We start from the raw sequence: 71,843 nt of genomic DNA on the forward strand, positions 1-71,843 counted from the left end.
ACACAGTTGCATTGTAACTCATCTTTTTAGTACCTTCACTACACCATTGTAATTCATTCCTTTAGTATCCTCAATGCCCCAACATAACTTGTCCTTTTTAATAGTTCTACAGTCTCATCATAACTGGATCCTTTACTACTTTCAACGTCCCATCGTAATATTCTTTCCTACCATCACTGTCCCATTGTAACTCATCCAATTAGTACCGTCACTGTCCCATAGTAACCTGGCCCTTTAGTTCCCTCAATGCCCTCTTGTAGCTTTTTAGTACCCTGGTTCTCTGGAAGCCCATCACTGTAGTACAGTAACTCATCCACAAAGCCCATCCCTAAAGTACTCCATCTGATTCTCTCATTGAAGCATCTCTGGTTTGTCCCTTCATTGTCATAGAGTAGCTTTCAACTGTTTCCTGATTGACCTGAGGAAGGCTTTTCTCACCCATTCCCTATCAATGACCCTGCCTATTATTCCAGATATTTTCTCCCTTTGTTTAAGATAATTCCTTCTGATATCTGGTCAATTTCTTTTTGTCTAGTTTATATGCCTGGCTCTAGTTCATCCATCCGATATTATTTTAATAATTTATATTTTTCAACCAGGTTCCCCCTCAACCTTTTTCTCTCCAGGTGTGAAAATTGGTCATTCTTACCCTAAATAGCTAGTCCACCTTAAATCTGGAATCACTCTGTGCATCCTTTCCTGCACAGACACAAAACTCTTGTTCTCTGGTGCTTAGGACCATACTCAGTACCATGTGGAATCAGCTCACACACTGTTCAACACAGTGGAACTACTTTAGACAGACAGTGCATTATGCTGGCCATATACTCCAGCATTGTATAAGCTCCTCGTTTCACTAATGAAATTCAACAATAAAAACAACTTGTATTTATATAGCACCTTTAACGTAATAAAACATCCCAAGGTGAAATATCTTGTTTAAAACATGGTTAAAGCTGACACATGAAGAAAAGCCACTCTGGCAGAATTGAAATACAACCAACACTTGTGGAGCTGTACACTAACAAGGGTCTGTTTCTCTAGAGAATGCCAACAGGTTGGGAAGTGAATAAAAGATCACTAGAAACTCCAGAAGGCCACTCAGTCCCACGTGGGTGCGGCCAGGTTGGATGGAATTAGGTCCAATCAGGTCAGATGGGATCTGGTGAAGGTGGGTCAGATGGAATATGATCAGGTCGGTCAGATTGGGTCAGCTAAGCTTGGGTCAGACAGGCTCCACTAAGTCTCTTAGTTTATTCTGTAGGGCAACCCTACAATAAAATGTCACAAAGGGAAGAACTTCAGCAACTTCAAATAATTAACACAAGCTTTTCTGATTCTTATGACAAGAAAATCAAAGGCTAACATTGTGCTGTCAGTATGAAGTATCAAAGAATTCTCATTTGATCAATTTGAATACGAAACTTATTTGGATTAGAAAATAGATTGCTCATCCATCAACTGCACCTTATTGATCAAAAACATAGTTTAAATGTAATTCTCTGTCAAATGAAGAAAACCCTGTTTAATGGACTGTTATACAGATTACAGGACTGGGGTATCACTGGGTTATGTGCAATTCAAACAAAGGGGTTGAATGATTTATATGTTTATCCAGGAGCACATTATAGGCTGGAATCTAATTGAAAGGTTTGGGTGATTTTGATATAGAAGAATGGATATGTGGAAGTGAGTTACAGGCTGGAATCTAACTGGGGAGTTTGGGAGGTTTCAATATAGAATAATGGATATTTGAGTGTGAGTTATAGGCTGGAATTAAACCGTTTGGAATCTAATCAAGGGGTTTGGGTGACACACTCTGAACCCTAAGATTAGAATTCTTCTTTAACATCAGTCCCATTGATCTACAACACTATTTCAGTATTTTCGTAGGGAGCATAGTTTATTCATTAGATGCCCCAACAGCTGTTTTCAGTGCCAACACCAATTTTCAGTGACCCTTCACCTCATTGATGAGGTGGTCACTGTCACAGCTGAGGGTTATTTCATCAGAGATATTTCCTAAGCAAAGATCTGCGGCCAGTGACCTCCACGTTCGTGTGATCTTACTTTTTATAAAGCATATTTCTTTGGCCCTCAGTAACCACACAGGTCAAAGGTCTCTGGGTTAGTTTGCCCGGGTTCATTACTCAAGGTAGTCTGGCAAGGAAGCAATCATCCACCATTTCAAGGGCAAGTGGTTTAGTGTGGGTAGGATTGCCAAGGATGGCAGAATAGTAGCAAACGATAACATCCCACAAGTGAGACCCCCAATGACACCAATTTAATTTTAATCAGCTGCACGTTGCAAAGTCTAGTGAAAACTCTCCTGACCGTTAACACCCACTGCTGTTGACAGGCACTGTTTCAAAGCAAACCCTGTCTTAAAGGGGCCGGGAAGCAGTGCATGTGCTGACAGGAAGATCAGCTGTTGCAGTAACAATCCACAAGGTTCCGTCACCTTTAGGCTGCCATTGTAAAACATGGAACTGATTAAAATTAAAAAGGCAAGCGAGGGGAGAAACTGAGTGGAGAGATCGTGTTGTAAGGAGTCAGGACAGGTTGCTTGCCCAGAACACTTCACATCTCTTTGTACTAAGGTGATGCTCCACATTCTTTTCTAAGAATTATTATTTGACAGATTCACAAAATAGAAGTATAAAGGGTTACTTTAATCTTCTTGTTGTGATACTTGCACCACAGAGAATCTATGTTTGTTATATACTGTAATAAATTTCTAAGTAAAGTTTATCATCTTTTATCAGACTTCTGTTTGTTTGAATTGTTTGAATTTGAAAAAAATATTTTGCTACCAAGTGATTCAGGAGGTGGGGGACCAGGTTCTATTTCCATTGTGATTTTCACCCCAAAGTAAAAATATTTTATCCAGCAACTGCTAATGATTCAATGAGTGAAGGACTGCTCAGAGTTCCATTCTGGCTCTCTGAGGTTAACTGTCCTCGGGCAGAATGGCACGAGGGACTACAATTGACCTTGGCATCATTTGGTTAAAGTGGGCTCCTGCTCTGAACACTGTTTGGTGACTCCAGCTTTTGTATGCGTGTGTGAACATTAGGCAAGGACTGGACCAGGCTTGGCAGTGATGGTCCCACATTACCCTGCCAACATTCACTGGGTTCACCTTGGCCAAGTACCAGTGGGGAGGCTATGGAGCTGTACAAAGATAACAATCAGCACCTTTGGGGCGATTGGAGAGAGGAACAAAATGAAAAGGTGCTGGATCAGATGCTACTAGTTAAAGTTTGGATTATGCTCAGTATATTGGGGGTGAAATAGATGTTGGATGATAGCAAATCAGCCACCAGTCTTACACCCACCCATGTCAATGGGATAGAAAATCAGGTGAGGTATATTGGGCCAGTCATTATTGGTTGGGTGCAAAAAGGGTGGGTGTAAATTGAGCAGGGTTTAAATAAGGCTGGGTGTAATTTGGGTAGGTGCAAATCACAAAGCAGGACAATCCAACTGGGCAGTTACCACCCCATTAGTCTACTCTCGATCATCAGCAAAGTGATGGAAGGGTTCATCGACAGTGCTATCAAGCGGAACTAACTCATCAATAACCTGCTCACTGATGCTCAGTTTGGGTTCCACAAGGGCCACTCAGCTCCTGGCCTCATTACAGCCTTGGTTCAATCATGAACAAAAGAGCTGAACTCAAGAGGTGAAGTGAAAATAATTGCACTTGACATCCAGTCAGTATTTCACCAAGTGTGGCATCAAGAAGCCCTAGCAAAACTGGAATCAATGGGAATCGGGGGGAAACTCTCCATTGGTTGGAGTCATAGTTGATTGTTGAAGGTCAATCATCTCAGCCCCAGGATATCACTGCAGGAGTACCTTGGCATAATGTTCTAGGCCCAACCATCTTCAGCTAATTCATCAATGGCCTCCATCATAAGGTCAGAAGTGGGGATGTTCACAGACTATTGCGCAATGTTCAGCACCATTTGCGGCTCCTCAGACACTGAAGAAGTCCGTGCCCATATGCAGCAAGACTTGGACAACATCAGACTTGGGCTGATAAGTGGCAAGTAACATTCACGCCACATAAGTGCCAGGCAATGACCATCACCAACAAGAGAGAATCCAAACATCTCCCCTTGACATTCATTGGTATTACCATCACTGAATCCTCCACTATCAACATCCTGGGGGATTACCATTGGAGAAACTGAACTGGACCAGCCATATAAATACTGTAGCTACAAGGGCAGGTCAGAGGCTGGAAATCCTGAGGACAGCAACTCACCTCCTGACTCCCCAAAGATTGTCCACCATGCACAAGTCAGGAGTGCAATGGAATACTCTCTACTTGCCTGGATGAGTGCAGCTCCCACAACACTCAAGAAGCTCGACACCAACCAGCACAAAGCAAATAACTTGACTGGCACCCCATCCACCACCTTCAACATCCACATGCTCCTACACCGATGATGCATTGTGACAGTAGTGTTTACCATCTACAAGGGGTGCTGCAGCAGTTCACCAAGGCTCCTTCAACAGCACCTTCCAAACCTGCGACCTCTACCACCTAGAAGGACAAGGGCAGCAGATGCATGGGAACACCAACAACTGCAAGTTCCCCTCCAAGCCATAAGCCATTCTGATTTGGAATTATATTGCTGTTCCTTAACTGTCACTTGGTTGAAATCCTGGAATTTCATTCCTAACAGCATTGTTGGTGTACCCTGCATCACGTGGACCACAGCAACTCAAGAAGGCGGCATACCACCACCTTCTCAAGGGCAATTAGGGATGGGCAATAAAAATGCTGGCGTAGCCAGAGACACCTGCATCCCATGAAGGAATAAAAACAGATGTATATCAAGCGTACATAAATTGAGCAGGGTATAAATTGCACGGGTGTAAATCAGGTGGCTGTAAATGAGTGGGTGTAAATCGAGTGGGTGTAAATCAGATGGGTGTCAACTGGGCGGATGTAAGTCAAGCAGGTATAAATTGAGTGGGTGTAAATCAAGTGCGTGTAAATCGAGTAGGTGCAAATTGAGTGGGTATAAATCGAGTGGACGTAAATCGGACGGGTGTAAAATCGAGTAGGTGTAAATCAAGTGGGTGTAAATCGAGTGGGGGCAAATCGAGTGGGTGTAAATCAGGTGACTGTAAATCAGGCTTGTATAAATCAGACAGGCCTATGAATTAGGTAGATGTAACTTGGATAGGGGTTGTAAATTGAGTGCAGTTAAGTCAGGCATGGTGTATATTGGACAGGGGAGCTATAATTCTAAGCATTAACCAGTGCCCCAAATTGACCAGAAAATAAAGCACCTAGGAATTTTTCCAATGTGCTTCAAGGAGTGGAGGGAAGAACAATTGATAGAAAAGAGGACAGAGCAGCACTCTCCATTCCGGAAGGACTTGGGAAAGGACGCTGTAGCATCTAGTGAACAAGTAGAGATCTGCATTTTCAATTTTTACCAAAAATAATGCAGTTTTTACTTTCTTTTTTCTTAATTTACACAGATTTAAAATACAAATCTTGGTTCTAGCATCACCAAAAGCCTCTGCATTCTCACCCTGCACCCTGCAGATGCTCCACTGTCCCAGGTTTTCTCTCCTTCTGATCAACCCTCCTCCTAACTCTATTTCAAGTTCAATCCAGTCCCATTTTTTCTCACCCTGCCTCAGATCTCTGCATTCCCATTTCCTGCCCTGAGATCCTTTTTCCTGTCCCTGATACCTCTTTCTTGTCACACATTGCCTTTTTAAATTTGTTCATGGGAGGTATTCAACCATATATCTCATCGCCCCAGCATATCCCTCACTTTACAATTACCATCAAGTCAAGGGATAAATCCTGGTTCAATCTGGAGTGCAGAAGACCATGTCAGGAGCAGTATCAAGAACACCTAAAACTAGGTGCCAATCTAGTGAAGCTATAACACAGGACTAAGTGCATGTTAAATAGTGGAAGCAGCATGCGATAGACAGAGCAAAACAATCCCACAACACATGGATTAGATGAAAGCTCTGGGGACCTTCCACATCCAGTCATGAATGAATCATGGAAACATATAAGGGTTATAACACAGAAGGCCATTCTGCCAGTCACGTCTCTGTCAGTTCTCTACAAGAGCAACTCACATAGTCCCATTTGCCTGCCTGTAGCCATGCTAATATTATCTCTTCAGATAATTATCCAATTCTCTATTGAAGACTCATTGAATCTGCCTTCAACACACTGCCAGGCAGTGCATTCCAAATCCTAACGACTCAACATAAAAATGTTTTTCCTCATGCTACCATTGCTTCTTTTGCCAATCTTCTTAAATCAGCGTTCTTTGGTTCCAACCCTTCCACCAACAGGAACAGCTTTTCCCTCTCCTGTCCAGATCCCTCATTAAGGCATAGGACAATTAAACAACTAGGAGGAAGATGAGGCCCCATAGACACTCCCATCCTTAATGATCGGGCAGCCCAGCATGTGAATACAAAATACAAGCCTGAAGCATTTGCAACCATCATCAGCCAGAAGTACTGAGTGGATGACCCATCTCGGCCACCTCCTGAAGTCCCCAGCATCACAGATGCTCGTCTTTTAGTCATTCAATTCACTCCATGTGAAATCAAGAAATGGTTGAAGGCGGTGCATAGCAAAAGCAATGGGTCCTAACAACATCCCAGTTGCATTACTGAAGACTTGTGCTCCAGAACTAGCCACAACCCTAATCATGCATTTCCACTACAGCTACAACAATGGCATCTACCCAACAATTGTCAAGGTACATTCTGTCCACAAAAACAGGACAAGCGCAATTCGGCCAATTACTGTCTCATCAGTCTACTCGCAATCATCAGTAAAGTAATGGAAATATTGTTGACAGTATTATCAGGCAGCACTTACTCACCAATAACCTACTCATCAATACTCAGTTTGGATTCTGCCAGGGCCACATAGTTCCAAACCTCATAATAGCCTTGGACCGAATATGAATAAAAGAGCTGAATTCAAGGGGTGAGCTGGCAAGGTGGCTTTTGACCAAGTATTACATCAGGGAGCCCAAATAAAATTGAAATCAATGGGAATCAGGAGAACTCTCCACCAATTGGAATCATACACAGCAAAAAGGAAGATGGTCATGGTTATTGTAGACCAGTCATCTCAGTCTCAGGACATAGCTGTAGGAGTTCCTCAAATGCTGCATCAATGAACTTCCTTCTATCATAAGGTCAGGAACAGAGATGTTTCCTGATGACTGCAGTGTTCAATCCCATTCAGAACTGGGCAGCTGCGCACACAGTTCTCAATGCTTGCAGCTCAGGACTGCTCCAGTGAAGACATGGCCCTGAAAGCCAAGAATTCAGCGACCTGTCTCTGGACTGCCTTTGGTAGACCTGCCGTGATGTCCTCCACCCTGCTCTGGCTGCAGGAAGTCCAGCAATCTCACCACTCCGGCTTGGGAGCCAGTGGCAATGGTGGTCAGTGTCAAGACTGCACAGAAGAGGTTGGCCATCCAGTGCGGAAAGAGGATGAATGATCTCATCCGTGCCGCAGGGGTAAGGCAACAATATCATTACTTTAAACTCACACAGTCACAAAGTCATCACTGGCATCACTCACTGCCAGCTCAAGGGACATCACCACTCACTCTCTCACACACCCTCACAACTCCATCTGGCCTCATCTCCCCTGGAGACTGCCACCTCAGCCCTCACCATCTTGAGGTCACTTGTACAGGTCAACACAAGCCCCCACACACATATCCTGGAATAACCACCTTCCCCAGCACTGGCCCTAGCCCTGCAGCCATCGAAAAGCACCCCTGTCTTATGGCTGGTCTGGTAGGTAGAGACCTGCCCGTGAGCCTCCAAGAAGTGATGTGGTGCTGCCTGAGAAGCCTGGGGCTGATGACTGTGAGTACTGCCCAAAGCAAGGTAAACAAACAAACCTTGAAGTCCCGAGCGAAATGCAGCTCGCCAGGAACACGTTGTGAAACACGGTGACGTGCCGATATGCCCAGATGATCCAGCGTGGGGGGATGAGTTCGGCAGGCGGGGCTTATAATGAGTTGCTAAAGTATTAAAATTAGGTTCCCGACGTGTGGCAGAGTGAAACATGACCCACCATTGATGGGCGGAGCGGACGATCGCAAACTGGTTGCACAACAGTGTAAAACTGATTTTTCACCTTCTCACCATATTGTCCGCTCATGCTGCCAATAAAAGCGTCAAATTCCCCCCGCTGAATCAGCCCATGCCCACATGCAACAAGACCTGGATAATATTCAGGCTTGGGCTGATAACTGGCAAGTAACATTCGCACCAAACAAGTGCCAGGAAATGATTATTTCCAACCAAGAGAAAATCCAACTATCTCACCGCCACCATCTCAATGACAATAAGGGCTGGCCAACGATTGCTGGTCTTACCAGTGACGCTCACATTCCATGAACTAATAAAAAAATGTGGGTGCTGTTTGGAAGGGAATTCCAGGATTTTCAACCAATGACAGTGAAGGAACAGCAATACAATTCCAAGTCTGGATGGGGTGTAAAAGCTGGAAGGAAACTCGCAGGTGCTAGTGTTCCCATGTACCTGCTGCCCTTGTCCTTCTAGGTGGTGGAGGTCATGGGTTTGGAAGGTGCTGTGGAAGGAGGCTTGGTGAGTTGCTGCAGTGCATCTTGCAGATGGCACACACACTGCTGCTACGGTACACGCCTGGTAGAGAGAGTGAACGTTTAAGATGGTGGATGGGGTACTAATCAAAAGGTTGCTTTGTCCTGGACAGTGTTGAGTTTTTTGGGTGTTGGTGGAGCTGCACTCATCCAGACAAGTGGAGTGTAATCCATGGTGGGCAGACTCTGGGGAGTCAGGAGGGAAGTCACTCACTGCAGAACACACAACTTTTGACCCGCTCTTGTAGCCACAGTTAAGCTTCTGGTCAATGATAACCTCCAGGATGTTGATGGTAGGGGGTTCAGCGATGGTAATGCTTTTTGTTGAAGTGTAAGAAATTAGACTCTGGGCGGAATTTTCCTGTCCCGCCAGTGGCGGGTTTTGTGGCAAGTGGGAGAGGAAAATTCAGAGTGAGGCCAAAAGTTGGATTCTAGCCAGCGGAAAAACCACAGAATTTTCCCTTCGCTACTTTTATGACAGGATGATGGCAGGTTGACTTTCCCGTTGATCCATGTCGGGAATTCCATTTGTATGCATTAGCATGTCACAAATACTGATTAAAAACGCAACTTGCCGGAATCATGCTCACTCTCCAATGACATGCCGCACCAGCGGGGAATCACGACCGGATATAAGTGGCGTATGGCTGCCCACCCTCACTTCACTTGTGACTATGAGATGAGTGCAACATTCAAAGCCTACCTGCACCAATGTTGCTCCGCACTGTTCCTCAGCAATGCCGGTGTCAGCCCACACTGCTGGGGTGTATGATGGGGGCTGCTCATGTTGACTGCCTCGGGCGTTGAGCTGGTCTGTTTGCTATGGTTACTGTGCTACTCTGGCAGGACAGCATTGTGTGCTGTCAGTCTCAGGCAGGGCTGCACTCCAAAACAGAGGCCAGCATGGAGACTGGGGCAGTGGGGTGGTGGAGATGACAGAGACATGAGGGTGAAGGGGGCTTGGTAGGGTTGGAGTAGTGGGGGTACAATGGCAGGCAGAGAGATGATTGGGGGTGGGGAAGCTGGAGCCCAGCATGGAACAGTAGAATGCAGACACAGAAGGGGATGCATGAGATACGATTTGCATTAAGGGGAGGGGATGCACATGGACTCTTGAGTAGGAAAGTTGGGGGGAGTGTTAATGTGGCATAAGAGGAAAAGGTTGCACAGAAACTCATGAGTCAGGTGGTGGGGCAAGACTTTCACAAGAGGGATGGGTTTTACAGGGACTCATGGAGTGGGGGACGGGGGAAGGAAAACAGTCTTGTGGTCATTCACTGAGCAGGCGGAGAGCTGAGTAAAAGTTGGTCATAGCTCCTGGACTGATGCCAAGAAGTCAGGGTGAGAGATGAAAGGTAGACCTGGGGCTATGTGGCTTGGTAGTCAGGGTGAGAGATTTAAAGGCAGTCCTGGGGCTCTGTGGGCCATGCTACAAGACTATACATGGCACACACATTGTGTGCCCACTCCAGGGAGGGGCAAGGCCTGTGTGGTCAATGGGGATTGGGCACAGCTTTGTGTGCAGGGCGTGGTCATAGTCTCACAATCAGTGGTGTTGGGAATGTCTGCCTCAGTACTGGGCTGCAGATGGGGTGGCCATGGTCAGGGAAGGCATCTGCAGCCTGTAAATGGGGAAAACGTAATAAAAGGTGGGGTACTCGAAACTCTCCTGGGGTAGTGGGGAGTCACCTCTGTATGCGGCTGATGAGGTGGTGGGTTGGGTTGGAGGGGCAGATCTCTGAAAGGGGGAGGGCTGAAGCTGGTCTCAAAGTAAAAATGCAGCACCACCATCTTGAGACCATGAAGTTATGACACAATTTAAAATCAAAACTGAAAAGAATCTGCAAGGGAAGGGAGGCAGAGGCAGTGTGGGAGGAGCCCACAGCTGGATTCAGGGGCCCTAACAGGGAGCACCCTCACACTGCTTAGAGTTATAACAAGGAAACGGAGTCTGAACTGACAGAACTCAGCAAGAGTTTGTTGAGAAGGTGCAACTGGAGCCACTGACATCTAGAGCGCTTTAACGTGAGACTGCAGGAGTCATTGGGTTCACAATGAAGTTGATCAATTTGAAAATTAACAGAGAGAAGTGTGAGAATGGAAAATGCAGCCAATCATGAAGGGAGCTGGATATCTGCAGGATGATCACTGGAAGCCTCTAAGGTGCTTTCTGCATGACTAACGGGCCAAAGGGCGTCCAGTCATTCTAAAAGTGCAGGTTAGGCATAATCAGCTTACCAGATCAGATAAAGCAGGAGTACCTTTGATAAAGTTCAACAAATCCTGGATGTGCTGAAGCCTCTTCCAACCTCCCTGGGATTAAAATGTCAAGTATCTGGTGTGGCATCTTGGTCACCTAGATCTGTGAGGTAGTTCCTCAGCCGGAACACTGGATCAGGGAAAGGTGAGTAGCAGGGACACAGCTCTGGGGCATAACAGTGGCTTTCCGGTCGTGAATGGGAGATCTACTATGATTAATCTGTTGGATCTATCTGTGGGAGAAGGAGGATTGAATAATGGAGCCTATGCTTAATGCTACCTTCTTGATGGCACTGATCTAATTGAGGAAGAGAAGAAGGGCACGGCGCTGCCTAGCGCAGCTTCGAGAAGAGGCTCAGCCTGAGGACCATAGTCCTGGGGAGCCCCAGCAAGACCTGGAGGATGAGGAGGTTAGACCCATCCCACGACTCGCATGACCAAGGGTCTACCGAAGACACCGTGCCTATCTGGAGATGAGCGAGAGACAATGACATGCATGTCTATACTTGTCATGTGATGTACTGGCTCATATCTGCCACATTCTGCAGGAGGAGGTAACTCCACATGGACCAGGAGGACATCCCTGCCAATGCCCCAAAGGTCACTGCCACACTCAATTCTCTTGCCTGTGGATCATTCCAGAGATCCACAGGGGACCTATGCGGCATCTCACAGTCCTCAGCACATAAATGTAACAAGGAGGTGACAAATGTCCGCTACAGTAAGGCTTATCATTATGTGAAGTTCACACTGGATGAATCTAGCCAGGCTGCTAGATTCCTGGGTTTTGGGGCAATCTCTGTCTTCCCTAGAGTATAGGGTGTGATCAATTGCGTACATGTCACTTTGAGAGCTCTATGACAGTAGCCCCTGATGTTCATTAACGTTCAGCTGGTGGGTGACCATCAGAAGCATATCATGCACGTTTGTGTCAGGTACCCTGGGAATTCCAATGACTCAACCTGAGTCATTCCCAGGTGTCTCAGATATTCAAAGGGCAGCGGTGTTTACAGGACTGGCTGCTTGGGGATAAGGGGTACCTGCTGAAATGATGGCTCATAACACCCCTGCGTCATCCTCAAAGTGCTGCAGAGGAGAGATACAACGTGGCACATAGATCGACACGATCCATCATCGAACAAGCCATTGGCATCCTGAAGATGCGCTTCCGATGGTTGGCCCGCTCAGGTGGGGCTCTGCAGTACTCTCCACGGAGGGTGTCCCACATCATTGTGGTCTGTTGCGTCCTGCACAACCTGGTGCTTCAAAGAGGAGATCCCTTGCCAGAGGGAGACATGGAGAAGGCTGAGAAATCAGATGATGAAGAACTGGAAGGGCAGGAACCTGAAAAGGGCAATGATGGGGAACTTAAGGGTGTGATTGAAGCCACAAGACACCAAAGATGTTCCCATGACACACTCATAGCCACAAGGTTCCAGGAGGGGGCAAACAAGGGTACCCAAGCACATTTCACCTGTCCATTAGTGGCATGCCAGTGATCTGAAAGGCCTTCACAACCACTAACATCAAGAGCAATGACAGCATTAGGACTTGGAGCTCCAACCCTCAGGTTTCACCCGGCCCTAATCTTTGGAAAGCTCAGCAGCCAAAGCTGTACGTGGCCGCTCTGGGTAGAGAAAGGCAGCTTACCAGCATGAAGCATGCAACAAGTGGGCTTCCTAGGTGAGACACTTCTTGCTGCCACAAAGATGTGCACATGGCTGGAGAGACCATCATAGCTGCAGGTCTTGTGCTTTGGCACGAACAATGAAGACAGCTATTTGATGATGAGGCAACGTGAGTAGCCCAATGCAACTGAGCACACGTAACTCCATGGTGTATTTTAATGAATATCACTTCCCAATACAATTTGCAATCACTTTCAATAAAGAGGTTGACACATCTCCCTGACATTAGACAAGAGGCAAGTAACTAACATGAGTCAGCTAGGCATCACATGAATGTGAGGCTCACAAAGAGAGGCAACCACTCAGTGGGAGTTTAGGTCGCCCTTGCAATAAGAGGCCAGGTAGAGGAATATGCATGACACATTCAAATATCAAGACCATTATCATGAACAGCAAATGCATTTATGAAGGTGCATCAGATAAACAGTGAGTGAACATTCATCGCCCAAAAGTAATATCAAGGTTTCTTAATCTTTCTAACCCTACCACTTTGTCTTGGTGGACCCCCAATATCTGCAGCAGAGGTGGGGCAGCCACTCACTGCTATGCCCTGCTGTTTTTGATTACTTTGGCAGGTATCCTCTGGAGGGCTGGAGGACCCCGGCCTGCTTTGGGTCCCATGCTGCGAGGCAGGTGCACCCTCCTCGGCCTGTACAGCTGGAGGTGATGGGGTCACAGGCAGTGGGGATTGGGATCGCTATACACTTGCGGAGTCACCTGAGTGGATGGCCCTGGGGTATCCAGCTCCCTGTGGGTGCCCGAGAGCCATTGCCTGACTCCCTGAGGAGAAGGGGCACCTGGAGGGAGGTCTAGGTGACCCACCACTCCACCTCCACCTAGCCATCGATGGATGCCACCAATGCCTAGAGAGATGGGATACAGGGCCGAGTACAAATCCAGCAGGATCTGCTGAACAAAAGTCTCCAAGGCAGCTGCCACCTTTCCCAAGGAGACCTCAAGGTGCACGCATGATGAGCCACATCAGACAGGACTCCATCCTTCACACTAATCTGTTGGCTGCCTCTTGCAACTCTGCCCGATGTTCTGCCGCCTGTTTTTACATCTCCAGCAGGTCTGCGATGGCCGCTTCCAGAGGCTCATCAGCTGACTTGGGACTTAGCGGGTGGTTGTTCTCCAGCAGTCCTCCAAGTGCCAGAGCCCTGGGCTGTCACCGCCTCTGCATGCTGCAGGGTCATGTCTGTGAGGTGTTCTCCAGACTGTGACACCACTAAAGCTGTGACCCATCGGGGTGTGTGTCTCTGCGCTGGTGGAGGGTGCAGGTGAGCACAGTGATGGATCCTCACCATCCTCCTCTTGGGGCTGGGTCTCATGTTGCCTGTGCAGGTTTGTCTGGACATACGACTGCCTGTACGAGAGAGAAGACAGGTTAAGGTCATGCACAGGCTGAATACAAATTGCAGGTCACTCACTGAGGGTGTCAGGATGTGATCAACTCAGGAAGGGCTGATCCACACTGGTTGCTGGGAGAGGCCAATCTCACCTTCACTGCAGGAGCGATCTCTGTCCTCCCCTGCCAACTCGGCAGCACCCTCCTCGAAGTTGGAGAGCTCCTGGATGTTGGCCGTCCCTTCTCGGGTCTGGGATCTCTCCCACTCGTTGTGGGCAAGCTTGGCCTGCATGAAGACAAGACGATGGGATGTGATGTGATGAGAAGGGATGGAGCAGAGATTTGGAAGCATGCATGCCTGCTGTGTGTGCTGAACCCTCCCCAGTAAGGGCTGAAGGTGCTGTTCGTGCCGGATGAAAGGTGAGATGCTGGTGAATAGGCTTTCAATGCTGATACCTCCCCCGCGAATATTGTCTGAGATCCCTGAACTGCATGACACTTTGACAGCATAATGCCATGGTGACGGTGTGAGTTTGGAGAGAGCTGAAGGTTGACTTACCCTGGCGGAGTGCATGATATCAGTCATCGTCTTCCTGCACTAGATGGCATATCCCTGGCGGTTGCCCATGGAGCTGACCCCCTTCACGACCACCACTCAGGACAGCGAGGTGAGGCTGGTGGACCTCCTGGATCCATCCCTGGGAAAAAGAACCCCCCAGTACTGGCAGACACCTCTAATTAAAGCCTTCAGAGAGCCGTTGGCTCACTCTTCTGGTTCCTTGAGGCCATCTCCAGAACTTCCAACCACGCAACAGGCCTGCAGAGAGTATTGTATGCGTTTGGGTGGCGTTTAAATGTGGCGCCAGGAACTTCGAGCCCATGAGGTGACAGTGGGCAGATGAATCAGTGACTGCCCTGTCACGTAATTCAACAAACAGTTCACCTATGCATAATTAATGAGATTTCAAGCAGAAGGTTGGGCGCGAGTTTCCGACCCCCCCCAATCAGCGGGAAACTGCCCGCCACCGGAGTGGAAAATTCTACCCTCTCTCTCTTATTGTCTTGCCCTAGATTTCCTTTCTCTTTGCTGAGATCTCTTTCCCTGTTCCAAATTCCCTTTTCCTTTCCCAGGTTTCCCATTTCCTGTCCCATGCCCATTTTTCTCTCGTTCCACCTCTGTGAAGCATCTTGGAACTTTTCTTCCTACATGAGAAGAGATTGTATAAAGTAAGCTGATCTTGCAGTTTGACCTGGGTTTCAATGCCATGACCAGAAAAAAAATGTTTTCAATTGTGCAAGTTTATTTCTCCCAAGTTTTGACCTTCCCTTTCCCAAAGATTTTAAAAAGATGTGAAATGATTGCTGAAATTGTCCTGGAATTTTTTTTTTAAATATCATTTGAAAACTCAAGCATTCTTGGAATAAAAGCATATACTATGCAACTCGTTTATTTGCTTTGAAGAAGTAACATGTTGTAGATAAAGGGGAACAGGTGGATGTACTGTACCTAGATTTCCAGAAGGCATTTAATAAGGTGCCACATCAAAGGTTATTGCAGAAAATAAAAGCTCATGATGGAGGAAGCAATGTATTGGCATGGATAGAAGATTGGCTAGCTAACAGGAAACAGAGAGTAGGCATAAATGGGTTGTTTTTTTTTAATTCATTTACAGGATGTGGGCATCACTGGCTAGGCCAGCATTTATTGTCCATCTCTAATTGCCCCTGAGAAGGTGTTAGTGAGCTGCCTTCTTGAACCACTGCAGTCCCTGTTGTAGGTACACCCACAGTGCTGTTAGGGAAGGAGTTCCAGGATTTTGACTCGGCGACAGTGAAGGAATGGCGATATATTTCCAAGCCAGGATGGTGAGTGTCTTGGAGGGGAATTTCCATGCTATGGTGTTCCCATGTGTCTGCTGCCCTTGCCCTTCTCGATGGTAGCAGTTGTAGGTTTGGAAGGAGTTGCCTAAGGAGCCTTAGTGAGTTGGCAAGATGTAACAAAAGATGTGCCACAGGGATCAGTGCTGGGGCCTCAATTTTTTACAATTGACTTGGATGAAGGCACCAAAGGTATTTTGGCTAAATTTGCTGATCACACAAAGATAGGTAGGAAAGTAAGTTGTAAAGAGGACATAAAGGAGGCTACAAAGGAATATAGATAGGTATATAGATACAGATTGCACTATGTAATCAGTGATATATGACAACAGCATCACAGTGAAGAATGGCATGTGCACTTTACTTGCAGGAGATTTTTGGGAAATGTACTGGGAAAGATCTGAGATTTTGCAAGGAAAAAAAACCCCTTCCCCAAGTCCAGCAAAAAGAATAAAACTGGACAGATCTCCCAACTTCAACCTCAGCATTGGAAATGACAATGGCAAACTCAGACCTGTCGACCCTGCAAAGCCCTCCCTACTAACATCTTGGAGCTAATGCCAAAATTGAGAGGGCTGTCCCACAGACTAGTCAAGTAACAGCCTAACATAAAAACAAAAAACTGCAGATGCTGGAAATCCAAAACAAAAACAGATTAACCTGGAAAAACTCAGCAGGTCTGGCAGCATCGGCGGAGAAGAAACGAGTTGACGTTTCGAGTCCTCATGACCCTTCAACAGAACTGATTTTTCTTTACAAGGAGAGGGGTGAAATATAAGCTGGTTTAAGGTTGGGGTGGGGGGGTTGGGGGGGGAGGGGGCAGAGAGGAGAGAAGTGGAGGGGGGTGTGGTTGTAGGGTCAAGCAAGCAGTGATAGGAGCAGATCATCAAAAGATGTCACAGACAAAAGAACAAAAGAACACAGAGGTGTTGAAGTTGGTGATATTATCTAAACGAATGTGCTAATTAAGAATGGATGGTAGGGCACTCAAGGTTTGGCTCTAGTGGGGGTGGAGGGGCATAAAAGATTTAAAAATAATGGAAATAGGTGGGAAAAGAAAAATCTATATAAATTATTGGAAAAAAACAAAAGGAAGGGGGAAGAAATAGCCTAACATAGTCAGACTTACGGAATCACACCTTACAGATAATGTCTCAGGCTCCACCATCACCATCCCTGGGTATGTCCTGTCCCAACAGCAGGACAGGCCCAACAGAGGTGGAGGCACAATGGTGTACAGTCGGGAGGGATTTGCCCTGGGAATCCTCAACATTGACTCCAGACCCCATGAAGTCTCATGGCATCAGGTCAAACATGGGCAAGGAAACCTCCTGCTGATTACCATGTACTGCCCTCCCTTAGCTGATGAATCAGTGCTTCTCCATGTTGAACACCACTTGGAGGAAGCACAGAGGGTGGCAAGGGCACAGGATGTACTCTGGGTGAGGGACTTCAACATCCATCACCAAGAGTGGCTGGATAGCACCACTACAGACCGAGCTGGCCGAGTCCTAAAGGGGATAGCTGCTAGACTGGGTCTCTGACAGCAGGTGAGGGAACCAACAAGAGGGATAAACCTACTTGACTTTGTCCTCACCAATCTTCCTGTCGCCGATGCAAATGTCCATGATAGTATTGGTAGGAATGACCACCGTACAGTCATTGTGGAAACAAAATCCTGTCTTCACATTAAGGATACCCTCCATCGTGTTGTGTGACACTACCACCATGCTAAATGGGATAGATTTCGAACTGACCTAGCTATCAAGACTGGTCATCCATGAGGCACTGTGGGCCATCAGCAGCAGCAGAATTTTATACAACCACAATCCATAACCTCATGACCTGGCAAATCCCTCCCTCTACCATTACCATCAAGCCAGGGGATTAACCCTGGTTCAACAAAGAGTGCAGGGGGCACGCCAGGAGCAACAACCAGGCATACCTGAAAATGAGGTGTGAATGTGGTGAAGATACAACACATGCCTACTTGCATACCAAATAGCGGAAGCAGCATGCTGTAGCAGAGCTAAGCTATCCCACAACCAATGGCTCAGATCTAAACTCTGAAGTCCTGCCATGAATCCAGCCATGAATGGTGGTGGACAACTCACTGGAGGAGGAGGCTCCACAAATATCCCATACTCAGTGATGGGGTTTTTTTTATTCATTCATCGGATGTGGGCTTTGCTGGCTGGGCCAGCATTTATTACCCGTCCCTAGTTGCCCTGGAGAAAGTGATGGTGAGCTGCATTCTGGATATGCTGCAGTCCATGTGGTGTAGGTACACCCATAGTACACCCACTCAATGATGGGAGTGCCCAGCACATCAGTGCAAAAGACAAGACTGAAGCATTCGCAACAATCATCAGCCAGAAGTGCCGAGCGGATGATACATCTTGGCCTTCTCTGGAGGTTCGCACCATCACAAATGCCACTTTAGCCAATTTGATTCACTTCATGTGATATCAAGAAATGGCTGAAGGCACTGGGTACTGCAAAGGCTATGGGCCCTGACAATATTCCAGCAATTGTACTGAAGACTTGTGCTCCAGAACCAGCTGTGCACTTAGCCAAGCTGTTCTAGTACAGCTACAACACAGGCATCTACCTGCCAATGCGGAAAATTGACTAGATCTGTCCTCTCCACATAAAGAAGGGCAAATCCAACTCAGTCAAATCACTGCCCCAAAAGCCTACTCTCGATCATCAGCAAAGTTATGGAAAGTGTCATCGACAGTGCTTTCATGCTGCACTTACTCAGCAATAATTTGCTCACTGATGCTCAGTTCGGGTTCCTCCAGGGCTGCTGAGCTCCTGACCTCATTACAGCCTTAGTCCAAACATGGACAAAAGAGCTGAAGTCAAAAGGTGAGAGTGACTGCCCTTGACATCAAGACAGCATTTGACTGAGTGTGGCACCAAGGAGCCCGAGCAAAACTGGAGTCAATGGGAATCGGGGGAAAACTCTCTGCTGGTTGGAGTCATACCTAGCACAAAGCAAGATGGTTATGGTTGTTGGAAGTCAATTTTCTCAGTCCTAGGGCATCACTGCAGGAGTTCCTCAGGGTAGTGTCTTAGGCCCAACCATCTTCAGCTGCTTCATCAATGACCTTCCCTCCATCATAAGGTCAGAAGATGTTCGCTGTTGATTGCACAATGTTCAGCACCATTTGCGACTCCCCGGGTGCTGAAGCAGGTTGTGCCAGTATGCAGCAAAAGCCAGACAGCATTCAGGGTTGGGTTGATAAGTGGCAAAGTACCAAGGCAATGACCATCACCAACAAGAGAGAATCCAACCATTTCCCCTTGACATTCAATGACATTACCATCACTGAATCCCTCACCATCTATGTCCTGGGCGTTACCATTGACCAGAAACTGAACTGGACTAGCCATATAAATACTGTGGCTACAAAAGCAGGTCAGAGGCTGGGAATTCTGCACAAAGTAACTCACCTCCTCACTCCCTAAAGCCTGTCCACCACCTACAATATATAAGTCAGGAGTATGATGGAATACTCTCCACTTACCTGGACGAGTACAGCTCCAACAACACTCAGGAAGCTTGACACCATCCAGGACAAAGCAGCCCACTTGATTGGCACCATATCCACCACCTTAAACATCCATTCCCTCCACCACCAATGCAGAGTAGCAGCAGTGTTTACCATCTACAAGATGCACTGCAGCAACTCAGCAAAGCTTCTTTGACAGCGCCTTCCAAACCCGTGACCTCTACCACCTAGAAGGACAAGAGAGCAGCAAACACATGGGAACACCATCACCTGGAATTTCCCCTCCAAACCACACATCATCCTGGCTGGAAAATATATTGCCATTCCTTCACTGTCGCTGGGCCAAAATCCTGGAACTTACTCCATAACAGCACTGTGGGTGTACCTACACCACATAGACCACAGTGATTCAAGAAGGTGACTCACCATCACCTTCTCAAGGGCAAATAGGGATAGGCAATAAATGCTGGCCTAGCCCATGATGCCCACATCTCATGAAAGATTGATAAAAAAGAATGAGCAGTTTTGGGCCAGTTTTTAACCAATACGAGCCAAATTCTAGAAGTGGTTTACACTTCAAGTTGGAAGCTAACTTAGAGAAATAAAGCACATAAACGGGCAATGAATATGCCATAAAATAAATCAACAAAAATGGGGATAGCCAGAAAGGGAATGAACATATGAAAATATGAATCAGGAGGAGTAGGCCGCTTGGTCCCTCGAGCCTTCTTTACCTTTCAATAAGGTCATGGCTGATTTGATTTTAACCTCAACTCCACATTCTTGCCTACCACAATAACCTTTCATCCCCTTGCTTATCGAGAATCTATCTACCTCTGCCTTAAAAATATTCAAAGACTCTGCTTCCACTGCCTTTTGGGAAAGATAATTCCAAAGACTCATGACCCACTGAGAGAAAATGGCTGCCCACAACTCACTGATGACAACAAGATAGAGGGTGGAATGGTTGGGGTTATTGCTTGTAACAAATCAGCAAGATGCCTCGATAGGCACTTTGGAGAATGTCTGGAAAGAGTGTCCTCTGCAGTCACCGTCACCGTGAAGCAGTCTGGGAAGAATGTCCTCTGCAGTCACCGTCACTGTGAAGCAGTCTGGGAAGAGTGTCCTCTGCAGTCCCTGTTGCCGAGTGAAAAAAAATAAAGAGTGGCCTCACAGGAAAACCATAAGTTCATTAGTTGGTAAGTAACTGCTAGTTTGAACTATCTATTTTAAGTTGATTTCAGATTAAGGGTGACTACTGGGGCCCAGGATTGGAGGCCTGACACTTCAGCTTCAACTCAGCAGAGAGCGCGAGTTCCAGTTGATTTTAAAAAGTGTATTTTGAATCTCTATTCTAACTTGCTTTCAGATTAAATGTAAATAGGAGAAATTTTTTACAGATTGATAAACTAAAAACCAGTAGGAATTTTTTTTTAAATTGCAAAACTAATTAAATAAAATAGAGATGCAGGGCGAGGCGATGTGTTGTAGCTGCATGATGTGGGAGCTGGTGGACCCCATTGTGGTCCCTTGTGACCACATCTATAGCAAATGTTGGTTGCTCGAGGAACTCCGGCTCAGAGTTGATGAGCTGGAGTCTGAGCTTCAGACACTGCGACACATCAGGGAGGGGGAGAGTTACCTGGACGCTGTGTTTCAGGAGGCAGTCACACCCCTTAGATTAACTACCTTAAATTCAGCCAGTGGTCAGGGACAGGAGGGTGTGACTATGATTGAGGCAGGTAGAGGGATCCAGGAAGTAGCACTGTAGGAGCCTCAGCCCTTAGTCCTTATGAGGAGAGGGTGGGAAATTAGAGTTGAAGCCAAAATGAGATCAGCCATGATCGTATTGAATGGCAGGGCAGGCTCAAGGGGTTGAATCGCCTATTCCTGCCCCTAGTTCTTATGTTCTTACGTTCAAAAGAAGCACAGAAAGGTAACTGTGGGATTGAAGCCTGGTGGGAGAAGGATTGAAAGGGAAAGGAATATTGATGAATCAAGATAAGAATTGGGGTGGGGGAAATACCGAAGGGCGAAAAACAGTGACAGGAAGAGGAGGCGATTCAAGAGCCAGGACAAAGGAAACACAAGAAAGGAAGATTGAAGGGGTTTTGGGGTTAAGGAGCAACACCAAAACTGGATAGAGGGAATTCAAGTCACATAGACATGGCAAAAATTAGAAGCAGTGTATTCCAATCGTAAACAGAGGCCAGGGAGCTGATGATCATTCCATTGTTAAAGTCTGGTGACTTGCGCTTAGAGAGGGGTCAGCTTTATGAGTACATGGCAAGCATTGCATAGATTTTTTTAATGAATCAACCAGTTGTTTGTCATACAACCAAGAAATTAATGCTGTAATTAATTCCCTAGCCCTATTTAATGAAACATATGTCTACCAGTGTTGGAACATTGACTGCATTGTGGCTGTTTTGTTTTGCAGGCATTGATTGGCGTTGACAGGCTAAGTTTGATTTGGTTGGTTCACTTCAGGGAGTGGCTGAAATTTTACTTCATCTTTGAGCTAAACTTAAAAACAATATTTACAGTGGCTGCCTTCAGTCTTGTCAACACAAATGTAAGAAACCACATTTGCCCAGATTTTGTGTTGAGAATACTGAGTCAAACAGCATGAATTACTCTGATCACCTACTCTTGAAAACCTCATGACTCCCGGTATTACTTTCTCTCCATTACTCCACCTCTATTTCTCCCGCCCTCTTTACGCCAGTTTTATCACTCTGGTTCATTTTCCATTACAACTTCTGTATTTCTCTATGTTCTTACCACTGCGCCACAAGACCTGTATTGTTCTCTATTTATTCTGCCCGTCTCTCTCCCTCAGTCAGTGTTACTCTTTTTATTTATCACTGTGCTATTCCTCTCTTCATTACTACCCCACTCTATCTTTCCCTGTTATTCCTCCTGTATTATTCCCCTCTCGCTGTCTCTGGCTTGTTTCCTGGGACCGGCTCGATGCCGCCGCCGCCGCTCTCTCCGCTGCTGCTGACTCTGAGCGTCGGTCTTGCAGCCGCCTCCAGCCCCGGGCTGGTGCTGCTCCTGGCCGATGACCTCGGCTACGGGGACCCGGGCTGCTTCGGGCACCCGAGCTCCCGCACCCCCAACCTGGACCGGCTGGCGGCGGAGGGCAGGAGATTCAGCGACTTCTACAGCGCGGCAAGTGTCTGCAGCCCGTCCCGGTGAGAGGGAGAGGCCGGGGATAAGGAGAGGGAAAGGGCCAGGGCCAGGGCCAATAGATCAGTACTGGTTAATCTTTAACGATTAATGTACGGTTATTTAATTAATATACAATAATTATTATTGCAGTAACTTGCAACAATCTGCATTAATTAGTATGAAATCATCTGCAATAATTAAATACAATAATCTGCATTTATTAAAATGCAGTAACCCACCAAGATTAATATGCAGTAATATCCAATTAAGCAATAATTTGCACTGATTAACATGAAAGAAAGCATGACTAAAGCACTTTCCAGGACTTCAGAACATGTGTAATCTTGCAATATCAGTAACACTTTAACCAATTTGTGCACAGCAAGCTCCCACAACCCTAAGTGTGATAATGACCTGTAAAAATGACAAATAATCTGTATATGGCCTCGGTTGAGGGATAAATATTTGCCAGGTCACCAGGGAGAACTCTCTTCCTCTTCTTTGAATAGTGCTGAGGGATATTTTACACCAAATTGAGAGGACATATGAGGCCTTGATTTAACACTTCATCCGAAAGACAGCACCTCAAACAGTGCAGCACTCCCTGAGTGGAGTGTAATGCACTAGAATGTAATGATCTGAAATGAATAATATCCAGTAATTGCAGTGTATAATGTGCAATGATCTGCAGTGTATATAATGTGCAATAAGTAATGTCAGCATCTTCAGAGATTGCAGAGGGAAAAAAAGCGGTAAATAAGAGTCACAGACTTTTTGAGGGAGAAGTAGAAAGATTGGACAAAGGAGAGGCAAAGTTGAAGGGGTGGGGCAATGGAGAGACTGGGCATAGAGATGAAAGGAGGCTGTCTTCATTTGTTAGTCAGTGAAGTGGTGGAAGGATTTGCAGGCTGATGCCATTTGACAGGCTGTTACGTCAGCACTCCTTTTGTGGCCATCTTTATAGCAGTCAATAGGGTAGTTAGTCCTGTAAACAGGAAGATTCTGTGAGCTCTCACAACCCCTATGGAGCAGATTCTGTTCACACCCACACTGGACATGACTATCCAGCTGGATGTCCACCCGGAATTCAGAGCAGGAGCTCCAGGCTCCAGTCACCAGGACTATCTGAAATAAGGTTCAAACTGCACTTTCGAAATTCGAGGTGAGTGTTCTCCCACAGAGCTTAAGACTCACTTCAGCACTTGAGAGCTGTTGGGGCAAGACCAGACTCTCCACCTCAATCAAAAATTGCAGCTTAGCATCACTCAGTCTCTGCTGCTTAAAGACTTCCCTTTGTCTCTTACACTGTTCATTGCTGGCAGTCTGCTGGGTTTTGGGTCTATGCCCAGGTTTCTCAGTATTTTACACTGAAGGTCTAGTGTAGATGATTATTTTTACATTGGTCGGTAATCTTCATTTTTTCGCTTCTCCCTCTTAGGGCAGCCTTGCTCACAGGCCGTTACCCCACTCGGTCAGGGGTTTTTCCAGGTGTGTTCTACCCTGGGTCAAGGGGCGGGCTCCCGCTAAATGAAACTACCATCGCTGAGCTACTAAGACAGCAAGGGTACGTCACAGCAATGGTGGGGAAGTGGCACTTGGGCTACGGCAGCAATGGGAGCTACTTACCCATCCACCAGGGCTTCGATGAATTTTTGGGTGTCCCCTACTCCCACGACCAGGGGCCCTGCCAGAACCTGACTTGTTTCCCACCAGACACCAAGTGCTACGGAAAGTGCGACCAAGGTGTGGTCCTCTTGCCCCTGGTCAAGAATAACAAGGTTATCCAGCAGCCAGTTGACTTTCCCACACTCACTCCGCTGTATGATCGTTTTGCGAGAGACTTCATTCTAGGAGCAGCAAAGCAGCACAAGCCATTCTTCTTTTACTACGCATCACACGTGAGTACAGCCTCCCCATTGTACCTTTGGCAAAATTTCAACAAGGGCTGACTTAATGCACCAACATCTCAAATTTAAAATTCTCATCCTTGTTTTCAAATCCCTTCATGCTCTTGCCCTTTCCTTTCTCTAATCTCTCTAAACTGTATAATAATTCAAGATCACTGTGCCCCTCCAATCAGGCCTCTTGCACATTTCTAATTTTCAGCACTCCACCATTGGTGGGCTTGCCTTGAGCTGTCTAGCCCCCTAAGATCTGGAACTCCCTAAACTTCTCCACCTCTCTTACACGTTCCCCTCCTCCACGAAGCTCCTTAAAACCTACCTCTTTTGCTAAGCTTTTAGTCTCGTTTTTATTCAGTCATGGGATGTGGGCATCACTGGCAAGGCCCGCATTTATTGCCCATCCCTAATTGCCCTTGAGAAGGTGGTTGTGAGTCACCTTGAACCTCTGTAATCCATGTAGTATGGGTACACCCACAATGCTGTTAGGGAGGGAGATCCCGTTTCGTATCCTAATATTTCATGGAGCTCAGTAAATGTTGGTACTGAAAGTTCGGAATGGGGATTGGGCAAGATATTGGCTTCCACACTGACATGTGGGATCTGGACACAACACTCTCATGGATTTGCCACAAATGTATCATTCTTGACATGGCCACTGTCAAATTGTCACATTGATGTGGTGAAGCATCCGCTTCTGAGACTCGCTGAGGGATAACGGTGAGTCAATGCAGAGGAATATTGACTTTGCAGGTAACTAGGTTCCACATCATACTGGATGATCGAACATCCTACACATGAGAACAAATTTAAAAACTAAAATTGTGTGGTAATTTGTACCTTTTGCAGACACTGATTACAATATGTAATGCTCCACACCCCTCACTGTACTCCTTGTGAATTGGATAGCTCCTTCTCTAATGGGGGCAGTTCCCCCTGCCAGTCCTGTTGATGCAAAATTACTGGGAAGAGAATTGCATCAGATGCCCAGTGATTTGCTGATAGACCCTTCCAATGGGTGAGGCTCCGCACAGGGAGCACACAGATAAAATCCATCAGTGTGTAGACGCTGCCTGTGACTGCAATTCTAATGTTCTGTTTCTATGTTTGTAGCATACCCACTATCCACAATTTGCTAGTGCTGACTTCACAGGGCAGTCCAAGAGAGGTCCAGTGGGGGACGCGCTGATGGAATTTGACGGTTCGGTGGGAGTGATAATGAAGGCTTTGAAGGACGCTGGAGTGGAGAATAACACGCTTGTCTTCTTCACCAGTGACAATGGGTACGATGAATTAGAGATACACAGGTTCACTACATTATCCGTGACTCATTTGTTAGAACATGAATGTCATTTTTCATTCTATTTATTAACCCTTGGGCACTGCTGGCATTTATTTTCCATTTATGTTTGCCTGAGAAGATGGTGATGAGCCTTTTCCTTACACCACTGCAGCCCAGCAGTTTGAAGAAACTGACTATGTTGCTGGGCCATTTCAGAGGGCAAGAGTTAATAGCTTTGATGTGGGACTAGTCCAGACCAGATAAGAACAGCAGATTCCTCTAAAGTTTCTTGGCATGAGACACAACAGTTGGGATTTCACAACAACCCAGCATCTTCGTGGTCTCTCTTACTGATACCAGATTTTTATTTCCTGAACTGACAGTCACTCCTGATTTGGCGCAGTGAGGTGGGACTGATGCTGTTGCCAATTTGAAATTACTTTGGCCAGTCTCAGCACAAGTCATAGCAGGCATATGACCATAGCAGTGTAACACACCAGAAACATCTGTCTAGTGTAGAGAATGCTTAACTGTGCATCTAATCAATGCTGTATGTGGTCTGGGACTGTTTGACGGGACAGTGTAGAGGAAGCTTTACTCTGTATCTAACCCATGCTGTACCTGCCCTGGGTGTGTATGATGGGGTATTGTAGATGGAACTTTACTCTGTCTCTAAAGCATGTATCTAACCCATGTTCTAAACCAGAGAGTGTTTACCTGACATTTCCCTAGACAGAGGTGTCCTATTTATGAGTTATTGTGAGAGTAAGAACTGTGTGAACTGACTTTCTATTTTGACTTCAGCCCAGAGCTGATGCGAAGGTCACGCGGAGGGAATGCGGGTCTGTTGAAGTGTGGCAAAGGCACGACGTATGAAGGAGGAATGAGGGAACCTGCAGTTGCCTACTGGCCTGGCAAGATCACTCCAGGTTCGTTGTGCTCCAGCTGCCTAAATGTTGGTTAAGCTCCAAGATGAAATGTGTAATTTTGCAGGTAACCCAGAGCCTGTTAAAACCACGTACCAATTGGGATTCTATTCAACTACAGGCCCAGTGGGCACAACATGAACTAAAACCCTGATACTCATTCAGTACCTGGTCTGTACTCCAACTCTATTTACTGCTTTCACTCCATACTCCTCCGTACCCAACAGTACCCCAACCATTTCAGTCACCCATCCAGCATCCACAACTTTTGTGGGGAGAGAGTTTCAGAATTCCATAACAAAAACAGAATTACCTGGAAAAACTCAGCAGGTCTGGCAGCATCAGCGGAGAAGAAAAGAGTTGACGTTTCGAGTCCTCATAACCCTTCAACAGAACTAGGTGAATCCAAGGAGAGGGGTGAAATACAAGCTGGTTTAAGGTGGGGTGGGGGTGGGGGGTTGGGTGGGGGGGAGAGAAGTGGAGGGGGTTGGTGTGGTTGTAGGGACAAGCAAGCAGTGATAGGAGCAGATCATCAAAAGATGTCACAGACAAAAGAACACAGAGGTGTTGAAGTTGGTGATATTATCTAAACGAATGTGCTAATTAAGAATGGATGGTAGGGCACTCAAGGTATAGCTCTAGTGGGGCTGAGGGGCATAAAAGATTTAAAAATAATGGAAATAGGTGGGAAAAGAAAAATCCATATAAATTATTGGAAAAAACAAAAGGAAGGGGGAAGAAACAGAAAGGGGGTGGGGATGGAGGAGGGAGTTCAAGGCCTAAAGTTGTTGAATTCAATATTCAGTCCGGAAGGCTGTAAAGTGCCTAGTCGGAAGATGAGGTGCTGTTCCTCCAGTTTGCATTGGGCTTCACTGGAACAATGCAGCAAGCCAAGGACAGACATGTGGGCAAGAGAGCAGGATGGAGTGTTAAAATGGCAAGCAACAGGGAGGTTTGGGTCATTCTTGTGGACAGACCGCAGGTGTTCTGCAAAGCGGTCGCCCGGTTTACGTTTGGTCTCTCCAATGTAGAGGAGACCGCATTGGGAGCAACGAATGCAGTAGACTAAGTTGGGGGAAGTGCAAGTGAAATGCTGCTTCACTTGAAAGGAGTGTTTGTGCCCTTGGACGGTGAGGAGAGAGGAAGTGAAGGGGCAGGTGTTGCATCTTTTGCGTGGGCATGGGGTGGTGCCATAGGAGGGGGTTGAGGAGTAGGGGGTGATGGAGGAGTGGACCAGGGTGTCCCGGAGGGAACGCTCCCTATGGAATGCCGACAGGGGGAGTGAAGGAAAGATATGTTTGGTGGTGGCATCATGCTGGAGTTGGCGGAAATGGCGGAGGATGATCCTTTGAATGCAGAGGCTGGTGGGGTGATAAGTGAGGACAAGGGGGACCCTATCATGTTTCTGGGAGGGAGGAGAAGGCGTGAGGGCGGATGCGCGGGAGATGGGCCGGACACGGTTGAGGGCCCTGTCAACGACCGTGGGTGGAAAACCTCGGTTAAGGAAGAAGGAGGACATGTCAGAGGAACTGTTTTTGAAGGTAGCATCATCGGAACAGATGCGACGGAGGCGAAGGAACTGAGAGAATGGGATGGAGTCCTTACAGGAAGCGGGGTGTGAGGAGCTGTAGTCGAGGTAGCTGTGGGATTCGGTAGGCCTGTAATGGATATTGGTGGACACCAGAGATTGAGACAGAGAGGTCAAGGAAGGGAAGGGAAGTGTCAGAGATGGACCACGTGAAAATGATGGAGGGGTGGAGATTGGAAGCAAAATTAATAAATTTTTCCAAGTCCCAACGAGAGCACGAAGCAGCACCAAAGTAATCATCGATGTACCGGAGAAAGAGTTGTGGAAGGGGGCCGGTTTAGGACTGGAACAAGGAATGTTCCACATACCCCATAAAAAGACAGGCATAGCTGGGGCCCATGCGGGTACCCATAGCCACACCTTTATTTGGAGGAAGTGAGAGGAGTTGAAGGAGAAATTGTTCAGTGTGAGAACAAGTTCAGCCAGACGGAGGAGAGTAGTGGTGGATGGGGATTGTTCGGGCCTCTGTTCGAGGAAGAATCTAAGGGCCTTCAGACCATCCTGGTGGGGGATGGAGGTGTAGAGGGATTGGACGTCCATGGTGAAGAGGAAGCGGTTGGGGCCAGGGAACTGGAAATTGTTGATGTGACGTAAGGTGTCAGAGGAATCACGGATGTAGGTGGGAAGGGACTGGACAAAGGGAGAGAGAAGGGTGTCAAGATAACGAGAAATGAGTTCTGTGGGGCAGGAGCAAGCTGACACGATCGGTCTACCGGGACAGTTCTGTTTGTGGATTTTGGGTAGGAGGTAGAAGCGGGCCGTCCGAGGTTGGGCGACTATCAGGTTGGAATCTGTGGGAGGGAGATCCCCAGAGGAGATGAGGTCAGTGACAGTCCTGGAAACAATGGCTTGATGTTCAGTGGTGGGGTCATGGTCCAGGGAGAGGTAGGAGGAAGTGTCTGCGAGTTGACGCTGAGCCTCCGCAAGGTAGAGGTCAGTGCGCCAGACAACAACAGCACCACCCTTGTCAGCGGGTTTGATGACAATGTCAGGATTGGACCTGAGAGAACGGAGTGCGGTAAGTTCAGAGAGAGAGAGATTAGAATGGGTGAGAGGAGCAGAGAAATTGAGACGACTAATGTCGTGCCGACAGTTCTCAATGAAAAGATCAAGAGAAGGTAAGAATCCAGAGGGAGGGGTCCAGGTGGAGGGTGAATATTGGAGGTGGGTAAAAGGATCCGTTGAACGGGGAGAGGACTCCTGCCCAAAGAAGTGAGCCCGGAGACGAAGACGGCGGAAGAAGAATTCAGCATTCTTGCCGATCCCGAAATTCATTGAGATGAGGGCGTAAGGGTATGAACGTTCAGTGCTTAGCATCGGAGAAGGGAAGGTCAGGGGGTATAGGGAATACACGGCTGGGGCTGGGATTGGAAGATGGGGTGGGGACGGAGGGACAGGCAGGGGTAGAGGGTCCTAGATGGGTGTTGGTGTCGATGAGTTGTTGGAGCTTGCGTTTCTTAGCACTTGAGAGAAAGAGAAAAAGTTTCTTGTTGAGGCGTCGGATGAGACGAAGAATAAAATGAAACTGGGGGCACGTGCAGCTTTGAAAAAGGGTACAGCGGTGCTGCTGGAGGGAGAGGTCGAGTGTGTTCATATGGCGGCGCATGGCACTGAGTGTGGATCTCAGAATGTGACGGGAACAGCAGTCCGAGAAACATTTTATGTCCCGGAGATACCTGTAATCCTGGGTGGGTTCGAAACATGAGGGGTGGAATTTCAGTTGAAATCCACACGGGGTAAGTCGGAGACGGAGACAGTCACTGAGAAAGGAGATATGGCTGTGAAAGCGGTTTTAGTAAATACCTTGTCAAACACCAGGAGAGAAATGGAAAGCAAGGAAGGTGAACAAGGTAAAAGAGAGATACGGAAATCTTGTCGCAGAGACGAACAAAACTTCTTCAAGGTAGGCATTTCTTGAAGAGCAGTGGCAGTCAATTAAACACAGAGATAAAAACAAAGAACTGTGGATGCTGGAAATCCAAAACAAAAACAGAATTACCTGGAAAAACTCAGCAGGTCTGGCAGCATCGGCGGAGAAGAAAAGAGTTGACGTTTCGAGTCCTCATGACCCTTCAACAGAACTAGGTGAATCCAAGGAGAGGGGTGAAATATAAGCTGGTTTAAGGTTGGGGGGAGTGGGGGCGGTTGGGTGGGGGGAGAGAAGTGGAGGGGGGTGGTGTGGTTGTAGGGACAAGCAAGCAGTGATAGGAGCAGTTAATCAAAAGATGTCACAGACAAAAGAACAAAAGAATTCTATTATCCTTTGTGTGAAGAAGTGTTTCCTGAATTCATTCCTGTGTGACATAGCTCTCACTTTAAGATTATGCGCCCTCCCAACAGAGAAAATAATTTCTTTCTCTCACGCATATCAATTTATTTTAAGTTTGATGAACTTGATTAAATCCCCCACTTAATCTTATCTTTGGCTCTTTTTTTTGGAAACATTGATTTTTATTTTTCAACTACGAACTCACTTCCCTTTCTACACAGAGATGTTATTGAGATTGTTTTAAACAAGGAGGGTAGGATTATGTTAAGCATTGCTGCAGCAACCGTGCCTGTCAGGATTGATACGAACCAGGAATGATGCGTCACATTTCAGATAACAATGGATATGTTTGCTCTATTTACAGGTGTGACCCATGAGCTGGCCAGCACCCTCGACATCCTTCCAACAATTGCCACCCTCTCGGGGGCAAAGCTTCCACCGGTCAAATTAGACGGATATGACATGAGGGATGTCCTCTTCAATAATGGGAAGGTGCAGATTGTCATGACCCAACCTGTACATTAACCCAGGGCTCAGTACTGGGACTGTGGCTCATCTCTATCTATCTGCTGGTCTGTGTCTGTCTGACTCTGTCTGATTCTGTCTGTCTGCTTGTTTCTCCATCTGTCTGTGTGTCTGTTTTGGATATATGATCTGGACTTGGCTATAGGAGGCACAATAATAGCATTTGCAGATCACGTAAAAATAAAGGTGTATTTTTATTTATTTGTTCACAGGATGTGGGCATCGTTGGCTAAACCAGCATTTATTGCCCATCCCTAATTGCCCTTGAGAAGGTGATGAACTGCCATCTTGAACCATTGCAGCCCATGTGGTGTAGATACACCCACAGTGCTGTTAAGGAGGGAGTTCCCAGGATTTTGACCAGTAACAGTGAAGGATCAGTGATGTACTTCCAGGTCAGGATGGTGTGTGACTTGGAAGAGAACCTGCAGGTGGAGGTGTTCCCATCTGTCTGCTGCCTTTGTCCTTCTAGGTGGTAAAGGTCATGGGTTTGGAAGGTGCTGTCTAAGGAGCCTTGGTGAGTTTCTGCAGTGCATCTTGTAGCTGGTACACACTGCTGCTACTGTGCGTCTGTGGTGGAGGTTGTGGATGTTTAAGGTGCCAATCCCATTGGATTATTTGTGGATTCTTGCTTGTGCAGATTGGCTGCTGTGATTTCTCCATCACAATGGTGACCACAGTCCAAAATGATTTAATTGGCTGTGTACACTCAGGGAGATCCTGAAGTGGTGAAAGGTGCTATATAATTGCAAGTCTTTCTTTCTTACTAGGGAGATCAGTGGGGTCACTGTGGACAGTTAAACCATCAGTAAAATACTTACTATTTTAGGAGGACCAAACTTCTTTTGGTGCCAGTGCCCAGTGGCTCCGCCTCTGCAGCTGTAATGCAGTGCCAGCTCCTGCATTCAGATCCACAGCACAGACAGCACTAGCGATGGCACTCAAAGGAACTATGTGTCCCACCTTGTAGTCTAGGTAAGAGGGATTACTTCCCATTTTTGGCTGCTGTACTCTCTCACCAACATCCAATTAATGTTTTACAGAGCAAGCGGGAGACCATGTTTTACTATCCAGTCACCCCCAGCAGAAAGCTGGGAGTTTTTGCTGTACGCTATGGACAGTACAAAGCTCATTACTTCACTCAAGGTAAGGCAGTACAGATTCATTTCCCAGTCGCAGAGCTGCTTGTGGTTGTCAGAAAGTGAGAGGCTAACACACTATGCATGGAACAGGCTGCATGTGATGCAAATTGGGCAGCAGAATATGTCAACAGTGACTATACCTGTGTGAAACAGACTGGCGCTGTGTGGGAGAGGGAGGGAGAGAGAGAGAGGGGGAACTGAGTGAGAGGGAGGGAGGGAGAGAGACGGGGTAATGAGTGCAAGAGGGAGAGGGGGTACCGCACGGGAGGAATGTAGGTGGTGGGGGGGGATGCAGGAAAGCTGGGGAGAGCAGAGAGAGAGAGAGAGGCACTTTGAGTGAGACATTGTGCAGTGCTTGTTTGTGTGTGAGGCAGGCTGAGGGGAACACTGGGAGACACAGGCTGACAATATACAAGACACATTGGGACCGACCAGCCAGAGAATTTATTACAGTATCTGAAGAAAAGTTTTGACAAGAATTTTTATTCCTCCTCCCACCAGGCTCCACCCACAGTGACAGTACCCCAGACCGTGACTGCCACTGGGACTCACTGCTCACCTCTCACAACCCACCACTGCTCTTTGACTTAGAAGCAGATCCTTCTGAGAACTACCCACTCAGCAGCTCTGACATTTCCAATTACAGCTGGATAATCAAGCAGATCCACGAGGAAAAGGTCAAATTTGAGTCGGGAATGGAGTTTGGAGAAAGTCAAATCGAAAGAGGAATTGATCCTGCTCTTGAGCCCTGCATTAACCTCGGTTGCAGCCCAAGGCCTGTCTGCTGCAGACAGACTTAGATTAGAAGAAGGAAGGAAGGCAAAATGCAACCCAACAGCTGCTTTAGTAACACTTGCTAATCTCAAACTGAACCTGTCTGAGGGCGGTGCTGACGTGAAGTCGGGAAGTGGGAGGACTCTTCGGCAGAGTCCTGGCATCCAGAATCCAAGGTGAAGTCCTTGGTACATTTGGGCAATTGCTTGTGACTTAGAGAGATTTTCCCCTGTGAGAGGAAGAAAATCCCCAGCAAGGATAAGTCTGACACACTGGACTGTGTGAAAAATCAATCGTTCATTGAATTCTGATTAATTACAGCATCCTTTTATGATTTACTGTTATGTTTATATGGGTTTTAAAAGCCCGCAAATTGTGGGGAGGAGGGGAGACAGACAGAAAGGAAGACTCTTGGTCTTGGATAAGGGCATTCCTGCTTTTTCTCCCTTGGGAGGCAAGAACATAGGAACAGGAGGAGCCCAGTCAGCCACTTGAGCCTATTTACCATCCAGATCGATCATTGCTGATCTGTATCTCTACTGCATTTACTCTATATAAAGGCTCTCTAGAGCCTTTGCTCTTTTTCCCTTGACAACCTTCAGCAACAAAAATCTGTTAATCCCGATCTTGAAAGCTCCAACTGACCACAAACACCCAAAATCTTTTGGGGAAGAGAGTTCCAGGTTTCCACTACCCTTTTGTGTGAAGAGATGTTGCCTCGTTTCATTCTCAAACAGCCTGGCTCTAATTGTGAGATTTGTTCTGATTTTCCCCCCACAAAATGAAATTGTTTCTTTATCTACTATATCAAATCATTTAATTATTTTAAATACCTCAGTAGATCACCTCCTCAGCCTTCTGAATAGAAGGGAATCTAAAGCAGAGGGTGTGATATTTTAGCAAACAGATGTTTAATGTGGATATATATTGAACCTTGCACATCCAAGCAGTTCGAGGTTTAGTTTTACTGGATGTAGGATGTTGGGTTTAAGGTGCTGCAGTGTGTAAAGCACTGTGGGGAGTATTTGTTCATAAGTTTGATCACCTCCTCTAAAAATGAAGCAATTTGTAAAATTAACTCCTGCAGATTATATCACTGTGATCAGCAAAGCTTAAAATGTTTTAAGGGAGAATTAACTGCACTAATTAATCACTGGGTGATTATTTTGTACATGTGAGATGAAATAAATAAATAAATAAATCTATATATAGATACACATGGCTGTCGTTGGAGAAATTCTTTTTGTAAACAATTATGTTACAGATCTGTGAATGAATGAGAACTCCCCTAATTAGCTCAATTGTCTGATGTGGCACTGAGGCCTTCAGATCAACAAGGTTGAGGTTCCATTCCAGCTATGCTCCACTTTCCAATCTCACTCTTTAAGAGTATCCATTGGTGCCCTGCATAGTGAGGGTTCCTGCTCCCAATCGCTCTCCATGCTTGGGAGCGCACATGTGCGCATTAGGTGAAGGCTTTGCAGTGAGTCACTTCCCTCTCCCCACCCACCCCCTCCCAGCCCTGCTTACACTTGAAAAATGGCCACTCCATTGAGGTACCAAAGCACCCCTGGTGTCCCTGGAACAGCAACTCAACATGATTCAGCCCCTTCAGGAGAATGAATGAACCCCAACATGAGTAGGCACCTTCAGGAAGATGATTGACTGTCTTAGGAATGATCTGGGAGAGTTAGAACAATTGAGAAACTTTCCACTCCACTTCAAGAGCTTAGAAAAGACATTGGGCTCCTTCCAAGGAGCTCCTGTTCCATTCAGTCACTCGAGATTGTGATGTCACAGACATTGGTTTTTCATTTGTTCCCAGAGTGCAGGCATCACTTTCCCATCCAAAATTGCCCTGAGAAATTGATGGCAGACCAATTTGGATCACTGCAGTCCGTGTAAAGTTGGGTGCTCCCACAATGTTTTGAGGCAGACAATTCCACGACACTGACCCTTTAATGACTTTGTGGCTTCACTATGTTAAAATTGAATGGCCATTGAGCTGATGATGGTTGGGCTGAGGACACTCCTGAGGAACTCCTGCAACAGTGTCCTGGGGATGTGATGATTGCCTTTCAAGAAACCATAACCATTGTCTCCTTTGACCCACCTCCCCATTAACCTCCATTTTGCTAGGGCCTACTGGTGCAAGACGCAGTAATTTCTTGCCTCGATATCAAGGACAGCAATTCTCATCTCTGGCATTCAGCTCCAACACCCACGTCTGGGTCAAGGCTAAGATGAGGTCTATTGCTCAAATGTTTCTGGCAGAATTTGAACTGAACATCAGTGAATTGGTGTCACTTGATGCCAGTGGTGATGACTCCTTGCATTGCTTTACTGCTGCTTGGGAGGAGGATAATTAGTTGTGTTATGGACCATGATGGGAGAGTGCACTGTTAATTCTAGCCCCACTTCTCCACAGGTCATAACAATGAATGTTTAATTCACCCACAAAACTAGCCAATTGTTTACCCTTGACACTGTTATTCCCAGCATAAAAAGACTAAACCGGCATTTTTCAGTAAACGCAAAAAATATTAATTTATTATAAAACAAACTTTTTTTAAAACAATTAATAAATAGGTTAACATACAATTTGTAGTTTAGAAGTGTAACAATTTTCCCCTTAAAAACAACATTTGAACACCCTTACGCTCTCACACAAACACAAAATAGGGCAAAACAAATACAGACCCCTGCAAAGGCTGGAGGATGGGAACTTTTCTCTTAAAAGGATAAAATTTGAAGAGATCTCAATGTTGTTGATCAAACAGAATTATGGACGCAGTGGTTCCTCACAGTTGGGTTTGATATCCTGTTTTTTTTGGATAGGATATACCTAGTCAGTCTTCCACGTTGTGTAGGTTCCCATGACATGACAGCTACTGGAGCAGCTGCAGAGTGGCCAAAGATTTAGCCGTCTAAGTATCAGCCTGGCTGAATAGGTAGGAGTCAGAAGATAATGAGTTGAAACCTCACTCCACAAACTTGAGCTCATAATCCAAACTGACACTCCCGGTGTAGTACTGAGAAAGGGCTGCAACAATGGGGATTTGGATAAGACATTACTACAAGTTGAAGATCCCACGGCACTATTTCAAAGAGGTGAGTTCTCCCCTGTGTTTTGCCCAATATTCATCCCTTAACCAACATCATCAAAATGGATTATATGACCATTATTACATTGCTATCTGTGGGATCACGCTGTTTTCCAAATCACTGCTGAGGTTGATTGAGTAACAACCTTTCCTTATCGAAGTAAATCATTGTATATGAAATGCAACCTGTTAAATGTGTCTTTAACTCCACAGGAGTGCAGTGCCAGTGACCTTGGGAGTTCAGTGCCAGTGTTCACAGGAGTGCAATGCCAATGCTCACAGGAATGTAATGTCAGTGTCCACAAGGGTGTTGCACTACTGCTTTGAATGTTTGCTATGACCTTCGTCCATTCGAAGCTTGCTGTGTATCCACAACAAAAGTTTTTAGACAACGGTACAAATCCATTAGGATCAATAAGTTTGTGCATTGTGATGGATTCCAATCCCATCTTCTCCTCCAATCCCTTCTGTAGAACACACTGTCCCTCAACCTCATTTATTCTGTCTGCTTCCCTATCCTTTCCCTGGCACTCCACAAGTTGATTTTCCTTTAGACAATGAACTTCCCCATTAATTGTTTTTTTAATCCCCTATTTTTTCTCATTTATATCTTGTACCCCACAGGACTTGATAGTCTGTAGGTGAGCAATTCATCCAGATCAAATTTGATCAATTTCCTGGATACAACTGTCAAAGTTGAGTAATTTGTGAGCTGTTGGTGGAGGTTCTGCATCAGTCTGGTGCTTTGAACAGAGTGTGGCACTGATAAGGTGGTAGTTTCTTCAGACAGGTACTCCTGGCAGAAGGTATGTGCACTCCGCCCACCCAAACTTGTCCAGTTTTTGCAGATTTATTGCTGGCCTTGGTTTTGAGATTCCTGAAGGCAGCAGATCGAGTGCTTAAAGTGCTGGGTGTTTATGTAGAAATTATGGTTTATGAATGGCACAACTTCCACCAAAATTCTGACCCCACCTCTTTGTACTTTGGAGCAATCCAAGCACAGACGTCTTGGAAATAAGGGGAACCCCAAACTTCCCAATGCACTGGTATGAATAGCACCTCTTGGTGATTGGTGGTTGTCATGAAGCTATTAATATATATAATATTGTTGGAAATTATTTTTTTTAAATAGAAGTTTAGTCTGTGGCTGTGTCTTAACTGGGTTAAAGCCAGTCAGTCTGGGTGCTTTGATGTATAGTAGTTTTAAGATGTAAATGATTTTGCATTTTGTTGAATAGAGCATTCAAGAAGGGGAGTAAAATCTGGCACCTAGCTAGCAGAGACCAAGCAATGTTTATATTACTAATAAAATTGGTACTATGAAAAGAGTTTTGTTGTTAGAAGAGGTGGAGTTCAAAGGGGCTGGTGATACAATGAGAATTTACATTCAATGAGATGTGCTGGGTATAACCGGTAGCAGTTTTGTGTGTGCAGAGCAAAGCCAATGTAAGCCTACCACTGTGTCTGCAAAGGATCAAAGTGAAAGGAACCTTGTTTTGAATTTGTAAGTTGAAAATGCTTCGCCTGGTGTCTGCTTAACATCTATGGGTTGCTGTTGCCTTGGTGGAGATAAGTTTGGAAATTTGTTAAAAGTTATGATAACAGTAATTTGTAGCCATGTGTATATGTTTAACTTGTGTAAATTAATAAACGTCTCATGTAATTTGATATAAAATCCCCTTAAGAACTGATAGTTTTATGCCTGAATTCAGAGTTGCATCTCAAACATACCAAATAAAAATATAGGTTATGACAGTTGTTTAAAGTTTCCCTCCGGGATTTTTAAATAACTCAGCTTTACCAACTGCTGTGTCATAACAGTGGTCTTCTGTTGACACATGATTGGAAGTTGATGCCCAACCATGTCCCTCTCCCACCCCAGCCGCAACCCCTCTGCCTACCTCCTCAGCCCCAGGAAATACACCTGTTCCAGAGACTTCACCCTGAATTTATTGGGTTCATCCACATCCCACACCTCTCCTGGATTTCTTCCAACCATCGATATTTCTTCACCAAGTCTCCTAGCACCTCAACTACTGAAGGCAGGTTTCAGCTAAGGTTATACAGGACCCTCCATCTTCCCCTCTCAAATGGCCTTTATACAATAACTAACCTTGACCATCAGGATGCGGTGCGATAACAGACTGAAATTGAATTTATTGCTTATGCAATCCTGCTGGTATGGACTGTCTCCAACCATACTGAATACAGACTTAGGAACAGGAGACCATTCAGCCCCTCAAACATGGCCCACTATTCTGTTAGCTTATGGTTGTTGATCTGTATCTCAACTCGATTTACCTGCTTTGGTTTTGAATTCTAAATACACTTGCCTAACAAAATCTATCAATCTCAATTTTGAAATTTTCAATTGATCCCCCCCACCTTCCCCAGCCCAAGTCTCACAACGTTTTGAACATGGGCTTTCCAAATTTCCATTATCTTTTGAGTGAAGAAGTGCTTCCCAACATCACCTCTGAAAAGTCCAGCTCTAATGTTGAAGATAATACCCCATTCTTCTGGACTCTTCCACCAGTGGAACTAGTTTCTCTCTAACCTATCAACTGCTTTAATCATCTTAAATGCCTCAATAAATCACCCTTTAATCTTTGATATTCAAGGGAATACAAACTTAGACGTTTCAATAGTTGTCCTCATAATTTAACATTTATAGTCATGGTATCATTCTGGTGAATCTGCGCTGCAGCCCCCCAAGGCCAGTTTGTCCTTCCTGAGATGTGGTGCCCAGACTAAACGCAGTGCTGCAGATGTGGTCTAACCAGTTCTCTGTACAGCTATAATGTAACTTCCATCTCTTTGTATCCAACCCTCTGAAGATAAAGATTGGCATTCTATTAGCTTTTAAAAATCTGTTCACTGGTTTATTGTGCTTTCTGTACTTGGACCCCAAATCCCCATGCTCCTCCACAGTTCCTCATTTCTCACCATTCAGCAAATATTCTGACCTATCTTTTCTGGGTCCAAAGTGAATGATCTCACACACCTCTACATTCTATCTGTCACATTTTTGCCCACCTACTTAATCCATTATTGTTATTTGCAACTTTCCGTTCCCATCTGCACTATTCTTGGCACAGGCACAATGGACAGAAAGCCTCCTTCTGTGCTCCGATTCCATTTACACTACCAGCTAAATAGGCAGCACCAAATGCAGTAAATTAAACAGACAGAGTTACACAGGTCAATTAGTCCACCAGTTCGAGCAAACAACATGAGACCCGAACAAATAAATTGCACAGCTTCATTGCTATAAAACTTTATTGACATAGAGACTATTATCAAGGAAACCAGACAGCAAAAGACATCTCTGTAAACCTGTGAGTGCAGATCAGACTGGTATCTTTACATAAAGAGAGACACCAGGCCAACTGCCATGAGAAAGCCGGAAACTTGTGAACAGATAGCACTGTTTTTCTTGTCTGATGGCGATGCCTTGCGAGAAACCTCAGCTCCCATTTGCATTGCACCCAACTTTGACGTCTTCCACTCGATCCACTCAATGTATTTTCGGACAGATGTGTAGATGCCTGGGTGAGCCTTGTGACCACAGCCTAAGCCCCAGTTGGTGACTCCCAGTTGATAGAATTTTCCTGCTCCGAGCACTTTACAGACCAATGGGCCTCCGCTATCTGTCTGCAATCAAACAGGAAGAGAGTGATTGCAAGGCTGGCGACTGCCACATTACCCCAACCCAGCTCTCCACCCAGGTCCCAAGGGAATAAGGCCTGTTCAGGACCCAACCATTTCACCCTGTTCCACAAGTTCCAGTTCTTTGCATAAAGTGCCTACCTGACATCTGTCCGGTCCAGCCCATTTAAATCCAGCGCACAGGACTTGATCAGACAGTGAACCATTGTACCAGTCACCCTGATTACAGATAGCTGTTGGAATGATACTGATCTCTTGCTCTTGTAAAACATCTTTTCGTCTACCTAAGTTGAAGAAAGCCAAGCAATAAGGTTGGTTATGTTTTTATTAATTTGTGAGGATTGAAAAGAAAAATGTTAGCCCTGGGATCTTGCCCAGCAAGTTCCCTGGCTCACTCTCATGGTTTTCTAGTAAATGACAAGCAAAATAAATAAATAAGTGTTCTCTTGCACTAATCATCATCCGGACTTTAAGAGAAATTAACACCTTCCCAGGTTAAAGTCACAAACCTATACCTTTACCAACATCCGGCATATCTCATAAGAGGGCCTCTGCTTTCACTGATTGTGCAGTGAAACTTTCTGACATTGCTAACGCTGAGGATTCAGGCAGATCATTGAACAGTGTGGAGGGAGCTTTACTCTGCATCTAACCTGTGCTGTTCCTGCCCCAAGAATGTTTGGCAGTGCAGCGTAGAGGGAGTCTATATAACAGGCTAGTCCAACCTGTGGCCCAAGACCTGGGTTGTGGTCCCAAAGTGATTCTATCTGGTCCCCAGAGCCAGTTTTCAAAATGCCAGTAAGGCAGCTAAGCGGAGTGGAAGATTCTGCAAGGAGCTGCTTCACTAATTACAGGCAGGTCCTCTCCCGCATTTGCTGCTGATAGGCTCACTAATGTGCCTATCAGGAGCAAATATAGGTGAGAGAACCAATCTGTGATTGGAGGAGGAACAAATTACCAGCGGTGGTGAGTTTGCTGGGGAGAGAGAGGCTTTTTCTCGGGGTGGGGACCAGAGTGCCAGGGCCCAGTGGCACACAAGGTTGCTGGGGGGTCGCAGGGAAGAAGAGGCTAGCTGCCAGGCCTGGGAGTGAGAGTCGCGGAGCCTAGGGTCGAGGGAGGTTGAGGTGGAGAAGAGGCTAGGTGGCATGTGTGAGAGATTGAGTGATTGGGTGTGTGTACGGGAGTGAGAGTAAGTGAGTGTGTGTGTGGGAGTGAGAGTGAGTGAGTGTGTGTGGGAGTGAGAGTGGGAGAGTATGTGCGGGAGTGAGAGTGAGTGTGTGGGAGTGAGAGTGAATGAGTGAGAGTGAGTGAGTGGGAGTGAGAGTGAGTGAGTGTGTGTGTGGGAGTGAGAGTGAGTGAGTGTGTGTGTGGGAGTGAGGGTGAGTGAGAGTATGTGCATGAGTGAGAGTGAGTGAGTGTGTGTGTGTGGGAGTGAGAGTGAGTGAGAGTATGTGTGAGTGTGTGTGTGTGTGGGAGTGAGTGAGTGAAAGTATGTGCGGGAGTAAGAGTGAGTCTGTGTGTGTGTGTGTGTGTGTGTGTGGGAGTTAGAGTAAGTGAGAGTGTCTGTGGGAGTGAGAGTAAGTGAGAGTATGTGCAGGAGTGAGAGTGAGTGAGAGTATGTGCGGGAGTGAGAGTGAGAGAATATGTGAGGGAGTGAGAGTGTGTATGGGAGTGAGAGTGAGTGAGAGTATGTGTGGGAGTGAGAGTGAGTGAGAATATGTGTGGGAGTGAGAGTGAGTGAGAGTGTGTGTGGGAGTGAGAGTGAGTGAGAGTATGTGTGAGAGTGAGTGTGTGTGTGTGGGAGTGAGAGCGAGTGAGTGTGCAGGAGTGAGAGTGAGTGAGAGTATGTGTGGGAGTGAGAGTGAGTGAGAATATGTGTGGGAGTGAGAGTGAGTGAGAGTGTGTGTGGGAGTGAGAGTGAGTGAGAGTATGTGTGAGAGTGAGTGTGTGTGTGTGGGAGTGAGAGCGAGTGAGTGTGCAGGAGTGAGAGTGAGTGTGTGTGGGAGTGAGAGTGTGTGTGTGTGCGGGAGTGAGAGTGAGTGAGTGTGTGTGTGGGAGTGAGAGTGACTGAGTGTGTGTGTGCGGGAATGAGAGTGAGTGAGTGTGTGTGCGGGAGTGAGAGTGTGAGTGTGTATGTGGGAGTGAGAGTGAGTGAGTGTGTGTGCGGGAGTGAGACTGAGTGAGTATGTGTGTGGGAGTGAGAGTGAGTGTGTGTGGGAGTGAGAGTGAATGAGTGTGTGTGCGGGAGTGAGAGTGAGTGAGTGTGTGAGTGGGAGTGAGAGTGAATGTGTGTGGGAGTGAGAGTTAGTGAGTGTGTGTGTGGGAGTGAGAGTTAGTGAGTGTGTGTGCGGGAGTGAGAGTGAGTGTGTGTGGGAGTGAGAGTGAGTGTGTGTGTGGGAGTGAGAGAGTGAGTGTGTGTGAGAGTGAGTGAGTGCGTGTGGGAGTGAGAGTGAGTGTGTGTGCGGGAGTGAGTGAGTGTGTGTGAGAGTGAGTGAGTGTGTGTGAGAGTGTGAGTATATGTGAGAGTGAGTGTGTGTGAGAGAGTGAGTGTGTGTGAGAGTGAGTGAGTGAGTGTGTGTGTGGGAGTGAGATTGTGTGAATGTGTGTGGGAGTGAGTGTGTGTGAGAATGAGAGTGAGAGTGTGTGTGGGAGTGAGAGTGAGTGTGTGTGGGAGTGAGAGTGAGTGTGTGTGTGGGAGTGAGAGTGAGTGTGTGTGTGGGAGTGAGAGTGAGTGTGTGTGTGGGAGTGAGAGTGAGTGTGTGTGTGGGAGTGAGAGTGAGTGTGTGTGTGGGAGTGAGAGTGAGTGTGTGTGTGGGAGTGAGAGTGAGTGTGTGTGTGGGAGTGAGAGTGAGAGTGTGTGTGGGAGTGAGAGTGAGAGTGAGTGAGTGTGTGCGGGAGTTAGAGTGTGTGTGCGGGAGTGAGAGAGTGAGTGTGTGTGAGAGTGAGTGAGTGAGTGTGTGTGTGGGAGTGAGATTGTGTGAATGTGTGTGGGAGTGAGTGTGTGTGAGAGTGAGAGTGTGTGTGGGAGTGAGAGTGAATGTGTGTGTGGGAGTGAGAGTGAGTGTGTGTGTGGGAGTGAGAGTGAGAGTGAGTGAGTGTGTGCGGGAGTGACAGTGAGTGAGAGTATGTGCAGGAGTGAGAGTGAGTGTGTGTGTGTAGGAGTGAGAGTGAGTGTGTGTGTGGGAGTGAGTTTGTGTGTGTGTGGGAGTGAGAGTGAGAGTGTGTGTGGGAGTGAGAGTGAGAGTGAGTGAGTGTGTGCGGGAGTGACAGTGAGTGAGAGTATGTGCAGGAGTGAGAGTGAGTGTGTGTGTAGGAGTGAGAGTGAGTGTGTGTGTGGGAGTGAGTTTGTGTGTGTGTGGGAGTGAGAGTGAGTGTGTGTGTGGGAGTGAGAGTGAGTGTGTGTGTGGGAGTGAGAGTGAGAGTGTGTGTGGGAGTGAAAGTGAGAGTGTGTGTGGGAGTGAGAGTGAGAGTGAGTGAGAGTATGTGCGGGAGTGAGAGTGAGAGTATGTGCGGGAGTGAGAGTGTGTGTGGGAGTGAGAGTGAGTGAGTGTGTGCAGGAGTGAGAGTGAGTGAGAGTATGTGCGGGAGTGAGAGTGAGTGTGTGTGTGGGGGTGAGAGTGTGTGTTTGTGTGAGAGTGAGAGTGAGTAAGTGTGTGTGGGAGTGAGAGTGAGAGTATGGGCAGAATTTTCTGCCTGTCACGTGGCTGTACAGAAGTGGGTGTGGGTGTGGGTGGGCACAGACCCAATCTTTGCCCGCGATCAGGTATGCGCCGCCGTTTTACACGGGCAGGCCCAGCGTGAATCGCGGTTCCCGAGGACAGCAGGAGTAGGCGGGCAGCGGTAGGACTGCAATGACCATAGGGTCCAATGGTGACCCAGCGGCCTGTTTAAATACTCCTCCTGCAGCCTTGCAAAGGTTGTCAAACATGACCAGCAGGAGGGCTCCCCAGAGCAATGCTGGTGGGCAGGCCAGGCAGGAGGGCAGGGCAAGGGGGGCACTGTGCCCCTCATTTTTCAGATGATTGTCTTGCTGTCCTCCTCCAGGAGGAGGCAGCATGGCGGGAGGTCCTCGTACACAAGGATAGGAGGAGGAGGCCCCCCGACAGGACCAAATGTGCCGGGGAGGAGGTGGTGGAGGTGGTGAGCTCCCACGATGTGATGGAGCACACCTGGATCCAGTGTCGCAAGCGTTTCAATGACCTGTTGCGCTCAGGAAGGGTGAGTAACATGTTGGCATTGGTCACTTAACCCAGCAGGTGGGCTTTCCCACTCCCCCCCCCCCCCCCACCCCCAACCCCACCCGCCGCCTGCTGTCTTCCCCCCCCAAGTCTGAGATTAGTGACTGCATTGAATCATTGACGACATGCATCCTCCGCTGGGTGGGCCAGCAGATATTGGCCATGCCGAGGTCACCCTGAGAGGGTGGTGATGAGATGGGTTCTGCCCCCATAGCATGTGGTACACTGAGACCCACATTACTGTTTTGGGGACAACCTGGAGGAGCTGCACCTAGACGTAGTGCTGGAACTCCAGGACAAGTCAAAGTCAGGGTGATGACATGCTGGGAGGGGAGCTTCAAGGTGGGGTGACACCGATCGATCTGCTGCCCTCTGCGTTCCTCGTGCTTCGCCACCTGTAAACTCTGGCAGCTGAATAGTGGTGTCTTCTGCGGCCTCTTCCGTCTTGGACTTCCTGTTGGCCCTGCGCCCCATGTGCCTGCACCGCTCCTCCCAAAGGTGGCTCCCCTGGAGGCTGAATGTGGACTCCTGGCCTCTTCCCCCTTCTGGCCCTCCATTCCTCTTCAGAGGAGGTGCCTCCTGTGGAGAGCACAACTACCCTTCCCAGGCTAAGGGAAGGCTTCCTGAAACCTGCAGGCCCCAAAAAGGATCTTCACTGCAGAGTGCTGACCTGAAGGCTGAGAGTCCTGTCCAAGCAGCTGGTATGAGTTTGGAAGTACTTCTGCTCACACAGGCAGGTATCAATAACTTTTCAAATTCAATATCTGACTGAGCACATTCGCGACCCCACTCAGCCCTCTTATCCCGCCCGTGGCTGAGGTTTATACAGATGTGTCCTACCCGCCTGCCCGTTGCACCCGTGCAACATCCTGAAGATCGCACAGGCCCCGAAAAATCACCGTCAATTGGTGCCTCAAGTGTCCCGTTAATAAATGGCGGGCGCGCATCTGAGATCATCGTGCGCCCACCCACCAAAATGTCGCAATGGCGCTTGGTGACGTCGGCACCCTGACCCAACATCACCACACATCATTTTACACATCGGGGTGTGGGGCCCACCCCCTGCATGCCAATGGGAAAATTCTGCCCTATGTGTGGGAGTGAGAGTGGGTGAGTGAGTGTGTGTGGGAATGAATGTGTTTGGGAGAGTGTGCATCGGTGTGAGTGAAAGAGCGAGTAAGTGAGTCTGTGTGTGTGAGTGAGTGAGTGAGTGTGTGAGTGAGGAAGTGAGTGTGTGTGTGAGTGAGTGTGTGTTTGAGAGTGAGTAAGTGAGTGAGTGTGTGTTTGAGAGTGAGTAAGTGAGTGTGTGTGTGAGAGAGTGAGTAAGTGAGTGTGTTTAAGTGAGAGAGTGTGTGTGTCGGAGTGACAGAATGAGAGAAAGAGTGAGTGAGTGTGGGAGTGAGTGAGTGTGTTTGGGAGAGTGTACGCCTGTGTTTGTGTAAGAGAGAGTGAGTAAGTAAGTGTGTGTGAGAGAGAGTAAGTGTGTGTTTGAGTGAGAGTGAGTGTGTTTGAGTGAGAGTGAGTGTGTTTGAGTGAGAGTGAGTGTGTGTTTGAATGAGAGTGAGTCAGTGTGAGTGAGTCAGTGTGCGTGTGTGTGTGTCAGTGTGTGAGTGAGTGTATGAGTAATTAAGTGTGTGAGTAAGAGAGTGAGTGAGTGAGTGCATAAGTAAGTGAGTGTGTGAGTGAGAGAGTAAGTAAATGTGTGTGTGTGAGGGAGTGAGAGATTGAGTGAGTGTGTGTTTTCCTTACTTCCAGTCTCAGTTTTCTCAGCTACTCTCATTGCCATGCACCAACACATACACACACCCACTCACAGTGGGTGAGGGTGAGTGAGAACCCAGAGACTGGGAGTGATCTTGACACACACACTCTGACCCTCTCACACCCTGGCCATTTTTATTATTTACTTTTTTTTCTAACTTAACAATTTATTGCTATTACATTGCTTAATTTTTGCTCAGCAGTTACTTCCTTTCTCAATACCTCAACCTTTTTTTTTTGAAATTTAGTTTAAGGTCATGCCAAACCTTGTCTTTCCAAAATTTGCTCATCAGCCCCTTAACTGAGAGAGAAATAGAAATGTGCCCCCCCCCTCCAACTTGGACAAGCCTGGTATATAACAATGCTGTACCTGCCCCCTGAATGTTTGGTGGGACAGTGTAGAAGGAGCTTTACTCTGTGTCTAACAATGCTGTACTGTACCTGCCCTGTCAGTATTTAATGGGACAGTGTAGAGGGAGGTTTACTCCACATCTAATCCATGTTAGAGCTCAACTGGAACAGTTTGAAGTGGCTGGGACCGTAAAATGCGGTGAGACATTCTAAACCTCATTGGCTTCAGTGGGAAAGTAAAATCCCGCTCTCGTAAAATTTTGCCCTAAATACCACAGAGGCATTGAACATGAGTAAGGGATGGATCATCGGCACAGCTCAGTGCTTGTTGACAAACGTTTTCTTTTATTCATTCATGGGATGTGGACATCACTGGCTAGGCCAACATTTATTGCCCATCCTTAATGAGTGTACCATATCCTGGAACCCAGGCTATGCTGTGACTGGAACTGGCTGCAACTCTCAGAATAGAATAATAGATATTATACAACAGATAAGGCCACAACTAAAACATATGCAACAAGTTGGTGGGGCTGCTCTAGCAAGCAAGAGTTGTTTCCATTGATATCAAAAGTGAGTTAAATTTAACAGAACCTCTTGCTCCATTTGGCTGTACTGCACTGAAGCAGTCAGTTGTCCGTGTTTGTAGGAGCCTCACTTCAGGGCTCAGCTTCTCGTCCATTTTAATTTGCTGTGAATGGTGATAGTTTCCTCTTTTGTTCACGAGATGTGGACAATGCACTTGTCCATCTTTGAGAAGCTGGTGGTAGACCTTCTTGAAAGGCTGATTTGGCCACTTTAGAGGGCATTAAGAATAAAGCACACAGCATCAGACTTGAGTGACACGTTGACCAGACTAGAGCAGGGAGGAGGGATTGGCTCCTTCCCTGAGGGACTTTGGTGAACCAGCTGAGTTTTGCAGACAGCTTTCACGTTAATTTATTCTAGTGCATGTTCCAATTTGCCATGTTGTAATTGGATTTCCATGATTTCTGGATTGCTAGAAGTTACCATTAATTATCATGATCAACACGCTACCCTACTCACGCCCACCTCCCGGGACCCTGAAACAAGACCAAACGCAGCTCTGTCCTTGTGCAGTTAGCAAGAAGGTGAGTGCTACAAATACTGACACATATCTTACCTTTCCCCTCCACCATGCCCCAACCGGCAGTGACACAGGGCTTGAGTTCAGCAATATCGAGTTTCTGGTACTGAAGGCACACTGGCTGCACATAGTCGGTGAACACAATGGGATCAGTGACCTTGATGAGGGCAATATCGTTAGATTCTGTGTCCGGATTGTAATTTTCGTGCTTGATGACCTCTGCAACTGGCCTGGCGTATGTGTCTTTACTAAACCTCGAGATCTGTTGTAGTCCAAATACCAGCATAATTTTCTCCACATTGCTTAGGGAGGATATAAGGAAATTTGTATAAATTAGAGGGACACTTGTAGCAGTTGTTTTGACACACTAAAGATTACTTGGGCAGCTCCCTCACTTTATAACTCAATGGTACTGAAACCTAGAAACTCTATCGCTTGAATTTTGGTCTCTAACTTAACGAATCCCTGTTGAGTTGGATAATTGTTGTGACATTACCACTGGGGTCTCGGTATTCCTGAGTTTGTGAGAGAGAGGGAGAATCAACCAGGGATCCTACTCCTATCAGTGATCTCACGGAAGGGGCAGCTGGAGAAGAAAGCTACACTTAAAAAAAAGAGGGAACGAAGGAGCCTGTATGATTGATTTGCAAAACTACAGTCCATCAGGCCTTGCATACCTATCTTCCATTTGGCAAGACAGACCATAACTAGTCCACTGAAGTTACTGAAGTTCATCTTAAGACAGGTGTATTCAGGCCTTTCTTTTTTTTACAAACTATGGGCTCAGGGATCACAGAAGAAGATTAAATCTGAACACCCCATAATTTGCACACTGCTCAAGTTGGTGATGATATTCCATCTCAGTATTCTGATTTAGGGTTCATCCACTTGTGAGGGAACAGCCCTTTTCAAACCCGTGGGTCTATAAAGTCCAAATAAAGCAGGGCATCACTTCAGGATACATAGGTATTCTCTGTTCCGTGGTACATTGCTTTACATTTACCTACACCAGTGACCTCCTTAGCCCATTCACTTAATGCATTTATTTATTGTTTGGTCTGTCAAGTTCTGATATGGATCTCCAGGCTGGAGTTTCAAATTGCCGCTGCTGAGAATCATGTACAGCTAGAACTTCTGCATGGAGCGTGCACTATCACTCTGTTGGGAGAAGTCCCAGGTATGATGAGCAGGCTTTCAGGGACAAGGCTTTGGAAAGTTCCAAGTGTTCACTGGGTTGGTGCTGGAGTGTAGCCGCTCTGAGCAGCTTTCCCATTTGGGTATGTTTTGAAGACCTATCTGGCACTGAGTGGGAAGAATCCCAACTCCTGGAGCCATTGAATTGATCCAGATTCCTTTGGATGGAAGAAAGCCCTTTCACCTTGTGGTTTGATGTCATCAGCACTTAAGCCCCAAAGTTTTAACTGGTGTCATGGCCAATAAATAAACCTCAGTCAAATCACAAAAAAAAAAGCTGGTCATTTATCACAGTTATGTTTGTGGGAGCTTGTTGTGTCAAATTGGCTGCTGTGTTTTCTACATTACAGCAGTGACTACACTTCAAAAGTACTTAATTGTTGTAAAGCACTTTTGAACATCTTGAGATCATAAAAGATGCTTATTAAGTGCAAGTATTTTTATTACAAGGGGCAAGTTCAGATAAGGAGGAACAGGATGTGTTGTTGTCTGTCATATTTGTATGGTTATTAGCTGCTCAAGTTTGCTTCTGGACTCTTTGCAGCCAAGCTAGCTAGGCCTAAAAAGGTTTAGGCAGACTCTCTGCCTGTATTGTTCTATGGCAATGGCAAGTCCTGGTCATGCATCCTTCAAACTGATAGTTACAGTCATTGTAGCAGAAGATGTCCTTCATATTCAGGAGGTGCAGGGCATTGTCAAGAGGCACATTGGTATGTATGTAGACCAGGTCAAGGTCTGTCCATATGCAGTTGGGTGTGCTAGGCCTCTTTCCTTACAGTGGCACCAGCATTATCATACAATCCAGCAGAAACACAACCAGCTCCACACACACCAAGGGGAAGAATTACCAGGGCACTGAGAGTGGCAGGATGCAAGAAATCACCCAACAAACAAATATGGCACTAGATGTTCAGTCTGCACTGAACATACTTGATAAAATTTCCCCCAACTGCCTGATATCAACAACCTTCCAAGGCCAGCTCCCTCCCTGTTGTATTCAAGGAGTGAGACCCACTTCAGGCAGTTTATGTTATCAAGATAAGGTTTAGTTGGAAAGTACAAGTTTCAGATGCAGCTATGAGGACTTGCAGACTCAGAAGTCACACTGTACCTGAGCAAATTAACATCAGATTCAAGTACGTCTCCCCCCGCCCCGCCCCCCACCACTGCTCATTGTGGACATGTTAGGCTAAGTGGTAGCATTCCCACCTCTGAGCCTGAGAGACTCATGCAGGCAATCAGAATGTACAGGCTTCAAGGGAGGAGACAAAAACAACTCCCCACCTGCCTTCAATATTAATGTTTGATGCAGCACCAATAACTTAGGAAGGGTTTGCTGGACATGTGCATGTGTTGGGTATGGGCAGCAACTAGGGGCAGTAACATCCTCCCCAACTGTTTTTCAACAGATTGCCAACTCTCATGACCCTGGCTTATACCTGGACTGGCCTTTTTGGTGAGTTATTTGCAGAATGGTCGGGGTTTGTGAATGCTCTGTACTTCAGGGAAAGCCAGAACATCCAGGAAAATGTAAATCTGGCAGAGGAATGAGAGAGGATAAAGGCTGGGAACAGGACTGGCCCTGCACAGATGTGCTTCCTAGGGGAGGGTACAGATAACAAGTCTGTATGGGAGTGGGTCCTGGGACGGTATAGGCCCCAGGTCTGTATGAGTGCTAAGCTTAGTGGAAGGGTAGGCAATGGTAACCAATAGCAGACCCAAAATCATTACAAAATGAGAGGCTGATCTGGGTTAATTGTTGGGTATTGTTCTCCCTGGTAACACAACTCACTGAGTTAATTCGCAATGAATAATTATTCATAGGTGGGATCACCAGTTGCCTCCTTACTTTGCTATTTTGGCCTTGAAGCAGTGAGCTGCTGTCAGCACCCAGTAATTGTCAATGACGGATCCTCCACAGGTATGACCATAAGTGCCATCCTTCGATGCAACCTGTACACTGACTAGCCAAGGCCAAGCGCCTAGATCAGCATCGTGGTTCCCCAGAATCTCCAAATTCAGGTCTTCCTCTTCTTCGTTCACCGCCGGTCGGTTGCTGCATTCTACAAAAGGATAGGACATGCTTATCTTAGAGGGAACAGCTGCTGCCATCATGGAACGTTAGTGTCACCAATCTTCTCTGCACTTCTCCATAAGTGGCAGGAACCCTCTATCAAGTGACTGCCGACAGTGGCTCAGTGAATGGCACTCCTGCCTCTGAGTCAGAAGGTCATTGGTTCAAGCCCAAAATCTATGCTGATACCTCCAGCGTAGTGCTGAGAGGGTATTGCACTGTCAGAGGTGCAGGTGAGACATTGAAACTAAGGCCCCATCTGCTTTCAGGTGGACTATTCCAAGAAGTGCAGGGGAGTCTCCCTGGTGTCCTAGCCAATATTTATCCCTCAACTGACGTCACTGAAAAAAAGTGACTTGATTATTATCATATTGCTGTTTGTGGGAGCTTGCTGTGCACATATTGGCTGCTGAAATTCCTCCATTACAACAGTAACTACCCCTCAGAAGTATTTCATTGGCTGTAAAGTGCTTTGGGATGTCATTAGGTGGTGAAATATGCTACATAAATGCAAGTTCTTTCCTTTGAATGTGAGCCCAGGCAGTGGCCATTGGCATCAAAGCCACATGCAATCTAGTCCTCACTTGATCCTCAGACATATCCACATTACTAGGTTTCAGAGTGGTGTGACCAGCTTTCCAGTGTTGCTGGGAGTCAATTGGTTGACCACTCATCCATTGTGTCCCTGACAAAGGATCATGTCCTGTCTTTGGTTATTCAGGGGTCTCAATTTACAGTACCAAGCCAGTCAGTGCAATCAATGGGTCACACTGCCTCATTCATTGGCACTTTCCTTCAGCCAATCAGTCCAGTCAAGGATCACCCTGCCTCACTCATTGGCACCCTCCTCCAGCCAGTCAATGGGTTACTCTCCCTCATTCATTGACCCTTTTTTTATAACAGGGGCCCTCTGTGCACAGAATGGTCAGGCTTCATCTCCCCTCCAATTAATCTGAAATCAGTCTTGTTGCCCTTCTCTGTTCTCCCCTCAAGGTGTCTACATTTTGTTTGAATTGCAGTAACAAAACTTGAAATGTTATCCTAATGGGATCTGCACAGTCCATTGTGAATCTCAGCAGCTCCTCTTTACAAAGTGTATCAGTATTCTAGTACAATAACTGTTCCATTAATGCCTAAGCCACAAGTACCTTAACTCTAGTCAAAACCCTGCCGTCTAGAAACCTAACTCCCCCATTTAGCACATCCTCTAACACCCATTCATATCTCTAGTCAGAGAACACTCCCATCAAAGCTCTTCCTCCTGGTATCCTAACCCCCATTGAAGCCCATACCTGTAGCCCATGGAATTAAAGAGGCAGGCGCAGCATGGATACAAAATTGCCAAAGAAAGCAGGGAGTTGGGAGGAAAATATAGGGTGGTGCTCCCTAGGGGTCACAAATAATGTCACTGCTCTTTTTGACATGCATATAAATTACCTGCACTTGGATACACAGGACAACATTTCAATGTTTGCCAATGGTACAAAGCTTGGAAATGTAGGAAATCCTGAGAAGATGACTTCAGAAGGGCACAGACTGAAATGGCAATAGAAACTTAGTACTGAGGCGTGTGAAGTGACGCATTTTGGAAAGAAGAAAGAGGAGAGGCAATATAAACTAAATGGTAACATGTTGAAGTGTTGCAGGAATAGTGCAGCCTGAGGATTCACATACTCTATAAATAAAGCCATAGAGTGCAAAAGGAAGGAAGTTATGGTTAACCTTTATAAATCTCTTCTTGGGCCCAGCTGGAATATTGCATCCAGTTCCTGGCACCAAACTTTAGGAAGGTTGCCAAAGTCTTGGAGAAGGTACAGAGGAGATTTACTAGAATGTTACCAGGGATGAAGGACTTCAGTTATGTGGAGAGACAAGAGAGACTGGGATAGTTTTCTTCTGAGCAGAGAAGGTGAAAGGGAGATCGAACATGGATGTTCAAAATTTTGAGGAGTTTTAAGAGAGTAGATGGAAAACCATTGCTTACACTGGCAGAAGGGTCATAACCAGAGGAGACAGATTAAAGATAATTGGTGAAAAATCCAGTGGGGGAAATGAGAAGAATTTTGTTTTACAGAACAGGTTATTATAATTTAGGATGCACTGTGCAAAAGGGCAGTGAAAGCAGATTCAGTAGTAGCATTCAACAAAATATATACTTGAAAAGGAGAAATTTGAAAGGCAGTTGGCAAAGAGGAGAGGAGTGGGACCAAATGGATAGCTCGTTCAAAGACACAATGGGTCAAATGTCCTCCCACATGCTGCATGATTCTATAATTTTATGATACTTTAACTCTGCTATCGAAGACATCTCTCTTGTACCATAAACCTTACAACAGGGCATCAGGACCTGAACAAGCAACAACTGACAGTTATTTACCCATGTGGAGCAGACTCTAGGAATGAGCTAAACTTGTTACAGATCCTTACACCAAAGATAGTTGATCCTCTCCTGGTAAAGAATCAGAATTTTTGTTTGATTAGAAAATTGTAGTAGTGATCTGCCCAAAGGCATTTCTCCACACCTTACAGTCCTGCGCTTTCCTCTTCAGTTGCCCTTGGAGCCTCCCATTTTCAATTTCAATGAGCAATATGACTAGGGAAAAGATTACATAGGTAGTTTCCCGTTGCCATTCTTATGAGTGCTTAAAGGAGATACCAATCCTCTTCCCGAAGGATCCACCACCTTTGAGCAGCCCTTGCTCCGCCAAGTTCCAGCTCTTCCAACATCACCACAGAAAATTTGTTGGTTCTGTCGGAGACCAAGGCTTGTAACCCTGAGCATGGGACTCTTACCTTTGGGTTAGGCCACTGGCAAAAGGGCAGTAAAACCACTCCCTGAAGTCTCAAAGGAACCTGCTACCCTAGACTGGAAACCATATTTTTAAAAGACGGACTAAGTGATCTGGGGTTTAGAGATTGTAATTCTGCTGCTGAGACTTGGCTTCATATCTCACCTGGTGAGAAAGGTTAAGTCCACTTTCTGATGGGACAGTGGGTCAGCACAATGGGACAGGCTCAGGCCTGATAATTCTGACAGCACAGACAGACTGATAGTTGAATAGTCCCTGAGAAAGAGGTTTGTGTGGTCTCAGTTTAGTTGCTTTACTTTGCAAGAGCTTTAGTCTGTATTTAACATGTGGCGTACCTGCCCAGGACAGTGTAGAGGAAGCTTTATTTTGTATCTAACATGTGCTGCACATGCTGTGAGAGTGTTTGATGGGACAGTGTAGGGGAAGTTTATTGTGTATCTCAAGTCTTTCTCTGGTGTCTCTCCTATCTGCCCTCATACATACAAACATACGAGCTAGGAGCAGGAGCAGGCCACTCGGCCCTTCCATCATGCTCCACCATTCTATAAGATCATGATTGATCTGATTGTAACCTCCCACCTACCCCTGATAACCTTTCACCCCCTTGTTAATCAAGAATCTCTCTAGCTCTACCTTAAAATTATTCAAAGACTCTACTTCCACTGCCTTTTGAGAAAGAGAGCTCTAAAGACTCACGACCCTCAGAGAGAAAAATTCTCCTCATCTCTGTCTTAAATGAGCGACTCTTATTTTTAAACGGCAACCCCTAGTTCTAGATTCTCCCACAAGTGGAAACATCCTGTCCACATCCACTCTGTCAACACCCCTCAGGACCTTAAAGGTTTCAATCAAGTCGCTTCTTACTCTTCTAAACTCCAGTGGATGTAAGCCTAACCTATCCAAACTTTCCTCATAAGTCACCCATTCCTGGCATTAATCTAGTAAACCTTCTCTGAACTGCTTCTAATGCATTTACATATTTCCTTAAATAAGGAGACCAATGCTGTACACAGTTCTCCAGGTGTGGTCTCACCAATGCCCTGTATAACTGAAGCATAACATCCTTACTTTTGTATTCAATTCCCTTCAAAATAAATGATAACATTCTATTAGATTTCCTAATTACTTGCTGTACCTGCATACTAGATTTTTGTGATTCATGCACAAGCAACCCAGATCCCTCTGAATCTCAGAGCTCTGCAAGCTCTCACCATTTAGATAATATGCTTCTTTTTTATTCTTTCTGCCAAAAGGGACAATTTTACATTTGCCCACATTATACTCCATTTGCCAGGTCTTTGCCCACTCACTTAACCTATCTATGTCCCCTTGTAGACTCCTTATGTCCACTTCACAACTTACTTTCCTCCCTATCTTTCTGTCATCAGCAAACTTAGCAATCATATCGTCTGACCCTTCATTCAAATCATTTATATAAATTGTAAAAAGTTGAGGCCCCAGCACTGATCCCTGTGGCACACCACTTGTCACATCCTGCCAAGCAAAAAAAAAAACCCATTTATGCCTACTCTCTCTTTCCTGTTAGCTAGCCAATTTTCTATCTATGCCAATATATTACCTCCTACACAATGAGCTTCTATTTTCCACAATAACCTTTGATCTGGCACCTTATCAAATGCCTTCTGGAAATCTAACTACAGTACATCCACCAGTTCCTCTTTATCCACAGATATGTGACTCCTTCAAAGAACTCCAATAAATTAGTTAAACATAATTTTCCTTTCACAAAAACGTGTTGACTCTGCCTGATTGTCTTAAACATTTCTAGGTGCCCTGCTATAACATCTTTAATAATAGCTTCTAATATTTTCCCTATGACAGACTAACTGGCCTGTAGTTTCCTGCTTTCTGTCTCCCTCCCTTTTTGAATAAAGGAGTTACATTTGCTATTTACCAATCTAATGAAACCTTCCCTGAATCTAGGGAATTTTGGAAAATTAAAACCAACGCATCAACTATTTCACTAGTCACTTGTTTCAAGGCCATAGGATGAAGTCCATCAGGACCCAAGGATTTGTCAGCCCACAGCTCCAACAATTTGCTCAATACACTTCTCTGGTGATTTGTAATTTTCCTGAGTTCCTCCCTCCCTTCCATTTCCTATTTACAGCTATTTCTGGAATGTTACTTGTATCCTCTATAGTGAAGACCGATGCAAAATACCTGATCAATTCATCTATCTCTCCTCACTTTCCAATATTAATTCCCCAAACTCATTTTCTATAGGACCAATGTTCCCTTTGTTAACTCTTATTTAAATATCTATAGAAACTCTTACAATCCATCTTTATATTTTTAGATAGCTTTCCCTTGTACTCTAATTTTCCCCCCTTATTAATCTTTTTGTCATTCTTTGCTGTTCTTTAGATTCTGCCCAATCTTCTGACCTGCCACCCATCTTTGCATAATTATATGCTTTTTCTTTAAGCTTGATACTGTCTTTAACTATTTTAGTTAACCATGGATGGTGGGTTCTCCCCTTGGAAGTTTTATTTTTCATTGGAATGTATCTATTCTGTGTATTCTGAAATATGCCTTTAAAAGCCTGACACTGCATCTCAGTTGACCTATCCCTTAACCTCATTTGGCAGTTCACTATAACTGGCTCTGCTTTCATGTCCTCATGATTGCCCTATTTAAGTTTAAAATAGTCTTGGACTAGTCTTGGACTCATTCTTCTCTTTCAAACTAAAGTAAAATTTGATTATATTATGATCACTGCTACCTAGGAGTGCCTTCACTATGAGCTCTGAGCTCATCTTGTCCATGAGTCTCACTTCCTGTTCCCTGTTTTCCTATTCCCACTAAACTGCTCATCACCCAACTTCCACTCCTGGCCTCCACGTTAGCTGATATTGTTAACAGTTCTCTCTCTTCAGTTGCTGTCCCTCCCTAGTTGGCCATCTTCACCTCTCTTTTCAAAAAAACCAAACCTTGAGCTCACTGTCCTTGCAAATTATCATTCTACCCCCAACCTCCCTTTCTCCTCCAAAATCCTTGACAGTGTCGTAACCTCCAAAATCTGTTCCCATCTTTCCCAGAACTCCCTGTTTGAATCCCTCTGATCAGGTTTATGCCCCTGCCACTATACTGAAGTGGCTCTTATCAAAGTCACAAATTACATTCTACATGACTGTGACAAAGGTAAACTTTACCCCCTCAGCTTTTCTGACCTATCTACAAGCTTTGACACAGTTGATATCTCACTATTCTCCATCAACGCCTTTCCACTGTTGCCCAGCTGCGGGGGACTGCTCTCACCTGGTTCCATGCTTACCTATCTAACCTTAGGCAAAGTATCACCTGCAAAGGCTTCTCTTCCTGCTTCTGCACCATTACCTCTGGTGACTTCCAAGCATCTATCCTTGCCCCCCTCCTATGCTACCCTTAGGCAACATCATGTGAAGGCATGGCAACAGTTTTCATATGTACGCTGACAAAACCCAGTTCTACCTCACCACCTCTTTCAATGCCATTGTTGCTAAATTATCAGGTGGCATATCCAACATCCAGTTGTGGATGAGCAGAAATTTCCTCCAAAGAAATATTGGGAAGACTTAAGCCCTTGTTTTCAGTCCCCATTCAAAATTCCATTCCCCTACTACCAACTCCATCCCTCTCCCTGCCAACAGCCTGGGATTAGGACTGTTTGCTCACAACATTTGGTGTCACAGTTGATCCCAAGTTGAGCTTCCAACCTCATATTCATGCTATCACTAAGACCATCTATTTCCACCTGCCTCAGTCCATCTGTTGCTGAAACCCTCGGGCATACCTTTGTTACCTCTAGACTTGACCATTCCAACACACTCCTGGCTGGTCTCTCACATTCTACCCTATGTAAACTTGAGGTCATCCAAAACTCAGCTGCCTGTGTCTTAACTCATAACAAGTCCCGTTCTCCTATCACTCCTGTGCTGGCTGCCCTACACTGGCTCCTGGTCAAGCAACATGTTGACTTCAAGATTCTTATCCCTGATTTCAAATCTACCGTGGCCTTGCCCCTCCCTGTCTCTTTAATCTCCTCCAGCCCTGTAACCCTCCAAGCTATCCACAGTCCTCTAATTCTGGCCTCTTGTGCATTCCCAATTATAATTGCTCAACCATTGCTGGCCATGCCTTCAGTTGCCTTGGTCCCAAGCTCTGGAATTCCCTCCCTACACCTCTCTACCTCTCTACCTTGCATTCCTCCTTTAAGACACTCCTTATTTTTGGTAATTTTTGGTAATCTGACTAATATCTCCTTATGTGACTCGGTGTCATACTTTATTTTATAATATTTCTGTGAAGAGCCTTCGGATACTTTATTATGTTAAAAAGTGCGATATAAATTTAAGTTGTCATTGTATCTAATCCAAGCTGTACCTGCCCTGGGATGTGATGGCACAGAGTAAAGAGAGCTTTACTCTGTACTTAACATGTGCTGTCCTGCTGTGTGAGTATTTGATGGGCCAATGAAGAGGGAGCTTTACTCTTTATCTAACCCATGCAGTACATACCTTGGGAGTACATAGTGTAAATAATAGTTACAGTAACCATGGGCCTTCCACCCACTGTTTTTACTTCTGCCAACTTGCCCTATTTTCATGCTTACTGAATCCAGTTGAGTTGTCAGAGGCTATTCGGTCAATGGAGAACTTGAGTGCGCTCCCCATGTGAAGGTGAAGCAAAAATAAACCCAGGCTGCTAACAGGGTCCAATTTAGAGCAAGAAGACTTCATTTACTATAAAGTTCAGAATGAGTCAAGACCCCTCTCCAGTACAACACACTTGCCTACAGCACCAAGCTCCAACAACCGTTCATTTAAACTTCTGGAATCCTTCAGTTAACATTAGTTCTTAAAATGTAAAGAATTTCCCATTCCCAGCCTATAATAATTCATTATCAATACTCTCAGCCCAGGAGGAACACAGTGCAAGCCTGGCAGCAATGAGACAATAAACCCTGAATAACACTTGCCGTCCTCTGGCATGAGAACCATTGATTGGAACCCCTTTCACCTCTACCTTAGGGCAGAGGAAATAAACAGCACATGTGCCCATCTCAGTCTAAAACGGACACCACTTCCAGTGTTTGATGCTGTCGCTGGGTGCCTGAAAAGTAATGTGTCCCGCTCCCTTAGATGCTCCCTTAACATCGACTGGCACAAAAATCAAAAAATAAAAGTCAAATCCATTGCAAAATCACTGATTGGTAATTCCAGCTCCCCCTTCCTCTCTAACCTAAGTACTTCACTTTTCTTTCCACCCACTTACCAGAGTCCCCTTGCTCAGACACAGTATCAGCACAACACAAAGCCAGAAAGACGAGGTGAAAGACGACCAGTTTCAATAATTGCATGCTTTCGATTTTTTTACTGAAACTGAAAAGCCCACCCAACTGGGCTTATCGTTGTGACTCACAGACATGGATTGTTAACCTGGGGGAATGGGTTCCTGCCTAGGCTCATTGTTACACAGATTGATGTCACAGCCATCATTGTTACAGCAAATGATGTCACAGGACGACATCGCTGCTAGAGTGATGTCATAGCCCTAGACTGACCAATTATGCTGTGCACAGAGATAACTGCATTTGGTGAAAAGGGATGGCTTCAACTCCATGCTGGACTGGTGGATTGAAATTCATCTTCGCTCTGCTGTTGGCAAAGTTCCAAGTGAGTAGAGGCCAAGATTCAAAGCATATTTAGTGGCACCTCCCAACATCATCACCTCAAGCATTTGGAAGGTCCAGGTCATGGGGAAATCATCATCTCCAAGTTTCCCTCCAAGTCACACACAATACCAATTTGGAAATATATCGCCGTTCTTCCATCTTCACTGGATCAAAATGCTGGAACTCCCTAACTAACAACACTGACGGAGCAACATTATCACATGGGCTGCAATGTTTCAGGAACAAGGCTCCGCTGTCACCTTCTGAAGGGCACCCAGGGATAAGCAATAAATTCTGACCTTCCTAGATAAGGCACACGTCCCCAGACTGAATTTTTTTTAAAGGTCATGGGATGGTTAATGTGGTTTACATAAAATTGCCACAAAGGTGCAATAGTTGGTCTAGAATGGACATCTGTAATGCAGAGTGTTCCATTCCACACAATAAATTTCCTTTGTCTTGATGAGCAGAAAATGCCCAAAAACAAGTTTAAATTCTAACAGAATTTAGAGAGCCAAAATGAGTGATCTGGAAAATGGAAAGACCACATCCATGATAACAGATAACAGGGAATAAGTTGATTATCAAATCCCTAGCAGGCATGTGCCAATAACACTAGAGTGCTCTCAAGTTGGTCCTATAGTGTCAGTCAGGCAGCAGCCTTGTCTCTGAATCAGAAGGTGTAGGTTCAAGCCCCACTCCAGGGACTTGAGCACAAAATCATTGGTGACACTGCAGTACAGTACTGAAGGATTGCTGCAGTGTCAGATGTCTTGTCTTTCAAATGACATGTTAAACTAAGCTCTATATGGCATCTCAGGTAGTTATAAAAGAGCCCGTGGCACTATTCAAAGTCGAGCAGGCAAGTTTGCCTTGATGTCCAAGCCAATATTCATCCTTCGGCAAACATCACTAGAACAGATTAGCTGGTCATTTATCATACTGCTGTTTGTGGGGTCTTGCTGTGTCCAAATTGGCTGAACGGTTTCCTACATTGGAACAGTGACTATATTTCAAAGATATTTCACTGGCTGTAAAGTGCTTTAGAATGTCCTAAGATTGTGTAAGGTGATCAACGAATGCAAGTCTTCCTTTTCATTTTAGGTTGGTTCTCTACATGAGAGGCCACTGGATACATAAGACAGTCCAGATGTGCAAATGTGAACTCGGACCCCAATTTTTTTACATCTGGCTTCTAATCACTGGGCTATTCAGAGCCAGACAAGTGGTTACCCAACTTGGAGGTAGTTCTCAAGATGTCTCCAGTGATCCTAACCCTTTGCAATGGGCTTGAGAATTACACCTCCACCTTGAGTGTTGGAATACAAGGGCCAATGAAGAATCATATCCAGGAGCAGGTCAGCATGGGATTATCTGGAATCATTCAACTCAAATAACTCTAGCAATATGGAGGGTACATTAGGGCTGAACTGTATACCGACCAGGAACATTGCAAGTTCCATTCACAGGAATATTACAAACAGGAATAGGCCATTCAGCTCTTTGGACCTGCTGGTCCATTCAATTAGATCAAGGCTCACCTCTAAATTCCATTTGCTCCATATTTGTCGATACTGTTACCTAACAAATATATATTAATCTCAGCCTTGAAAAGCTCCCATTGACCCAACATTTGCCATCTTTCAGAGGAGACAGCTCCCGGTTTCCACTATCCTTTGTGTGGAGAAGTGTTCCCTGAATTCACTCTTGAGTAACCTAGCTCTAATTTTAAGATGGAGTCCCTTTGTTCTGCATTCCCTCACAATTCTATCAAAGTCTCTTGCAATTTTAAACACCTTAATTAGATCATCCCTCAACTTTCCAAATTCAAGAGAATACAAGCCAACTTTATGGAACTTGTCGTAATTTAACCCTTTAAACCCTGGTTACTCTGCACTGCTTCCCCTCTAAGACCAATATATCCTTCCTGAAGTCTGGTGCCCAAAACTGAACGCAGTATTCCAGATAGGATAGGACCAAGGTCTCAATAAGTTAAGCATCACTTCCTCTACTTTGTACTATCTTTGAGATAAAGGCCAAAATTCCATCAGGCTTTTGATATTGTACCTGTCCACTTGCTTTTAATGATTCATGAACATGAACACCGAAAGCCCTTTCTCTTCCACAGCTGTTTCTAACCATTTAGGAAATGCTTTAATTTGTCTAACTGGGATGCAAAATGGATGCCCTGACATTTCCTGACCAAGATAGCAATAGCTCATCTCAACTGGAATGTTGAGCAAGATCTTATGGTAACCTTCATCAATGACACCATGTCTGGTGCAAGCAACCCTGTAGATACTGAGGGCAACTGGTAATGTTCACACTGTCACTCCAACTGAGGTCAGCTAATGCAAAACAGAGCAGGGATCCAACAAAGTGGGGGCGGGGGGGCGGTGTATGGGTGGGGAGAAAATGGTGGTAAACTAACAATGTCACTGGTGGTAATTCAGAGGTTCAGGTAATGTCCTGGTTACACTAGGTTCAAATCCCACCCTGGCATCTGGTGGAATTTAAATTCAATTAATTAATTTTTAAAATCTGGAATTGGAAGCTAGTCTCAATAATCATCACCATGACACTATCATCGACTGTCATAAAGGCCACCTGGTTCACTAATGTCCTTTAGGGAAGGAATTTGCCGCCCTTACCTGGTCTGGCCTACATGTGACTCCAAACCCACAGCAAAGGTTGATTACTAACTGCCTGCTGAAGTGGCCTAGTAACCACTCAGTTCAAGGATAATCAGGGATGGACAACAAATGCTGGCCTTGCCAAAGATGCCCACATCCCATGAAAGAATAAAAAACCTCAGTATTGCAGCACTGTGAAATATTGGAGCCTCTCACTGGGAAAAGGACACTGTAACAGTGTCCCTCAGCACAGAGGGAACTTATATTTACAGTGTGCGGTGTTAGAAATATTGGGCCTGTCTCACGCAAGGGTTGGGAGGCAAAATTTTTGATTTCTAGCAGAAGCAGGACCAAAGGTGGGAGGCCTTGGAGTATAGCGTGCTGGTTTACCTGCATGTTCCTGTATCTGGGCCGTTTTGAAAGTGAATTGGTGAGGGTGTGACAACTACCAGCCTGCAAGCAGCAGGTAGCCAATTAAGGTTACGAAAGATTCTATTAAGGGCATTGGGAGGACACTGACTAGAATTTTCCAGTTGGCAGTTTAAAAACCCGCAACAGCCAAAACATGGCCACTGGGTGGAGGTGAGCTCCCCGCAAGGGACAGGGTAGGGGGGGCAGCCAGTACTCCATCCCACTGGATACCCTTGAACTGCCATGGTCATCGGACCACAGCTGTGCCACTGGTCAACTAGTGGAGGAGTTGCCCCTCCATGATGGCACTCTGCCAGCTGTGGCCTTTTTAAATTAAACATTTTATATTTCCTTTCCAGTGAGGCTCTCCCTCTCTCTTTCTCTCTCTCTCGATCTTTCTCTCTCTCTCTCTCTCTCTGTCTCTCTCCACACACACACACACACACACACACACACTTAGCTATTTCAGGGTTGGACCTCCTTTTGGCTCTCAGACTTGGGAGCCTACCCACAGTCCTTAATTGGACTGCAAGCCCACTCTTCTGGCCATTAATTGGCCACCCCTAAAAAAATTGCCTTGGGCATCTGACGCTCATGAAACACAGGGTCTGGATCTGGAAGTTCACACGTTGTCGGGTTCTGATCCCAAAACAAAATTTCAGTGCAGTGTGTGCATTGACACAATAGTATTACTTTGAGAATTGCATCAAATTGACTGCACCAAAACAGGTCATTTGGCCCAAGTGATCCATGTTGGCGTTTATGTTTCACATGAACCTCCTCCCAACCCCCTTCCCCTACGCTTTGCAGAAATGACTTCCACATTCTTATCACTCCCAGGTAAAGAGGTTTCTCCTGAATTCCCTACTGGATTTATTACTGACTATTTTATATTTGCTGTCCATTGTTTTGAACTGTTGGAGAAGCGAAAAAATCTCTCCATCTACCTTATCAAACCCCTTTATAATTTTAACGACCTTTATTACCTCTCATCCTCAGCCTTCCCTATTCTAAAGAAGACAGCCCCAGCTTGTTCAGTTGTTATAACCCTTAATTTCTGGTATCACCTTTGTGAGACTTTTTTGCACCTTCTCTAGTGCCTCCATATCCCTAATACGAAGACCAGAACCAGTACTCCAAATATGACCCAACCAAGATTCAATAGAAGTTTCGCAAAACTCCTCTGCTTTTCAATTCTGTCCCTCTACAAATGAACCCCAGTGCTTTGTTTTCTTTTTTTAAATGGTCTTATTAACCTGTGTTGCTATTTTGGATGTGATGTACATCTGGTTAAAAGTTTGTTAGGTAGTGCCATCATACAGGCCACACAACACCAAGTGACATTAATATAGTCGTGTTCCCTCCCCGCCTCCCATTTTGAATATATTTCTCTTCTTCACTTCACAGTTCATCTATAAATATTTCACTGGAGAGTAAGAGGCAGCCATGGAGTTGAGGATAACCCAGGATTCCTATTGGTGACGAAATGTTTCCACTGAAGTTATAGCCGACTATTTATCCCTTCTCATCATGACCTTATTCATCTACTTCACTCATTATATTACAAAGTAATAATTCAGGCTGGCTTTAAGTGGTTCAGCCATAGTTCATTGGGTAGCACTCTTGAGTCAGAATGTTCCACTTCAGAAACCTGGGCACAAAATCAAGGCTGACACTCCCAGTGCAATACTGAGGGAGTGTTGCACTGTCAAAGGTGCCAGCTTTCATAAGAGACAGTAAACTGAGGCCCAATCTACCCTCTCAGGTGGATGTAAAATATTGCACTATTTTGAATAAAAGCAGGCAAGCTTTCCACAGTGTCCTGGCCAGTATTTATCCCTCACCCTATAGCTCTTCAACAAAAACAACCTGTATTTATATAGCGCCCTTGATGTAATACAACGGCCCATAAGAGCGTTATAAAGCAAAATTTCACATGAGATATTAAGACAGAAGGCCAAAAGCTTGGTCAAGGAGGTTGGTTTTAAGGAGTGTCTTAAAGGAGGAAAGAGAGTTAGAGAGCCCTAGAGGTATAGGGAGGGAATTCCAGAGTGCAGGGCCATGGTAACTGAAGATGTGGTCACCAGGCGATGTTACAGAAATGAAAATAGACGGTATTAATGATGTTACGGATATGTGGTCTGAAGTTCATCTCAGGGTCAGAAATGACACCAAAGCTTTGAACAGTCTGGTTCAACCTTAGACAGTTGCCAGCTAGGGAGAGGGATGGAGTTTGTGGCGAGGACTGAAGATAATGGGCTTCCTAATTTTTCATTGGAGGAAATTACTGTTCATCCAACACTGTATGTTAGACAAGCAATCTGATAACTAAGAGACAGTGAGGGGTCAGCCAGAGCTGGCTGTCGTCAGGATACATGCAGAAGCTGACATTGTACTTTCACATGATGAGGGACACATGTAAATCAGAAGTAGAAGGAGGCGATAGATCCTTTGAGGGCTTCTGAAGTAACGGCATGGGACCGGGAGAGAAAGCCATTACATTTGATTATCTGGCTATGATCGATTCAAAAGGTAAGAATAGACCAGGCGACTGTGGTCCCAAGCAGCTAGAGGAGGAGGGTATGGTCAACCATGTCAAAGGCTGTAAGTAGGTCAAGAAGGCTGAGGAGGGACAGCTTGTTTACCTTTTACACAGTCAATAAAACATTATATCCTCATTATCTCAATGATCTAACCTTGCTATGTATAAACTGGCTTCTCTACATCCTACATTACAATACTGACTATGTTTCAGGTCTCTGTGATCCTACATATAAACCACCCAAATCCCTTGATTAGATTCCACCCTGTAACTCACTCCTGCATATCTGTTATTCTATATATAAATTACCTGAAACCCTCCATTAACAGACTGTGAGCAAATTGAAAACTAAATTGTACTCATTCTAAAATAACAGCCAAAACTATGTGTGGCTGTATTCTGCTGTTTATTGTACGTGTTGCATTTAATCATAGAGCATGATGTTCTTCACTGATCAGTGACTTGTCATTCAAAAACCTGCTGACTGGCCAGAAGCAGGATAATGCAGCACAAAGCAATATGCTGATCAGATTGACAGACCATGCACTCTCCACCACAGGGAAGAGCTCCATTATTACTTTCTTAATCGAATTCCCAACCAACACAGGTTCTGTTTCTATGGTAGGATCCTTGGTATTATCTTCAACATACTCTTCAGTCAGCCTGGCACTCCCAGTGTTGATGCTGTACTTTGGTTCACTCAGTCTCATATTCCTTGAGTTGTCTTCCGTATATTCTTCACTCAGCCTCATACTTTCAGGGCTGTCCTCCTTATTCTGCTCACTCACTTTCACACACCCAGTGTTGTTGCTGTTCTGTTCTTCACTCACTCCCACACACTCATAATCACTCGCTTCTACTTCCATGTAGCTATTTCTCTTTTTTTTTAACTCCTGTGGTCTCTGTCATTTCGGTCTCTAATTAACAGAGGCCATTGAGTTGCCTGAGCCCTGTCACTTGAACTTTCTTCAAATAATGACTCCAAATGCAATGACCTTCTTCAAGTCTTTGTCTTCAATTTTTGTGGGCTTCACTCACCATCTGAAACAACAAGAGAGAAAAGATTTAAGCTTTCAGTGCCAATGCTGCCTACAATTATATCAAAATTTCAACAGTAATACTACCGTTAGCAAATAGAGAGAACACACCCAAAACAGACCTCCTGAGAAAGAAAATCTTTAACCCTTTGTCTAGACTCAGTTTGAAGGTCAATGAAAGGAAAGCGTTTGACCTACAATTATTTTTCTTTGTTTTAATTTTACACACTTACCTGTGAGGAATGCAGGTGTTATCAGGAATGACGATAGAAAACAACACCAATCCTAGCACTGTCTGAGGAGCTTAGATTCATCCTTGGCTCTTGTTTCCTAATTCACTGTCTGAGTGGAACACGGCAGTAAATTAGTTCATGAATAGCAACCTTTATGATATCATCCACAACACCAACTATCACAATGAGATGGCATAGGTCATCATCTGTTACTGGGTATAACACTCCTACATCCAGTGATACTGAGTATTTCTGTATATGTATTATATAGCATACTGTGTGTTACTAGGTACTGAGTATCCTGTATGCAGCCTATTATAATACTCTGTGTGTTACTGGGTGTAACAGTACACAATCTATAGCTATGTTACCATTCGTATGTGTAATGTTCCAAATGGTGGTCACTGTATTCTTTTGCCTATTTCTGTTGTCTTCATTTTGCTCTTTCTGTTTCTCCTATTCACCTTATGTCTCACATATTTTCTTTTCCCTGCTTCTCTCTTTATCTGTCCTAGCTACCTCTCTCTATCTTCTTCTCTCTCTTTGTCTTTTCTTTGTCCATTAGGGGTGTGGTGTAGCAGGGAACAGAGCCACCAACATGTGCAGAATGGATTTGGGATGGGGTTTCAGGGACCACACACCCCATCTCATGTGTGCTCTTCCTCTAGCCCTTAGTCTCATCACATTCCTTATCCTCTTTCCTTTCCACTATCTATTCCCTCTCAGCCTGATGGCTATCCCTGCCTCTTTCCGATTGAAATACCCAATGATTGTCTATATCCCCTCCTTCCCTAATCCACTGTCAATTACCTCACTTTTAACCCTTCATCCATTTACCCCACTTGCACTCGATGGCCCAAGTGTGGTCGATGAGAGGCAGAGACCCCATCACCTTTAATCAGTTTCTTTCCTCTTCTCACTTGGCATTCTTTTCCGCAAGGTCAAAGGTACATTTATGATTGACCTTCCTTCCTCCTTAATTCTCAGCTCATCCAAAACTCTGCTGCCCATAACTAAATCAGCACCAATTCCTACTCATCATCATCCTTGCTGATCTACATTTTCTGTCCGCCAACATCTCAAATTTAAAATGCTCATCTTCACACTCAAAGCATTTCCTGACCTCTCCCTTCCCTATCCCTGTAATCTCCTACAACCCTCTGCAAATCATGTTCCTCCAACTCTGGTTGTCTGCTGCATATACTCCACTTCTTTCATCTTATCATTGTTGGATGCATTCTCAACTACCTAATATCTGGAATTCCCTCCCTAAATCTCTCTGGCTCAGTCTCCTCATTTAATACCCTTTGTAAAACTTGGCCCTTTAACCAAACATTTAATCCTTCTTTAGGTCTCAATTGCTGTCTGTTTATGAATCTGTAAAGCAATGTGGAACATTTCCCCAACTCACAAACACTGTATAGGTGCAAATTGTTATGTTATTGGTAATAGCTGCTGCCAATACCAATTATGAGCTGAATAACAAGTAATAGAAATGCAGGCCAAGGTAATACTTACAGCATAAGATACCTTGTTTCTTCAGTTAAATATTAATTTCAAAGTTGGTGACCATACTGTGCATGATTTTCCTATTACAGTCAGTCCTCGGACTTACGACACAATTGCTTCCTGAAAATTGCATCTTAAGTCGAAACATCGTAACTTGGAACCGATTTTCCCATAAGAACAATGTTGTAAATGGGCGTTTGGTTCCTAAACCATGGCCCGATACCCTATTTTCACCAAAATAACCCAGAATTTTGTACTCAATCAATTATAGACGAGTAATATAGCAACATTAATGTATTTATATTGTAAATAGCAATCATCCTGATATAAAAATCACACAATAAGCTAAAAAATACATATAGAAAGAGCATACTGCACTAATGGCATCGGAACTGAGCGTTTTGAGTCAGGGAGATGGGTGGTGCAGAATGTCAATGTGCACGTATGAACGTTTGAACATGTTTGCTGGCACGGCATCGTAAAGTCAAAACCAACATGGGAAAATCGAAACGGTGTCAATTTATAAATGTCGTTAAGTGTCGTCAGTCATAACTCGAATGTCATAAAACCTGTGTCCTGCCCTTTTTTTCCTGCTGAAAATGGTAATCCTAACCAAAAGTTTTTGCAGTCCCTTGTGCCACAAAGTCTTACTAGAAGTGATTGTAAATCTTTTAACACAACTGTGCTTGTACCTAGTTTACCTATCCCCATAATATTGCAGCTTTTCAGAATAACTTTTTCCTCCTCAGTCCATTGATCCCGTGAAGAATTTCACCCACCATCTCTTACCTGGCAGCAATATGTCAATACGTGAACATCATGTGTTCCCACCACTGAAGCATAGCTGGTACGGAACTAAGGGCAGGGTTTTGCCCTTGGCAGGGGCAGTCAGGAAGCTGACCGCTGCCCGCGATCGGCTCTGCACCGCGATTTCACCCGGGCGGGCCAATTAAGGTTCGCCCTGCGTGGATCGCGAGCGGCAGCGCTGAGCGTTGCCTGTGCGGGCGGGAGGAGGAGGGAGAGTCGGGCTTAGCGTGCAGTTCGTGCATACACAAAAAAGAGAGCTTCAATCTCCCTAAGGCACGGAGCTGCCTCTGGGAGATTGAAGCACTGTGTAAAAAAAAATGAATAGAATAAAAATGTAATAAAACATGTCTCCTCATGTGTCTCTGTCACATGAGCTGGGACATGTTTTTAATTCAAAAATAAAGTTTTATTTAATGTTTATTTGCTTTAGGAAACCTCATCCCGCTCGTGGATGAGGTTTCCTAAAAAATGTACAGGCCGCTTAGCCTTTTCGCCTGCCTGCCTACCGTTAGGTGGACGGGCAGCGTAAATTTGAATTTAATTAGATTGTTAATGGCCATTTACTTATCAGCGGGTGCGCAGCCATCTCCGGCAAGCGCCTGCCGCATGAAATATTGCGAGGCTGCGCGATGACATTGGGACGCACGTCTGGTGTCATCACGCGTCATTTTACACTCGGGCATGTTGGGCGTGCACCCGCACACTGAGCGTAATATTCTGCACTAAGAGTTCACAATTCGCTAGATACATTCTTGGTGCCATCAAAGGAACTTCTATTTACATCAAAACCCTAAAATCAGTGCTTGCGAAAAGGATAACAGTAAACTACTCTCACACAGATGGTGTTCCCTATAGATTAAATTACTTTTTAACTTTACTGTTTCTGATTTCTTGTTACTAATTATATGTTATTTTATTATAAGATCTTACAGTGTTGTGACTGAAGTTATTAGATTTCTTTGCTTCTATTTACCTAATATTTTCTTCCTGTAATGAGAGAATGTTGGTGTGGAACATGTAATTTCTATGTAATTCTCTCCAATGTTTATTTGGGTCTCTGTTTTATTATTCCTCCCTGTCTCGCAGGTGCAAGCAACCAGCATTTGTCCTTTCTATCCCTAAAGCCTAGCTGAGATAAATGCTGTCCCCACTGCACATGACAGGCGGGTTTGTGCTTAAAAGATTTGCCCATTACACTTAATGGACAATTAATATGGATTTATTTGTGTTTAACATTGTTGTCTTCCCCAAAAAATTAATTGGAACAAAATTCCTCTAGAGTTGCAAATTCATACCTCAAGGGAAGATTTGGTGCTTCAATAATTTTTGCTGCACTTAGCTAAGATGAAGGCATCTGCCCTGCTCAGTTTTTCCAGGAATAGGTGCTGCCAAATGAGAGAACCCCAGCAGAAAAGTATATTTCACAGTTTAAAACAGTAAGAGGAGAGCCGGGATTTTTACAATTTAAAACAGCGAAGGAAGAGCTGAGAGCCTGTTTGAAACAGCCGGAGGAGAGCCGGGATTTTCACAGTTTAAAATAGCGAGAGAAGAGCCGGGAACACTTGGAGAGCGGACCCTGTGTGAGAAGGACAGCCGCAGCAGAGAGCCCCTTCAACCTGCTTCCACTTGTCAGAACCGAAGTGTGACATCACAAGATTATAGGTAGGTGATTGGTGGGCATCTCTTCCTTGTATCTTTTGATTGGCCAAATGGTTTAAATCAGGAGACATTATTACAGCTGAAGAGTACAGTTAAGAAATTCACTTTTAAAACATTTAGCATCCAAATTAATTAATTAAATGGAATAGAGATGGCTGGGCAGGTGATGTGTTGCTGCTGTAGTATGTGGGCGCTGGTGGACACCGGTGTGATCTACGGTGACCACATCTGTAGCAAGCGTTGTCTGCTCAAGAAACTTCGGCTCAGAGTTAATGAACTGGAGTCCGGGCTTCGGACACTGCGACACATCAGGGAGGGGGACAGTTATCTGGATACTGTGTTTCAGGAGGCAGCCACATCCCTTAGATTAATTACGTCAAATTTGGTCCCTGATCAGGAACAGGAGGGTGTGGCTGCGAGTGAGGCAGAATTTAGCTTTGGAGGAGCCTTAGCCAGTGCCCTTGACCAATATGTACGAGGATCTTTCTCCCATTGTGGCTGAGGGTGCAGACTTCAGGGAGGATGAGCGAACTGACCAGCGCACCATGGTACAGAGCGCCATTCAAGTGGGGGAGAAAAGAGAAATGTAGTAGCAATAGAGGATAGCATAGTTAGGGGAATAGATACTGTTCTCTGCAGCAAAGATAGAGAGTCCCAAAGGCTGTGTTGCCTACCTGGTGCCAAGGTTAAGGACATCTCTTCTGGGCTGGAGAGGAACTTGGAGTGGGAGGGGAGGGATCAAGTTGTCATGGTCCACATAGGTACCAATGACATAAGTAGGACTAGGAAAGAGCTTCTGCTGAGGGACTATGTGCTGCTCAGGGCTAAATTAAAAAGCAGAACTACAAAGGTAATAATCTCTGGATTACTACCAGAGCCACATGCAAATTTGTGTAGGGTAAATAAGATTAGAGATTGGCGTGACTCAGAGATTGGTGTGGGAGAAATGGGTTCTGATTCATGAGGCACTGGCACCAGTACTGAGGAAGGAGACAGCTATTCTGTTGGGACGGGCTTCATTTGAACCATGCTGGGACCATTGTCCTGGTGAATCATATCACTAGGGTTGTAGGTAGGGCTTTAAACTAATTAGTGGAGGGGAGGGTTCATTTGAAGGGAAGTTTAGAAAATCAAAAATAATCAAGAGAGTAGAGGAACAGGGTAGTGAAGAGGTAAACAATAATATAGGTGCAATAGATCGTGATGCGGAATCAGTTTGGGTGGAAATAAGGAATAGCAAGGGGGAAAAGTCACAGGTAGGAGTCGTCTATAGGCCCCCGAAGAGCTGCGTCCCTGTAGGACAAAGTATAAATCGGGAAATAATGGAGGCTTGTAAGAAAGGTGCTACAATTGTCATGGGTGATTTTAATCTGCATATTGACTGGACAAATCAGATTGGCAGGGGTAACATGGATGATGAATTTGTAGAGTGCATCTTAGAGCAATACGTTGCAGAACCTACCCAGGAACAGACTCTTTTAGATCTAGTAATGTGTAATGAGGTAGGATTAATAAGAGATCTTGTAGTTAAGGATTCTCTAGAGGGTAGTGATCACAACATGGTAGAATCTCAAATTCAATTTGAGGGTGAGCAACTAATATCTCAAACCAGTGTCTTCAACTTAAATAAGGGCAATTACAGAAGTATGAAGAAAGAATTGTCTAAAGTGGGCTGGGAAAATAGACTAAGGGGAAAGTCAGTAGATGAGCAATGGCAGACGTTTAAGCAGATATTTCACACCACTCAACAAAAATCTACCCCAGTCAAAAAGAAGGACTTGATGAGAAGGATGAACCACTCATGGTTGACAAAGGTGGTCAGGGAGAGTATCCAATCAAAATCTAAGGCATACAAAGTGGCAAAAACTAGTGGTAGGCCAGAGGGTTGGGAATTATTTCGGAACGAGCAGCGGATGACTAAAAAGCTAATAAAGAAGGAGAAAATTGATTATGAAAGTAAATTGGCAAAAAATAAAAAAACAAACAGCAGGAGCTGCTACGGGTATATAAAAAGAAAGAGAGTAGCTAAAGTGAGCGCGGAGCCTTTGAGGATGCGATTGGAGAATTGATAATGGGGAACAGGGAAATAGCAGATAA

The 71,843-nt window shown here is 45.4% G+C and overlaps 2 protein-coding genes across 2 annotated transcripts; one reads left to right on the plus strand and one right to left on the minus strand.

The window, feature by feature from the left end:
• Window positions 1-22,119: 22,119 nt before the first annotated feature.
• On the plus strand, window positions 22,120-34,146 carry arsa (arylsulfatase A). The gene is made up of 7 exons (XM_041203584.1): window positions 22,120-22,545; window positions 23,961-24,420; window positions 25,537-25,706; window positions 26,510-26,634; window positions 30,853-30,980; window positions 32,057-32,159; window positions 32,657-34,146. The coding sequence occupies exons 1-7, from the start codon at window positions 22,322-22,324 to the stop codon at window positions 32,953-32,955; spliced, it is 1,509 nt and encodes a 502-aa protein (XP_041059518.1). The 5' UTR covers window positions 22,120-22,321; the 3' UTR covers window positions 32,956-34,146.
• Window positions 34,147-39,396: 5,250 nt separating this feature from the next.
• LOC121286143 (acrosin-like) lies at window positions 39,397-58,600 on the minus strand. The gene is made up of 5 exons (XM_041203127.1): window positions 58,516-58,600; window positions 50,204-50,417; window positions 47,197-47,462; window positions 39,844-39,986; window positions 39,397-39,687 (listed from the first exon to the last, which is right to left on the minus strand). Exons 1-5 carry the CDS (start codon window positions 58,598-58,600, stop codon window positions 39,397-39,399), a joined length of 999 nt encoding a protein of 332 aa, XP_041059061.1.
• Window positions 58,601-71,843: the final 13,243 nt, after the last annotated feature.

This window comes from Carcharodon carcharias, chromosome 13 (genome assembly GCF_017639515.1).
Source record: "Carcharodon carcharias isolate sCarCar2 chromosome 13, sCarCar2.pri, whole genome shotgun sequence".
NCBI lineage: Eukaryota > Metazoa > Chordata > Chondrichthyes > Lamniformes > Lamnidae > Carcharodon > Carcharodon carcharias.

What these genes read in the sequence shown, in the direction of transcription:
- arsa (XM_041203584.1), top strand. Translation starts at nt 22,322, where the DNA reads ATGCCGCCGCCGCCGCTCTCTCCGCTGCTGCTGACTCTGAGCGTCGGT. An exon ending in GCCTGGCAAGATCACTCCAG is followed by an intron (nt 26,635 to 30,852) that starts GTTCGTTGTGCT and finishes CTCTATTTACAG; the next exon opens with GTGTGACCCATGAGCTGGCC. An exon ending in AGCTCATTACTTCACTCAAG is followed by an intron (nt 32,160 to 32,656) that starts GTAAGGCAGTAC and finishes TCCTCCCACCAG; the next exon opens with GCTCCACCCACAGTGACAGT.
- LOC121286143 (XM_041203127.1), bottom strand. Translation starts at nt 58,600, where the DNA reads ATGCAATTATTGAAACTGGTCGTCTTTCACCTCGTCTTTCTGGCTTTG. An exon ending in TTCAAGGCCAAAATAGCAAA is followed by an intron (nt 47,463 to 50,203) that starts GTAAGGAGGCAA and finishes ATCCTCCCTAAG; the next exon opens with CAATGTGGAGAAAATTATGC. An exon ending in CTGGACCGGACAGATGTCAG is followed by an intron (nt 39,688 to 39,843) that starts GTAGGCACTTTA and finishes GTTTGATTGCAG; the next exon opens with ACAGATAGCGGAGGCCCATT.